The sequence below is a fragment of the Oxyura jamaicensis genome, chromosome 10, assembly GCF_011077185.1.
Source record: "Oxyura jamaicensis isolate SHBP4307 breed ruddy duck chromosome 10, BPBGC_Ojam_1.0, whole genome shotgun sequence".
NCBI lineage: Eukaryota > Metazoa > Chordata > Aves > Anseriformes > Anatidae > Oxyura > Oxyura jamaicensis.
In genome coordinates, this window is record NC_048902.1 from 6,272,148 (window position 1) to 6,344,236 (window position 72,089).

Sequence of the window (72,089 nt, forward strand, 5' to 3'; positions counted from 1 at the left end):
AATGGGCCAGCAATTTGAAAGGCACAGTAAGGTCATTTTCCCCATGCTTCAGATCAGGCTATCACATATCCTTTCCTTCTGTTCAGCATGCTCACTGGAGTCAGCCAGGAGACATATACAAGTTCAAGTGACAGATTTAGTGAGAAATGTGTAAACAAGCAAATGATAACCCAGCAACTCAGATGCTCTTCTGTTCTTTGGTATGCACGTCGCTCAGCTGGCATACATTCTTCACAAGCATTCATAGCGTCTGGACTTCAGATTTGAATTCTGAACTAAAACACTAACCCCTAGCATTTTGGTGTTCCAGTGTGCCTCAGAGAAGTAGCTATCTAGCGTCTGACTGGGAGACGTAGCATAGACATAAATACACTTGACTAATTCCTTTTACTGGCGGTATTGGCAGGATGAGTATACTCAGCATGTTTACTGTGAATGAAACAGTCACAGGATGTACAAACAGTCACTATGTGTGTAACCACATTTCGGTGCGTTTCCTCAATCTCACGGGGATTTCCTGACACCTTGCCTGACAGCCAAGTATCTTTTAATGCTAGAATTATAAAACCTGTTCTTTACAAAGGCTGTAGAACATAACTCAGATGTTCAGGAAGGTAACTTTACTTTCTGTTCTCAGACCATCACAAACAGCTTCACAAGCACAGTTTAATCTCCTTGGGGGTGGAGAGTTGCAATTCTATCTGAATTAGATAGCTATCAAGATGTCTTTGGACCTATACGCATTAATAGGTTAAAAATACATCTCAAAACTGCTATGACAGGTTCAGCTTTTTGAGCAACATCAGCAATGCTGCTAGCATAAACAGACTAGTAGTACATTACAGCATTAAGAGAGATTTTGAAGCCATTTAGATGGCACAATGTGTAAAACGATCACAGCTGCCAACTCTACAATAACATTCCCCAGACTGCCAACATACTGGAAAACACTGTAGGAAATATTACTCGTGCACACAGAGGCCCTGACATCATCCAGAACAGATCAGCATGAATAACCTCTACAGACTGATCTTTCTTGCCAAAGAACAGAAACAGCTATAAAGAATGGATGCTGCCAAAAATCCACAAGGAATTTTTCCTAGGAATAGTGTTAAAAGATTCATGTAAGACCAAGTCTGTTTCATTGTTTCCATTGTTCTATGTTGTGTTTTTTTTTTTTTTTTTTCCATTTTAGTGACTCAGAACAGAAACAATCCTATGGTTTGGATCAACTCCTGGCCTCTGCCGAAGTACAGGGGAGGTTGTCACGTCTTACATATATCCATGAGGTTTTGTTGGCTTAATTTTAAAAGTTTCAAGGAATCTAATTAACACCAGCTAAGCTTACTTTAAACAGTCCTTAAACAATAGATTCCAATGGTAAATTTGCAGGCTAATAATTGCATACCACAAAAAAATAACCCCTTCTAATTTAACATTGTGCCACTCCTGAAACGGTCCATGAAAATGAATTGGAAAATCACTTACAGATTCACTGACTGAAATCAGCATATGGTTACTACAGCAAATGAACACATCTGTAAATTTCAATTAAGATCAATGATTCTGTCAAATAACAGGAAAGCTTTTGTTTGTTTTTGTTTTAAAACTTATCAACCTTGTTTCAGGCCAAAATAACACAAAATTAGGACTTTGAGTAAGTTATTAAATGATCTGAACTTCATTGTCTAATTAGGCTCAGCTGAGGTTGTAGTGGTTGGGGAACAAACACTGCCTTTCAACACAAAAGAATGTCACTTTCAGAAAAGTCTCTCTTCATCAAATATGACTGTTGACACTGACATCCTTTTTTGTTCTTTCAAGTGGCAACTTATGGCTTTAGATCAAATTTAAGGCAAAGAAACCTGATTTCAAATAAAGATGTTGCGTCACTGAAAGGGAACGGCTGCTTGGGGAGATCTGTTTTTGCCAGGCAGGCTAAGACTTGCATTTCCAGGTCAAAAGCACAGGTTTGAATTCTAAAATCACCATTCTCTCCCTTCAATGAATCAGAAATGTATTTAAAAGCCTTCACATTTCAGTGTGAAGGAATACATCTAATATGTAACTGCGTAACTACAAGCCTTCAGCAAACACTAAGTTGATCAGGACAATGTTTGCTAGTTCCACGGGAAACAGATACGTTAACCTTAGTAAGTGAAACAAAAGGCTGTAGTGAAAGCATAACTACAAATGACTTTTCAATCAGGTCTTCAATGCTAAGGTTTATCTTCCTGCTACTGCTATCATTCTAGGAGGTCAACAACACAATAATAAACAACCATTGCTGTCTGTATAGAATAACCTCATATAAAGCAGGAGAGGAGTGAAAGACCAGCTGACTGATCTACAAGAACAGACATGGAGAGACAGACAGCTGTTGCCTGTCCTGTGGAGTTGGAGGCAGTACCAAAGAAAGCCTTCAGGGTAGTTTTGCTAGTATAATGGCTAGAAGCCAAAGTAACAGCCTGACATACAGATGTGCTCACAGCACACAGAATAACATAAAGCCACAGTCATTTGTTACTTGAAAGCAAAATAAATGTGTACTCTATTTCATCTCTTCAAATCTATTCAGGCTGGAGGGAAACCTTTTACAACTGGATTATAATGCATTATTTTGACAGATACGATGTTGTATGAGGTATCTTCACTGGACAAGGCAGGAAACAAACTTATTACTCATGTACCAGCATATAAACTTACTGTTTATTATATAAAAGGCTGTAGTGAGAGGTGTAATCACCCACAAGTTTCTTTTTCTCCAGAGACAATGAGTGTCAGCATAGCATGTTCTCCATGTTTCTTAACCTAAATGTGCTGCTTTTGAGATAAGACGTCTGATCAATCTTAATGGACATTCTGCTTAGGTTACCTATAAAGAAGCCAAAGAATTTCATTTGTAAATGGCTACAAAAACAACCACCACCACCAACCAACAACAACAAAAAAACACATTCAAAATAGCATGTGCAGTTGTCTAGCAATTACATCTCCTTTTTATTTTATTGTATTGCTTGCCAATTTTAACAGAATATCCAGAGAATTACATGGGAGCACTGTGCTTCTCCAGCTCATCAAGGGAACAGAACTGCGTAAGCACAGTAACTGAATGCAATAACTAAGAATGGCTTGGTTCAGTAGAAGTCTGTTTACATTCCTTTTTTTTTTTTTTTTTTTCTCTGTTATTTTCTGAATTGCTTGCACAAAGATTTGGTAGGTAGAGTTTTGGAATGTATTGAAACATCAGTTGCAGGAGGCGTGGCAGAGGATGGCACTCATGCTGATTGCTCCAAGTCTGCATTAATCTAAGAGCCATGACCTCATAAACAGATTTGGGAATAACTCAAATTGGGAATAAGCGTTCCCAACAACTGAATCTGTTCCTAGATGTACAGTTTCCCACTTTCTATGTCAGATTCAGGTCTCAGAAAGCACTAGACTGGGCAAAAACTTGCCTATTTTTCTGATTTTCTGTAGCTGATCATTTGAAGATACATGTATATGAACCTCTATATAAACTCTGGGAATTTACTGTGTTATCACTAAATGTAAGGAAATGCCCAAACTTTCCGAATATACTTGCACAGATAATGTCCCCAGCAACATCTTCAACACATTTAGGCTGAATAATTATGTTCTAAATGGTTTCAAACTCAGTACTGTCCTTACCTGTACCAGTTATAGCTAAGGATCAATCATCCTTCATTTGGCACTACTTTATCATCTTTTATGTTATTCTGCTGAGGGATTCAGCAGCTCTATCTCCCTAAACATACAAATCTGACTATTATAGTGCTCACACAGGTCATAACTAGCAAAGGACTGATTATATTAACACAGCATTCTAAGTATCATTATCTCTGCCAGCCTCAGGACTGCCATTTTTCTGAAGGCATCAGTTCCTAAAAGCCTGCAATTTGCAAAAATTCAGGGTTTCCTGTACAAGGCAGTGGTGGGGAGCAGACAGTCTACAGCTATCAATTTAAGGAATAATTTCAAAAATATAATGAATCACATGTCCTTGAGTAATAAAAGGTTTCCAACATCCTTGAAATGCTAAAAAAAAAAGGCTCTCAAAAGTATGTCAAGATTTATTAAAACTCAAACTTTTCTCACATACTGACTTTTTAAAGTCAGAAGCGTTATCATTGTTCAAAACTTTCTGACAATATCTACCATGGCAGAACTTGCTCTTTTTCTTTCTTCACGAATTACAGTCATTTGGCAGTAACTGAGAAATGAGAAGCACTGATGGGGTATGTGCTTATTTTTGAGGCACAGGCAGGTGATACAGCTTTTCCTAGCCATTCATGCTGCCTTACAACAGAGGAATCTCAGACATGCATGGCAAACTGTTTAGATAAGTATCTCCGAGTAAGTCTTAGAGAAACTGAAATGCATTTATGCACCTTTTGGAAAAGTTGTCTTTAAAAGTATCTGCGTAACTGTAATGTGAACTACCACCTTCAACATGAAAGAAGCTGGCTTGGCTGATACTAGTTTTGGTCAGCAGTATCAGTATACTTTTCCTTTTGGTTCTTCTGAACAAAGAAATTGCCCAGTGAAACAAACATTTTTCCTTTACTAGGGTAATCTCAAGAAATGTACACTTCCAAAAAAAAAAAAAAAAAAAAAAAACATGCTGTGAATAAAAGAATGATGTCGCTACTGTATTTTAGTTTAAAAATCAGGGGATATGTTGCTGGGTTTGGTAATAGTAGCTCTCCTCACCCCCTCCCTTTTTCTCTGTTTGTGGATACTATTATTCATTTTTTCCCCTCTTTCTGAATTACAATATTCTTTTACTATCTACTGAAACCTTTACATCACAAACCGTAACAAAAGATACTAAGTTTCCTCTGAATTATCTCTACTGTTATACTTCATACAAAACCACCATGATGCCTTGAGGAATGAGGTAAGCGCACAAAAGAGATGAGTACTGATACTGAGGAATGTCAAGACTGCACTAGGACAAATACTGTTTAATAATTATGACACCAAATTATTCTACAAACCAAGCGAGCAGTGTGTTGCTGCATTTTCATAGGAACAACAACAAAAAATCCCACTGCAGGGTATAGGACAGTGTCTTCTCAATCTTACAGGCAGATGTGTGCTGGCTTGCCTTGAAGACAGTCATAAATTAAATCGGCCTTGAGATTATCTACAGAAGACCCAGAATGTCTATGGTCAGCTTTTTGACAATGACAAATCTTCACCTACAAACTAGGTAAGGTGCAATTCAAATGTCCTCTGCTTAAATCACCTGGACACTAAAAGTTGTTATCTGGAAATGTCATTTGGAATACATCGTAGAATAACACAACTTTGAAAACACTTTAATGTATTCTTTTTGGCATAGAGTAATGGAATTCAAACTTGCAAACAAAATTTAAAGAACTCTGCAGAAAAATATGACTTAAAAAACAATTATAAAAATGCAAATTACTCTTAACGAAAAGAAACTTGAAAGCATATCAAGCAACAGCAGTGCTTCTGGGAAGGACTGTTCCCTTCCTTGCAAGAAAGGCCGCATTGTGCTTACGAAAAAAAGAAGCTTAGTTACAGAAATTCTCAGAAGCATCTGAGACATTACATATCCAGTCAGACTTAGACAAAGAGAGAGACTGAAAATGCTCTGATTTCTTCTACCAGTAGAACTAAAGCCAGCTTAAATGGACGTCAGCACTAAACACACGGAGAGACCACATCTAAACTGGTCTTTACCTTGTTTTGGAGACAAGCTGCTACTTAGAATACAGGACAATTGAATAAGAAGCAAAAGAAGTACCTTTTCAAATGTTTCAATGTTTGCTATTGAATGTCACTGCATTGAGTTGATATTCACTTGTGGGTAGCTCCTACTTGCCAGCATAAGGATGAATGTCCTGTCACGTGGTCCCTGTTCTTTTCAATGCTTCCAGCTGTAAGGCTACATTACAAGACACTGAGAAAACACAATAAATCTTTTCCTAATGTTTTTACATAAACAATGTGTATTGTATTCTTAAAAACTTTATGTTCTCAAAGGGCTTCTTCGATTTTTGTGAGGTGTTTAGTGGCTCAGAGGTGTTCTAGTAGCCATGAATGGAGCTCCTGAGAAGTTGACACTTGGGCCACTACTATTCAGTAGTCTTATAAATCATCTGGCTACCATGACTGAATCAATCTTAGTTTGCAGATGACACTGAATGTGGAGAAGAATTACAGTGGACAAAGAGTTGCTGTTCAGGGAAACATGGACAAGAACTTCATGAAATTTAAAAAAGAAGTCCTGCACCCAGAATAAAATAATCACAAGCTGCAGCACAAGCTGCCCCATTAGTACCAGACTGCAAACATTTGCGCCAAAATGCTGAGAATTAAATAACGAATTTAGGAAGAAGTTAGGGCAATTCTCCCACAGTTACAATTTCCAATTCTAAGAGACATGAGAGCACGTGCTCTTTATAACCAGGTAAATCACATAAAGACAAAAATCTAATGAGGGAAAAATAAAACTGGAAGGTTCTTAGATGGGATAAGTAACGTCTAACCATGCACTCCAAATGCTTATATAAAAAAAAAAAATCTTAAAGTACAGATCAACAAAAAGTACTACTTGCATTTAAAATTAGTCCTATAAACCTTAATATAAATACAAAACCCATTCCAAACACCGAGCTGAAGATTGGTATTATAGGACAGGATTGTGGTATCTGAAAATTTGTTCCTAAATTCAGCGGATTGAGGCCACAAAAAAGATCAGTATTGGTTATCTATAGAAGAACAGTTTTCTATGGAGTAAGATCCAGGCCTGGCCACTCTCCTCCAACTGTCAATTCCTTCTTTGCACAGCTCTACACTCCATGTTAGATTTGGGAATTGACTGGTGGTAACGTAACAGTCAGGCTCTCTTGTACTCCTTCTCTTCCACAGGTAACTGTCCCTTCGGGATCAGTCTGCAGAGAACCAATGATTCATCAACTGATATTTAGCAGTTTTTCAAACTTGACTGAAATACTTTTTTTTTTTTTTTTAATTTGAATCAACTATTTTGTTTAGCCTTTTTTTGTTTTGTTTCAAAGTTCAGAAGTTTCTGCTCAAAATAAGTATGCTATCCCTTCTCCTTTCACCAAACTCCTTTAAATGGTATTTTAGATGCAAAATGAAATATACCTTGGTACAACATTTGCCTCAAATTGATGAGCATTTAGTAATATGTTCTGCTATCAGACCCATTTCACCAATAATTTTGCTGAATTGTAATTAGAGAAAAAATAATTTGACTTTAAATACAGATATCACATTGGATTACAAAGCTGAAATTTAGGCAAAGTACGAAACTCACAACAGATTTTAGTCCATGGTATTTCACATTCCTCCATTTTTAAGTTCACCAAACCAAGGGTGCTGAAAAGCAATGCAATCTTTTGGGAAACAAGAATACCCAGCAGCAAGATGATCAAGGACATATTGTCTTTATGCTGTATCATGCTCTTACCTAAAAGGCCAAGATTTGGTTTTCATATGGTGTTAAAACTAGCATCTCTCTTCCCACAGAACCTCATGTACTATGGCCTTATCAGGATGTGGCAGACATAGGAAAAGGCTGTGATATTGAGCTAGGAAGCAGCAACAGTTATCAGAAAAAAAATAAAAAATCTATTATTTACTTTTCAAGTCCATGCAGATTTGGAGTGGATTCACATACACACGTAAGACACAAACCCACCCTACCATTGCGACCAAGAGCTATCCAAGTGATATTGTTCTGTGCTGGTTATTTCAAATTCCTCCTATTGGAGAATATCCCCAAGATTCATTTTAGCATCTTCAAAGCTATGGGGAACAGGAATTCCTTTCTGACAACAGAAAGCTTGTTGTGCTATCACTGGCTTGTAAAAATAGTAAATTCTGTATAAACTTTACATTTGGCATGGCCATGACAACATGAACAAACCACGGTTTTTCGATCGCATGTGTTCTACCCAACGAAGGACACCAAAAAATAAACCCCATGCTATGTGAATAAAAGCAGTATTTCAAACAACTAACCTACCTTAGAGCCAATTCCTCCAGTGCCACTTAATCCAAAACAGAATAAATACATAAAAAAATGAATTAAAAAGCCATTTCGTGTGTTGGATACAGACTCCATATTCCCTACATATTCTAAATGGATAATAAACTACAATTGGGATGCTATCATTAGGTTAACATTAAAAGATAGAAGCAAGTCTTTTAGCTGCACACATTGATTGGCAAATCGAGCACACAATTCTAACATAAGAAACTGTATCAAGAAGCTAAATTCCACATAATTCTTGACGGAGATTTTATATATACACACTGAAAATTGCTTTGATTCCCCACACAGACTAAGCTAAGTGGCAGAAATGACTCACAGCTAAAATATTCCTATTATGGGAGGTCACTAGATGGATTTAGGATTTTGAATCAGGAATATTTGTAATGTGCAAATAGCTCTACGCTAATTCAGCTTGTCAATAACATATTGCTACAGCTAAGATAAACTGAATAACATTATAAGTATTTCTAACAGGGACAAAAATCAGAAAATACTTGGTATTTCACAAATAACAGTTTTTAATGTACATTCGTTGCTTAAATTTGCTTACAAGAACCTGTCTGCAGGATTTTCAAACATGTATAACCCAGTAAACGAATTAAATGTTTTATTTTTACCTACTCTTGACATTATACTTTTTTTTAATCATGAAACTAATCTTCCTTTGCCCAAATAAAACACTTGGAAGGAAACCTGTAAGGTATTTAATTCACACGTTAGCAGTATAAGCATGTATACAAATAGCCAGAATATCACTCAAAAAAAGAAAAATTGGACCAGACATTTTAAAATGGTAGTGTGACTTAAAAGGCAAAAACAGGAAAGAATTCACTGGTTTCATTCTTGAACCTTTCAAGAATTTGTGAGCTCTTCTAAAATCACTACTCCTAATAAAAGACGACCTAGGCTGCAGTCCAGAAGATAGAAAGCAAAAACTACAGCTGAGAACATTATTTTGCAGCCACGATTTCAAGTACCGTTTCTGTTGAAATTCTGTTTCATGAAACACTGAAAGTCAGTATCATAGAAGAGCTTTAATACTATCTTCCCTCACAATCAATCACGTTAGTTACAGATGCAGCATAGCTTACAATGTGCTTTATACTGGCCTTTCCACAAACAGTAAATATTCTCTTTTCTTAACTTCAGTCAGTCAGACTGGCTGTAAATTTTAAGTGAACTGCTGAGGCACAGCACAGTCCAGGTTTTTTTATCAAATGACTTAAGGCAAACCTTAAGTCATTTGATAAAAGGCAAAGTATTACTTTACAAAGTATTCCATTTCCCTTTGTTGAAAGTATAAGGCAAAACCTCAGATGAACACTACAGTATATCCACCTGCAATCTGATACAAGATTTAGGCTGCAGCCATTCAGTAATACAGTAAAAAGCTGCAATGTTAATTTTTGAAGACATTCTGGAATCCAAACTTTTTGGAAATTGTGTTGGGAAGCATAGAAATACTCTTTAACCATTTCAAACTTTGCTGTACTTTTAAGTTTCCTAGTGCAGATTTATGGCACATAGTCTTCAAATAAGCACAGCTTTTGCTCCCCAAGACTCAGCTGCTACATCACCCTAAAAAAGAATGTATTTTTTTATGTAACTTAAGAATTGTTAGACACTGTGCTAAAATGATAAACTAATTAAATCTCTTATTTACACCACATAAAGCAAAATATGATTTTAAAATGTCAGAATACAAATACATAGTGATTCTTGAACTAAAGAAACTGAACAGTTGTTTTTCTTGCTACTGTATGATATCAGATATTGCTGTCAATCACTGCTTCATTCCTCATGACGCAGTTTTTCTGTGGAAATAATGAGATAGAATATACATTTCTCCTCTTTCCTCAGCTGCAGATGCTTGCCTTGAAAAAAAGAAAAAAAACAAACAACCATGACTGAATTTGAGATATTAATTTGAATGTATGCACTGAGGTAAGAAAGGGTTAAGGTTTATAGACTGTTTCACTCTGTTGCAGTGTTTTAAACATGGCTGTGGAGCTGTGTCCCCTGCCAGCTTATTCTGGCTCCTTTGAAACTGCAAGAAAGCCTCACATTTCTTGTTTCATTTTGTCCTTCTCCAGCCCATACTTAACACAGCTCAGCTACTCCTACTTCACTGTATTTTACTTCGTTTTCCACTTCTTCTTCTTCATTTTTTGTTTGCAGTAAATCTTCTTCAGCTTCTTTGTAGCCACACCTTCATTTCTAACAGGCTTAGCCAGACTGCCTTTTGTTTCCATAGTTACTGGCTTTCCCTCGTAGGGTGTGTCCAACTGCCCTTTCACCCCCGTCATCTAGGCACATTAAAAAAAAATAATTATTAATCTTAAATCTGTATTAAGCATAGACACACAACTACCTGCAGAGCTGCCCTCTACTTCTCATTCCAGCCAGCCTCAGAGGCCACATCTGGGCTGGGTGAGAGGCACAACTGTCACCAACTTCCTGTCACCATTGGGATCTGCCCACTAGTGCTCCTTTATTGCACACATGCCTGGATTTCTGTCTGGCAGAAACCGAAGTACACAAAGTAATTAGAAACTGCTCTGTTTTGCCCTCATATGAGGGCAAGAATGTAGGTATGAATGTCAGAATGTAGGTAAAACAACTGGCATAAAAAGTATCCCACAGTCCGCTAAGCTAGGCATAGTTAGCATGTGGGCTTTCAGTAAATCTACACCAAAAGGGAAAAAAAATAACACCTGAAAGCTTTTTTTTTTTTTGTTACTTTTAACATGTCCATAGACACATACATCAATGAAAAGCATCCTCAGAAGCAAAACTAGGAAATCCTTATAAATGGAAACACTGTATCTGTTTCAGCTGCATTGAAAGCCTTAAAATTCCAAACCTTTTATTTAAGGCAAATACCGCATTATTTTTGCTGTCCAAAAGTAGGATTAACTCATATTAACAATGCAGAACTCCTTTCTGAAAAGATTTTGCCAAACAGGGAAAAAGGTGCATTTTTAAAAAATGCATTGGAATAGAACTGGAGTAACAGTTCAATATAATGTCTTATATAACAGATACCTGAGAGTAGAATTCACCTCACCTGACTGTACCTGTCTACAGTTGTGCACATAATCTATACTGCTGTAGTCATTAGGGAGAAAATAACTCTACAGCATGAGTCCTGCAGTCTACTGAAGAGGCCTGTCCTGGTGCAGAGGTAGATCTTTACAAAGTATTCCATTTCCCTTAGTTGAAAGTATAACAAGCTCCACCATTGCTTTTCCATACTGCTTAAAGTTAGGTAAAATGAAACCCAACTGAAATACCTTTCAGGAAAAAGGCATTCCTATTCCTGGCAGTAGATCCAGAAGTCTAAAGGATGTCTCATACCCCCAAAGATGACAGATAATTTCATCAGCTACATCCAGTGGACTAAGATAGATCATTTCAAGACTGATCTGTTTTTCCATTAAGTGTGATACTGACCTTCCGTTTCCACATGGATTCTTGAGGTGCAGGTGGAAAGGTGCATGGCACTCTGCCATGATTCAGGTGATAGGGCAAAGGGAGACTGGGATCTAGTGGCACCCAAGGGACTGACAATGTGGCAGGTACTGTGGGCAAATCACAATGGGCCTCATGTAAGTTATACGATGCTCTCGTTGCCTTGTCAAGAGAACTCTTGTAGATTGCAACTGATGAATCTCCTGCGGCGTGAGTCAATAGGTAAGAGCCCTCCTGCAAACTGAAAAGATAGAGATAAAAATTAAGAACACAACTCGTTTGTTTCTTTGTTTCACTTCATCTGACCATTTGATCAGGACAACTACTAAGTTTCTAATGCTGAAGAAAAGCAACTTGAGATATTTACTTATCTGTCCCTATTTTACAAAAAAAAACGATGGACAAAAGTGACTGAGTTAAACTGTATTCATAAACACTTGATGATTTATGTTTTTCTAATATACTTATAATGAACAAATTTATCATCAATGTACTTCATCAGTTACTTATGTTATGTTTCAACAAAACATTTAAGCATATGTTGAAAACTGCCCACTTATAGCAAACTGTAACATTTTATTTAACCAGCACCTTACCAAGCATAATGCTTATATGGATAGACCCACAGAGCAGAGTTGCTTTATACACACAGGATTCAACAGGTTTTCAAGAAGATAAACGTCAACCAACTGCCCATACAAAAAAATCTTAGTGACAAATTACAAAGCCACAGAAATTACAAAGTGCAGAAAAACTCTTGTGTAATTCAAATTAAGATGCTTCACAAAAAAAAAAAAAAAAATTACATGCAAAGAAATTTGCAGACTGAAATCCCTGAAGTAGCTAAATAAAAAAAAAAAGAAGGAAACAGACAAAAGGTTACAATAATGGCATACAGAGAAAGACATATGCTGTTATACTAAGCAGAAGGGAACATTACAGTCAGTTTTACTGCTATACATAAAGTAAAAAGACTATAAAAAATAAAAAGTTCAAGTTCTAAACGTCAGCATACATACATAGTATTACAACTTACTCCAGTGACTGTTTATTCAGCTTGGAAGTGTCCAGTCTTTGAGTAAGTGTTTCATAAAAATAAAGGTCTTATTCTTTTGCATCATTTACACAAAAACTGTAACCCTAAGAACACTTACCTGATATTACATTATGCTGTGCTAGACATAAAAAATCTAAAGTATTTCATGTATCCAAAAAAAAAAAACCTCCACAAAATTGAAGAGTAGACAACTATTCTACAGAAGAAATAGGATCACTTGGATAATGCTGCAAATAAATACAGCCAATAATAGAGAACTTACTCAGACACTTTCTTCAAAATGTGATGAAGTATATTTAATGAATTTGCAGGCCTGTAAAAAAGGAAAAGAAATACAAAAGTAGTTACTTGTAAAGCTAATTAGAATTTCAAATTCATTATTAAAGAACTACTAAAAATACTCACTTAATCAATCCAAGTTTTTCTCTTAAAATTTCGGGAGAAACCTTTTCTAGCATAATAAGCTTTGATGTAAAAGCATCAATACGCCCTGTAAAATATCAATATATATATTTTTTTTAAAAAAAGGAAGAACAAACAAATATAAAAGCATAATTTGCAGACCTAATGCATTTTAAAGGGAATAAAATTTTTTGCTCTTTTACACTGTAGAGCACTGAAAAGTACTTATTGCAAAGTACCTGAAAGTAGAATGTACAGTTCAGTTGCTTTTAGTTATGGGCAACTGTATTTGGACTATCTTCTAAATTGGAGAAATGTCCACCATTCCAGTAAATCTCACATGTTGCATGAGGTCTAGCAAATGTAACTGCATTTTGCCATGGCCTTAACCTTGTCAGCTTGTTCGTATCTTCTCAAATTCTTCTGATGCTTAACACTAGGCTTCCTTATTGTACAGATCACCCAAGTTTATCTTTTAAGACAAATTTACCTCGGTGTTTAATTTACCTCCTTTTCTATTCTGATATGTTATCTGAACATTTATGTTATTTCATATTCTGAGGATTCTGTACTTTTTTTCCTCTTTTGAAAAAAATACAGCTTACTATTCTGGCCTTTTCAATAGCAAATTGGTAAAGACTATTTATCTTTGACATAGCTAGGAGTAGCAATTCAAAGCTTTCCTCAACACATTTTTATAATAACTGCTGAGGGGAATGGTTTAGCCCGAGTTTTCACGTGGTAAGCAATAGAGATCATTACCATAGCTTGTACACTGATGTGATGACTATATCTTATGAAGGAAAGTTCTCTCTCATGTTGAGATTTTTCCAGAAAACTGTTCTATTACAGTTCCCATGAGGAGAATGAGGCAAAGGCAGCATAATAAAAATGACCTGCTCAAATATAATGAACTGCCTTGCTACAAATTTGCTCTTGTAGGTAATCTACATGCTTCAATTGTACATTTAAATTGCTAAGCCAAAGCATTTCACATTCAAGGATAAATATTATTCAGCAATTTGTTATATGATGTAAGATGACCAAGTAATAACTTTCTTTTTACTAGATTTTTTAAAAAGCACCAGGACATCTGGTTTCTTTTAAATACCAGTGCATTTGCTGCTTTTCTTGGTATCAGTATTTTGTGTAAGGCTAAGCACCTAGGATTAATATTCTGCATTGCTAACTATAAGAAAAGAAACTTAGTGTTGTTATAAAAAATAAAAATAAAAATGTGTTCTCCATTCCCTATTAGTGTCTTGTCAAATCAAAATCTTCTCCATCCTAAACTCATTGACAGCATAGCTGGAAAAAAAAATCTATGAACTATTCATACCTAATTTATATTACGGTATGTTATAGTTGAGAAGTGACTGACTGAAAATACTTGACATTCAGTAAGTTATCCATACAGTAAGTACTTTTTTCCAATCATTTTTCAAATCATCTTTATTTAAAAGTCAGTATTATTCTATTTAGGTGAAGGTAAACTATACTTGGGCACTTAATGCCAGTTGAAGAATAGTATCTGGGACAAAGCATTTCCATTTTTAATCAGCAAAGCTTATCACATTTTTTTTTTTTTTACTGATTAAATAAAATATAAGCCCTCGATTTAGGAAATGTGACAGAAATTACTTCCCTTTGCAGATGCAGGATTTCTTATTTGAGTAGTAAGGGGACTTAAAGCAACAACTGAGCAATGTGCTCTACTATCAGGAGGACAGCACACTGTCTGAAAATAGTATCTCTGCTTTTGTACAAACTGTAAGTCTATTCTTTGAGAATATGTGAAATCAAAAATACTACTTGATAGCACATCTTGCAATTTACACAGGAGGCAATGGGTAAACTTCTGTTTTCTCTCTCATCTCCTGAGCTGGCAGCACTGCTGAGTCATTGTCCTAGGCTATGAGATTCTTCCCTTAGTCAGAGTAATACCACTGAAGAACACCAGACAATTATGGGGCACTGGCCAAGGTCCAAAGAACTTTCCATCTAGCAACACAAAAGATTACTAATACTGTGAGAAGTTCTTTCAAGATCCAAGAGCTCTTAAGCAACTTACCACTGATGTCTGCTAAGCACTCAAAATTTCAATTTTAAGGGATTCACTTAAGATCTATATAGTCTCAGAACTATCTAAATAAGGTGGCAAGTTTTCTAGGTACTGCGTTATAAATGGTAAAAATCAGTTTTCAAACATTTTTTTCATGTCTTCACAGTTGTACTATCACGTAAATTTAAGAAGAGCAATAGGTCTGTCTTTACTATTACTAGTTTTAAAATTCCTTTATGATAGGTCATATTTCACGTTAAAAATTTCATATTGTAGTATGATCAAGAGGATGACTAGTTCAAGTCTGTCTTTCTGTTTACCCCAAATAGATGATAGCAGTAGTCTTACTTGCACTTATCAAAGTAATGAACAAGAACGGGAAATTCAGTCTATTTTAAGCTGCCTGTAATACAGGAATATTATCGCTATTGGAGAATTGACACTTGCATTTCAGGAAAAACAACATGCCATTTGAAAGAAGCGTCTAACTAAATCAGGACACTTGCAACACTGTTTTTCACAGCTCCCCAAAAACATCAACTTAGAAGCAAAATTTCACAGCTGCCTTTTAACATTTTTCAACCATAGAGGAAAGAAGCCTGAAGTAGAACATGGGAACAGTTTCTTGTTAAAAGCTGTGGCAGCTGCTCTTTCACAAAACTTAATGTTGACTTCCATGCATCTATTTTACCTACCTCTATTAGAAACTACATGGTGGTACCAAAAAAGTCTACCTGAATAAACCACATATTCTGTCGGTGTAAAAAGTTAATCACTTTTTCAGAGTTCATTTGTGTAGCATTTATATATATATATATATATATATATATATTATTGTTAAATAGTTGGGAAGAGGCCTGCCCCACATGCTAGGAGTACCACTTTAACTCCTACAAGCTCCCCCCCCCCCCAAGGTTTTGCTGCTGGTAGAAGCACAACCAAGAGCTGATAAACAAACACGACTGGAATAACCAGTGTTTCTCAACCTCAGGGACACTTTCTCCTGAGCACAACAGAGAGCCTGTCAGAAGCTTGTCTATCAAAGCCTGCCTGCCTAGGGCTCCACACCCATTTCATGGTTAGCAGGAATCTGCACAGTACAGTGGAGACTAAGAAACCTCTGAATCAGGAAGGGGGGACTGCTAATGCCAGAACAACTCCTGCAGCACACAGACAGATTCTTCTCTCCTACATTCCTGCAAGCCCCAGTAAAGGGGTGTTGGCTGGGTGAGCTGTATGCAAACTTCTGCACCCTAGCCATATGTTAAGTATCCTGTTACTGATGTAAGATTAGATAGACGTGCATTCTTTCAGCCTGCATGCTCTGTAAGCCAATCGTCAGCCTCTGCTAGTTTCCTGATTTCCTCACACTGCTTGTGACTCAGGAGAAGCTAATAAAAAAGTTTTCTTGAAGGGGCTAAATTTCAGTGTAGTTTAGTATTGTTCTTCTATTCAAAAAAGAAAATAATAATAATAAAAAAAGAAGCTTCAGTAGTGTATGTTAAGATAAATTAGAAATGGAGAACTTTGTATATCACTATTTTGTCTTTGTGAGGAATTTTAGAGGGGGGAAACCTACATCAATTATTACTTTCAAAATTAGAAAGTAGAAAAAACTTTCAATAAATATGGACAGCAGACAAGAGATTCAATCAGCTAGACTATCACTTAAAATGTATCTGATTTCCCATAAACCTTATACTTCCATGATAAGATGCCAAGTTTCTAAGTAAAAATTAGGAAAGAACAAACTAAGCATTTCTAAACTAGCATTCTGACATGAGTCATCAAGAGCAAAAAGTGTCATTCAGCGCAGAAGTGGAAAGGTTAAGACAACCACAGGCCACAACTGCTACCATAACAACCATAAAAACAGACAAATCTTTCTACAACAGGAAAGCAAGGCCCTGCTGCACAACATTAATTCCCTGTACAAACAGGATTGCCCTCACCCCGAAGCAAGCACCAAACGTAGTCTAAGATGCATTTTGGCTAACTTCTTTAATTGTTGCAGATGTTTCCTTCTAAAACATTATTAATTACCAGGTAATTGGTATTAGAGATACGTATATATTAAAAACTTTGGTAAAATAATCTGGCCAAATTCTTTATACATACTATTATTTTTATTTCTCCACAAAAACGGTACGTATCCTACTGGACGTAACATTTCTTGACTTCTAAAAGAATCATTGTACAAACACGAATACAGCATATTTTACTGCAAGTTTGTTAAGGAAGTTACCCTTATAACACTGAATTCCTAGAATGTTTGGTTTATGTTTTTATTTTGCACAAAATGGTCTTTACACTAAGATACATTTCTGCTAACACGTTCCATGCTTTTTATCCCCAATTTATTGTATTATTTTCTGTGCTGATTTACGGCTGTAATCTCTTCTACACAGGATTTTTTACAACTTCATTCTCATTGAATATACATTACTTCCCATTCATAGACATTATTACGTTATCTTTTGTTTCCATCTGCTGCATGATACAGTACAAAGAGTATCAAGACCATCCCATGAGAAGGTATATTCAAGTCATGTCACTTATTAGGAAATAAAATTTCATGGACCAGTTAGATATGGACAATGGAAAATTTGGAAAATGTCGTCATGTAAGTGATCATCCTGTGTTCAAAGCTCCTGAGCAATACAACTGCTATAAAAAGTTTTTAATAAACTCAGGCTATGTATATTTTCTGCAAAAACAGAAAACTATTTTCAGTACTTTGAGACAAAAGTGTACTCTTTTCAAAGCTTGCAATTTCTCAGAGTTTTGAACGACAAAACTTGGTCTAGTCTTATCTTGCTTGCTTTTCCACATTCTCGTATCTGTCTACATGTTATCAGTGTGTAAGTATTTATTGCCAGTTTTATTTATTTTTATTATTTATTTATTGCATTATTGCCAGTTTTAAAAGATAAATAAGTAGCATTTGACCCTTTCCCATACCGAAGGTTCAAAGCTTGAGAAATCAGTATTCTCTAAACCACATACCTGATGGTCTGTTCTTCACCATTTTTGGTATGTGATACCAAATTCACTTAAAATGATTTCACAAAGTGGTAAAACATACTATAGAACATATCTCATAAAGAAGTTATTTTTACAGCCCCTCCATAACAGTAATTCATGTTGTATATGACTAAAATAAATGAAATAATGAAGATAACTAATTTCTGAAAATTAAAGTCAGGGTTACAAATACATTTTTATTTGAACGGCAAATACACGCAGTTATTGAAAAAAACATTACTGGATGCTAACCACCCAAAACTGAAGTTGAAATATCTTCATTGACCAAACAGAAAAATTTTAGACACAAGACTTATTTAAGATTAAAGTGGAAATCTAAATTAGAAAATGTAACTGAATAAGGGCACGTGAAATATACCTGTAATATATACTTTTCTCATGTTATTCCATGCGCAATCACAGACATGCATGTTTCTTAAGCCAAAATCAACACAAACTTACCAATATAAAATAAACATGCAGAATGCAACATACTCTCTGTCCACATCTGACACACTTCACTTTCCGTAAGAGCTTCAACACCATAATAGGCTTGGTATTCCAGTTTTGGCAACAGGAATACTGGAACAACCTACATAAGTGAAAATATAAGCAAAATCAGCACTGACTGTCAAAAAAAATGGTTACTGCACTTTAACTACATTTTGTCACTACTAATCATCATTTTCTTCTACTACACCAAGGCCTTCATGTAATGGCTCATGTTTTATGAAACCCACACTATGCGCTTAAGGCTATGGAGACACTATTTAAAGGAAGGCAAAATGGAAGGGGGGGGGGGAAGCCTAGGCAAGCTTTTACAAATAAAATTGAGACTGTATTATTTTGAGGTACCCACTTCTATGCTCTGCTGCCCTCTGCAGGAATTTCAGAAAAAAACACACATGATTATACTGATTTGCTCATTCTTAGAATTCTGCTATTTATTCACCTTGTCAGAATCTCACCTTTGCATGTTTAACAGAGAAAATATAAGCCTCTCCATTGAGAAACTAAGGTTTAAATTCCAGCAGTCTTCTAAAATAAACAGTGCTCAAATTCTGATTAGAAAACTAAGCAGCTATTCACAAGCTTTTATATGCAGTGAACAGCAAAGATGGGGTAATTCTTCAAAATAAGATTCAGAGCACAGAATCTTAACAACTAATCAGGGCTTCTGAGACCAATTTCTATTTCAACAAGAGTATAAACACCTCCCAGAGTGTACGTATCCCTGCCTACCACCATTCTGGTATTTTCGGGAAGGAGATACCAGATCAAATTTGTCAAATGATTGTGAGGACTCCTGACAAACAATGAATTACTGAGAATTCCAGAATAAGCTTTCTTTCTCCTGATGTAATGAGGACATGTTATAAAGAGGAATATTTAGATTTCACTTGTACTTTAAGCATTTTAGCTCTTAAGACAAGCAATTTGCTAAAATGTATTCCATAGTCTTTTCAAGCAATGTACTTATGATCCTGAACAACCTCAAAATGTTTGGTGAAAAACTAATTGGTGCATTAACTTTTAAGAATAGTTCAAACTGATTCGATGTGAGTATAATTATATATACATATTACTGGAATAGAGCTGTAAAAAGAAATGCAGAACTACATTTATCTGTTCTAATCAAGTAGGTTTTAAAAAAAAACAAACAGTTGCTTCTCTTCCTAGAGCAAATATTTACTTAAAAAGATGTACACCATAGAGTTACAATTAAAATGTATTAATTGTCTGGGGGAAAACACATGTGATATGAAGAACCATGAATCCCGGAGATATTAAAGGAACAAATTCCAGGTGAACACAACTTAAAAACCAAAAAAAAACTAAACCAACCAACCAAAAACCCTGACCAAAAAAGCTGTACCTTTTGATCTTTTTTCTTTTTATGTGAATGTGGCAATGGCTTCACTTTCTGCACACTGCAACGCACAAGTAACAACAGATCATCCAAACTGAATAGCTTATACACAAGGTTGCCATCCTGAGGTGCTTTATACTCTGAAGGGTTTTCCGCAAGCATTTGAAGTTCATCTGGCAGCTTTCCTATAGAAAAAATAAAATGGAAAATGACAAAACTTGCATATACTTAACCATTAGGCTAATTAGCTTTTTTTCCCCCTCTCATAGTAGCTTTTTTGTTTGCCAGTTGTTTGGGGGTGAAAAGCCTGCTCACTAGGCACAAGAAGTCACTTCTGTTTTTTTTTTTAGATGATTTTAGAAAACGTCTACTGTAACTTCTAAAGGGTATATTATTAAATATTCCCCCATATTTTATCCTACTTATGTATTTCTTACACAAACAGACCATTCTGTACAAATAGAATTGAAAGGCTGTTTTCTATGTCACAGTCACTCAACATAAAGAGACCAAAAAAATACATAGAATGAATGCCTACTGAGAGCTGCCATCCATTTATTAGTTACTGAAACAGCTCAAGCCTCAGGATTAGATAGTAGTGTAAAGGTACTGTTAAAAAAATCACATCCAAATAAATGTAACAGAAGTACTATTAGAATTTTCTTCACACAAAACAATTACAATGTTTTTTCTCCTACGTTTTAGTGAACTGTCTCAATTTTAATGCATACCCAATGAATACTGTTACTTACTCTTTGGCACGCCCTGAAAAAGCCACGTCCAGGTATTCCTAGATGAGCCACTGGGATTTGAGGCAGGACTTGGCAAAGTTTCTGCATGGGAGATCACTGATGGTTTTGGAGATTGAGGCACATGAGCTTGCATAGTAGTAGAACTATCACAGCTCACTAATGGCTGCTCATGACCTTTTCGGGAAGGTGACTTAAGGAGTTCTGTTTGCATTTTCAAAATCTGTCCAACAGGATCAAATTCTTTGGACAACTTTCTTGTTAGCTTTCTGGAAGCACTTTTTCCCTGATCGATGACTTCCGAGCAATCAGTCATACTTGCTGATGGATTTTGGGTGGGGGAAGGTGACTTGGAAGTCCTTGCTGAGGTATGAGAAACAGTGTTTGGTACAGCTGTTTTGCAAGAATCAGTCTTTTTGCATTCTGTATCAATTATCAAACGATCTTCATCAGTGTCACTACTGCATAAAGGAGTGTATGTCTCATTTTTTTGTGCAGCATCAGACTCTTTCTTGGAACTAACAGCATTAGATAAAGCATTTAATTTTGTTTCATTGTCTGATCCTTTCTTGTTCATGACATGCTGTGCTTTGTTCAACTCTACCTCCTCTGACCGAAAGCTTTTATGAGATGAGTTTTCTCCAGGGCTGAAGCATAGAGCGCCACATGATGGAAACCGTATGTTGGAATATGATGAAACTCCTTGCTCAGAAACGGAGGTTTTCCCCTCTTCAGCTCCACTGTTTACAGTGGATATATTTTTCTTTCCTAATTTTAGGTCATGTGACAAAACTTTACCAGCATTACTAACTGTAGGAGAAGTATTTTCTGTTCTAGAAGTCCTTGAGAGTTTGACAGCTGCACCAAAAGTTTCCAGTTCTGTAACATCATCATCAAATTCCATTCCTGTGTCATTTGGAAGAGGAATCTTCCTGTATTCATAGGTATCAGAAGCCATCTAAACACAGGGATAAAAAGATAAATATAATACAATCAAACAGGCCAATAAACAGAATGTATGAATCACAAATGAGACACTGCCAAGTTGGAAACCCGAAAACTGTTCTACTATCCACATTTTGACTGTTGGGAGACAGGGGCCGTTAATGAAAAAATGCCAGTGTTTCATGGGGAATATCTTAAACCATAGGTATTGTAAGGCCTTTCAGAAGAGAAGAAAAACCCATAGAACTTTTACTTCCTAATCAGTCAAAAAACATTTTAAAGAAATAAACATTAAATCTGAGCTGAAGACAAAATAGAAGCATTTAAAGGAACCAGACAGACAGACGTCTTTAAAGACAGGGCCTGTACCTCAGTAGTAGAAAAACTGTCAACAGGAAACCTAAACTTGCCTTTACTAAGACACAACAAGTAACTTAGGAACTATAACCTAGTAGATTTTTTGTTTGTTTGTTTCATTTTGTTTTACCCAAAGAAAATGTGAAGCTACGTACTTCCCACTGAAGTAGATTGTCCTCAGCTGGTTTGTCCATCAGAACATCAGAAACTGAAATGTAAGACTTCTTAGTTGCTAGGAAATCCATTGGAATTTCATGGAAGACTTGGTTCCTCTCTCTTACTGTCATTTCCTTTTTCAGAAGAGGTGAGTCAATGTAAACCACTTTAGCTGGTTTGCTATCTTTTCAAGAAAGGGAAGTCATTGAGTATGTATTAGAAGGAAGAAAAAAAAAAAAGACCACTGTACAATTTAAACAATAAATCTTTGAACTTCCAAATATGTTCAAATGTGTTCCACATTCACACTAGATGAGAAAGTACGCTCTCATTCACTATCAATGGAAAATAAAAGCATGTCCAGATATAGTGCAAATTATGATCATCCTGAAGCAGCAATACAGAACACATTAACAGTTGATTACATTTTAAATGCAATTCCACATAGAGAATTTCTAAGTAAGAATTAAGGATTCAAGATTCTTCATATCACATTAAAGTAATGGCTGCAGTTTAATTTTTTTCTATCCAGTAACTAGTTTAGGGCTCTGCTGCCCTACTCTCTTTTTTTACAACTTATATATACGCATAATTAATGAAAAACAAAACCAAAACCAATACCCCGGCCAATATTATACAGAAATCAATGGCACATATGGGCCACACTATCTCTGTTTTAGAAAAATCTGAAGCAGAAATAAAGATATTAATGCAAGATGTGGGGGTGAGGGGAGTGGGCAATGGATATTGAGAAGAAACACTTTAAGAAACATTATGTAATGCTAACACACTCTCAGCACCCCACTGGCTGGTAACTTTGAATCTAAAAGTTAAGCTTAAAAACCATAAATCTGGTATGAAAGGAATCAGGCAGATCATTACAGATAAAGTACTTCAATGTTTTGGTAGAAAAATAAAAAACTTGTAAAACGTGCAGGTATTTGCTAGCTACTATTATCCAAGAGTTTGCCATACAAATCTGTGTGAAGTACACACAACAGACATTTCAAGATAACATTCATTACTAATACTCATAATGGAGAAAAAAACGGGTAACAAGAGAGGTACTCTATATTCAAATTACTGATGGGGTGCTTGACAAAACTATAGTAGTCAGATGATTATTCAAAATGTTTTTCATTGCGATTGGGAAAATGAATAAATAATGAATGTTCATGGAGTACATTCATTATTCCATGATTTGAATTGGTCCTTTTAATTCAAGAAGGCACTTGCTCTTATTCTTTTTTATTTAAATAAAACTCCAGAGTTTCTTTTTATCTTATTGAAACCTGTTCATTTGATAGCATTAACAGCACCATGCAGTGTTTTCTTACCAAGGAGCAGAGTACACAGTTTTAAGAAGCAAAAGGACATTTAACTGACTTTTTTTTTTTTTCCCCCAACTGGAAAATAGCTCTCTCTCTCCAAACCCAATGTTAATGGCCACACCCATAGCAGTTGTTATTATTCTCAGTAACAAGGAGAACGAGGTGTAGAAAACTATGACATAACCTTGCTATTAGCCTTCCTCTTTGACAACAGATGGCATTCCATATCAATGGATTTTTAAAATTATTTTTTATGATAACTGCATTAAATAACCATTGTTCTTTAAAAAGCATAGGTATATCACTCATTACCAGATTACACATGAAAATCATTTACCCTTTAAGATGTATTTTTACCCTCTGATGATTTTTACCCTTTAAGATGTATGAACTGAATCAGCCCGATTTTATTACTTTGTTATTTTTTTAAATTAATAACATGCTAGCACTTGAGAGACTTACAGCTACATTCTAAAGGGCAGCTTCTTCAGAAAGGGTTAAGAATCTGAACTTAGAATTACAACTATGATTTTCATTAACCCAAACTAAACTATTTTATTATTGCATAAACTAAACCAGACTGTTCTCCCTCCCCTCAGTTGATTTTACTTAACATACTGATTTCTTGTTCTTCAGTCAGCTGAAAACAGATTATGAGAATATATAAAAGACTTTGTGGACAAAAAGGTAGTTTTTTGAAAAAAATATACTGTACCTGCAGCACGGACCATCTTAACACAAACTGGAATTTCCCACTGTTCCTTGTAATTTAGTCCATGGTTATTCAGCAAAGTAAATAACGACTGATTACTTAAAACAACTTGAGGAGAGTATTTCAAAGCAAGTTTTTCTGCATTTGAATCTGAACTAATATCCTAAACAGAAAAAGTTAGAATGGAAACGTTTTTTAAGAAAGACATAGAATTTTAAATTGAAAACCAACCAAACAACAAACATAGATTAACTTCCACCCTTCCAGAAGCCCAAATACCACCAGAATCAAAGGCAAAAGTAAAAACAAACAAAAATGATCCTTAAGGTTTTTTTCTTAATCCTACAGTTCCACCTTGCAGCATAAGAAAAAATGTCTTATCTTGTATCTTTCTATTAATTCCTACTAATTTGAATTAATAGGCCAAACAGGAATTTGGAGGACAGTAAAATATAGGAGCACAATGTGGAAGAAAAAAACAACACATTAATTCTAACATATATTACAGATGTTCATACAAGTTAAGTAATAGCATCATAAAGCAGTCTAACAGTAAAGCATAATAAAACTGCACAGTTGTTTGAATACAAATTACCTCTAAAGAACCTTAAATATAAAAGCATGAAAAATATAAACTGAGATGACAGTAGAAAAATTATGAATACAGGTTCCCATGAAAAGAGGAGGTTGGGCACGCTCATGAGGTAGAAGACCAGTTAAGAACTGTGGAGATAATGGAAGCACAGGAGCCCTAAGGGCCATGAGAGAGAACATCTAGCCACAAGAACATCTAGCCATATTCTTTTTTCTGCCACCTGAGACAACCTGAGGAATAGTACTTTACAGCGCTAACACATTCTATAGTAAATCATTCTCCTGTGTCACCTCTGGTGCTTTCTTAAGCAACAAACATATTTGCAATTGCACTGTATCTGTTGAGAGGCTGGTTTCTGATACGTGGAATAAAAACAAACAAACAAACAAAAAAACTTAAATAGGTGGACAGCAAACTATCTGGAATAAACACTCAAACTAAGCAAATTATACAGAATGAAAACACTAATCCATTTTCTCTGAGGATGAACACAAACAGCAACAGCGGGTACTTAACAACAAGGTGGAATAGAAGAATTGTTCAACTCAGACATGGAGTTTATGCTGTTTAGCAAAGGAAATTTCCAGGTTAAGGAAATGTAATCCACTTTTCAGAAAACTAAACAGCCTAAAGTATTTTTTCTTATTGTCAAGACTGCTTAAATCAGAAACCCTCACCCACCCTCCTCCCCCCACCCCCACCCCAGCTTTATAATTGCAAAGCAAAATTTAAACGGAACAATACTCTAATAAACAATTCTATCTAGCTTTCACAATGTATTCTAATTAAAGGGCCTCTCTAATGTTTCACAGAGAGAAAAGAGAAGTCCCATCATGAGGCACTAGCTCAAAAATGCCATAAACTGATTGTCACGGAAGACGGTATGATTGCTATACGTGAAATACTACACAGATAACAACACAGTACGTTTTGCTATGCTACAGGATGTGTAAGATGAAGACAAAAATGATGAAACTTAATGCTACCACATAAGAAGAAACAAATCACTCTTTACTACAATATATGCCATAAAAGTTTCAATAAAAAGGTTACTTACATTTTGCATAATAGAAGCCTTTTTATCTGGAGTTACAAAAGATGTAACAGCTTTATAATCTGTGGGCAGCTGAACAGGCATGGTAGGAAAATATGTTTTACCATATCTTGCTGTGCCCTTAAAGAAAATAGAGCAATACGAGGAAACAACTTTAACTGAAATCATGATGACCCAACATTTTTGTAATGAAAGATATTAAGAATTTATGCAGGTGCAAGTCAGTGTTACGTTAAGAAGAAGAAAAAAAAGTACTATTAATATACAATTTTTAGTTGTAAGCATGCAATGAAGGGGGTTAACAGCCTTACTGCCAAGAATAATTTTGTTATTTTTACTCAAATGCTTTTCACTGAGTTACAATCCCAAACCAAGCATTGGATATTACTTGTAACAAATTCTATCTTAGCATAACAATCTGGATACAAATATACTTATTTGAGAATAACAACAGAACAAGTATATGTAGGATATTACCATTACAAGAAGATTTTTTTCCAGCCTAAAGGTTAACTGCGTGTTAAATTTTCCTCCCATGATACTCATGATCTCCTGGAGCGTGTAAAACTCAGGATACTTTTTCACATGTCCAATACAAGCACTGAATAATTCCTAAGAAACAAACAAACAAAACCTTTAAGCATTTGTGTCTTTCATAAGAATTTCAATAATTTTATTTCCTGCAATTGCCATACTTCCATTTCAATATTCTTCCTGTAGAGAATACAGAAATATCTAGCAGATTACTGTCAAAGTTTGGAGACATGTTCTGAGCAGAAGTTAAGATTGATTATTATTGCTTAAGATAGCAATAAATTGTAAGATATAAAATCATAAATCCCCCCCGTTTTTTTTAAAGCACAATTTTTGTCATCGCATTTCCAAACTGTGTTAATGGGAGAAAAAGATACCTTGTACGTGAAAACCCACGAAATATTCTCATGAAATAAAAGCAATCCTTCTGACTTTAACTATACTTTCTACTCTCTAATAAGGACATTTATTTTTCTGTTTTATTCTGTAAAAGAAAGTAATATGGTACTTACTATAAGAGACAAATTTTAGCAACAAGTATTTAACTAGGCCACTTTAATTAAAGCGTGGTACTATGTGGAAAAAATGAACAGAAAGGCAACCTAGTAATGGGAAAGTTTATCAAATCTGTATTCTGGAATTATTTTCCCAAAATGTGTTATTAAAACAAGAATCATATATAAATTGCAGTCATCTTTGATTTTAGAATCGTCAAACTGTGTAACACAGCATGAACTTGCAGATGGTTATGATTAAAGCCTGATTAACTTCTGATTAAAGTGACTTTGTAACATACTACTTTGGAGGAAAGCTTAACATTCTGCTCAATACGTGCTCCCATAGTGCACGTTTATTTTCAGATTGTCAAAGTAAATGCACTTCAAGAATGATTTTTTCCTTCCCAAGGAAGGAAAGGAAGGATAGGAAGACCTCACATTGATGACTTACTATACCTTTCTACAGTATTGAATCCATGACCTCACTTCTGTCATATCTTACCGACTACATCTGAACTGTGGGCCAAGTCACGCTGGACAGCATAAGGGGAATTCCATGTCTCAACCAGACACGGAATCAGCAGAAGTTCTGGGAACATCCCATCCCATGAGCAGTGTGTATATATCTTAATCATGATTTCAGTATGATTGTTTAAGAAGGGTACAAATTAAAAACGGCACTGACAATTACCTCAGTATAAAGTACTGCATCTTCAGAGATGTTATCGTAGTCTTGAGTGCAGCTTTTTGCAGCATTTTGAGCAAATTTCATAAATTCTGCAACTTCATTGTTTACTGCTTCTTTCATTTGCTGGGGAGGTAAAAAACAATTCTCATTTTCAAAACACTGTGGAATCCTGTAGACTAGATATGTAAACAGCAAAATTTCCAGAGAGGTAGCACAGGCAATGGGTATGAGAAAGGGCACAGATTCCATTTCATGATCAATCTGGCAAGTCTCTGCATGTCTTCAGTTTCACAAGTAAAAAAAAGGCAAAAAAAGTTTGCAAGATTAGGCTCACTTCCTTTAAAAACAAAGGAAAACAGAGCAAGCTCTTTTTGACCATGCATTGGTGGTTGAAAAAAAAAAAAAAAAGAGGGGGGTTACAAGAAAGTATTGGAGCAAGTTTACATGACAAAGTGAGAAGGTTATCTGAGCTCTGACTTAGTAAGTAATTAGTGTAAATAACAACACCGCAGTATGTACTGATTTGCCCAGAGAAGACTTTATCACAGATATAGTACTAAACAAAGGAAATGGCATTTACATGGAAGCATATGATACCAAATGCAATGGCTCTAAAATGTTTACTGATTAATTACCATATACAGCATTCAGCTAAAATTATACTACCAACCAACATGAAACATTTTAGCTCCTGCTAAAAGGAAAAAAAATGGCAAGAGCTTTCAATTAAAAAAAAGAACTTTCCATTTATTTAGAAATGTTACCCCAAATACCTCAAAACTTTATTGCCACTCATAATACCGTATTAAAAGGGAGTTATGACAAATGCAATTGTAAAACATTTCTGCTACATTGTAAGACTTCTCTGTGATATTCATATGTGTATGAATCTACACATACAGCTTACCATGTACGTGAGTAATTCTCTTTGATTTGCTGCATTGAGTGGAAAATGGTTGGGTTTTTTTGAGAACTTAGTCATCAGATATAAGTATGTTTTCTGCTCCTTCTCAGTCAAACAAGAAGTAAATGGATAGGGGAGTCTAGGTTCTGGAAAAGGATGATCATCAGTTGTGGATTTAGCATCCACCTCAAGTGGATCTGCAGCCTGTATGTTACAAGCTTGTTTGTTTTCTGAAGAGTTTGCCAATACCTCCACATTTTTCTTTGCCACTCTGAAAGAAAAGTAATAAGCGAAAGAACTTATGCTTTTCACATGAAGAGTAATATTTTTCAGAACTAATAAAGACAGTCATGCAAGATTAAATTTCAAATTCAGCAAAATGCACCGAGTGATACTGTACTATTCCAATTCCTAGCCTAAGAGTTTTCTTATTCTGAAACTTCACCCAGGCCATCAGACTAACCCTTAGTACCAACAGCAGGTTTGACATTGATTTCAAGACCAAAAAAAGGGTTTTTAATCTTCTTTTCAAAAGGTGTATATATTCATTTGTATAATGAATACTGAGACTAAAAGCTATATATGAAACTCTGATTCTTTGCTCTGAAAACACATCAATGAAATGACAGCCTCAACATTTCCTCATTAGCTGATGCACATTATTCAGAAAATTTGCACTCAGAGAGGCCTAACTTATGAGTCGTTATGTCAGTAAAGGGGAAAGACTACGTAGAAAAAGCCTTTCTTTCCTTGTGAAAAAAAAAGTTAAATTAAAAACTACTTAATTGTAACAATAGGTATTCCAGATCTCCTTAAAGATTTTTGCTAAGAATAGAGTACACAAGTTTCATTTTCAGTTCTGAACAGTGCTAAAATTATTTGACAAAAATGGCACTGGGCTAAGGTAAGTAGTGTTAGCATCCCTCACAACAACAAAGTAGTAACATTATAAATCTGGTTCTTAAAACAACTCCAGTACGTGAAGACCAGCTTAGCCCTGCTCTATTTAAAATGTGGTTTTTAGAAAGAAAATACTTAAAGTTAACAAAACGAACGTTAACTGCTGATCTTGGAAAAAGCATATTTTTAAGATACAGTTTCAACAGGAGAAAACATCTCAAGAGTTATTCAAACCCAACAGTATCACGTCCACAGTTCTTAATAATACTTCACAGCTGTCTCTCTGAATATGAGAATGTGTCCATCCTTGTGGCACAAACTGGCAAATTTAATTAAGCTGCAGCAGCAACAAGATGCTGACTCAGATATGCCAATGTAAGAACGTCAAGAAATTCTAGCAGCTTAAATTGGCTATATTCAGCACTGAATGAAATGGCAGCACATCAAGATCATTTCAGTATGCAGTGCTGTCACAATCTTCATCAGGGTGCAAACCAAAATAATCTGACAGAGCTTTTCTGTCCATATTTACAGCATTATACTTTATTTAAGCTGACGGCTTAAATTTTTCCCCTTCATTTTATCAGCAACCTGTCTTCACAGCTTCTATGGTGAGAGAACATACACTTTAGTAAATATTTATCAGAAACCCCAATATACAAATTGACATGCTTCCTCCAGCTTTTACTTTCATATTTACCCCAACAGGTTACATTTCTCTTCTTCTTGATGATAGCCACTCAACCCAGTTCCACTGATATCCCAATTTTTTTGGTTGCAACCTCTTTCTGAGTATAAATCCTCTTCTACCACACACAACTGAATGTAATCACACTCCTCAGTACAGTCATGTATTCTCCAAACCCCTCCTCCTCCCCCCCCTTTTTTTTTTAACCTCATGAAATGGAAGAATCCCACATTAGTATCAAATAAAACCCTGTGAAGATTGTGCTCACCTCAGTCAGCACAAGGATGGTTATTCCAACATAGATAAACATGGCAAAACACTGAAATCCCTTTCTCTAGCTAAAGATGTAGGACACGGACAGACATCTATTCCCCTACAAAGCATGTTTTCAGTATCAGTTAATGAAACCAGAACAATTCCATTGGAACAAGTTACTTCACCACGTGCTAAATTCCCTGCTTAGAGCAGAACAGCTACCTGAGTTTCCATCCTCATTTTCCATTATGTGGATATTCATCCATCAAGAGCAGCTTTCAGTTTTATCTCCCTAACAGCTGTAGGATTTCTTAAAACAAACAAGCAAGGCAAAAGCCTGAATACAGTATTCCAGCTTTTGAAAAACAGCAGTACAAAGTACTACCTATGCCAAAATTATTTGCGTCCACAACATTTCACTTTCCATCCTTCAGCTAACAGCCTGTATGGTTTTCTGATTATCCAAGGAATTAGTTGAATCTCCACTGCAGCTAACATGCTGTTGTTCTATGTAAACAGTGCTAGCTACTTGCAAAAGACACAAGTAAAAAGGATTTCAATGCATACAAGCAGCAGCCTTCTACAAAGTGAGAAGACAAGAGACTGACAACAAATGTTAAAAAGAGTTAGGTCTGGTTCAGGGGTTATGAACTCTTTATCATGACTGAGTGCTTCAGCCCCCTTTGGTATGCAAAAGCAAGCCAAAAAAAAAAAAAACAAAAAACAAAAAAACAAAAAAACTGCCAAACCAAACCCACACATGCATCCAACACTGAAACAAAACAACCCTCCCAAAAATATAAGCCCCATTCTCCAAGAAAGTCCCAACCAGAAGTCCCAACCTAAACTCTCCTCCCTTCTGTGGTTTCACAACAGGTAGGGCACAGCCCAGCTGCTGCCCCACACAGCCATTACCAAATCATTCCACAGCCAATAACATCCAATATGCTTGTGAAACAGTAAGACCATGTATAAATTCAAAGAGCATAAAAATATAACAAATTATACCTGTTTGATAAATTCCATAGTTCAGACAGGCTTGGAGCCAACGAGTATTTTTCATAAATTTCATGTGAGAAAAATACTTCACTGCCATTTTTTGGTGGAATATCCCTAATAATAAAGAACAAAATGAGAACACTGCAACATACACCAAATTGAAGGCCAAATCTGACCCCGAGAAACAATGAACAGCATTAGGTATTAAAAACTGGAGACTATTTTTACAGTGTTTCACCCTTCCCTTCTCAGAGAGGCTATGCATGCAGTGCCAAATTCCCTCGTGGTTTTTAGTAGTGACATAAACACCTTCTTCATGGCCCAAAAAGAACAATTTAATTAATTCTGTGTATAAATTCTAGGTTTGGCTACAGGGTCACGGATGTAGTGATGCTTTCAGATGTTCATCAATCAAACCCCACCGGAGTAAATCAGATAGAATTTGTAGAAAAAACACAGCCATCCTGTTTATGTTTCTTCATAAAAGGGAGATCGTCTTTCAGACAGCCCTTGGCATCTGAACGGTGCTTTTGCTTTGGGATGAAGCCCTTCCAGCGTAGTTTACAGAACACCCACCTTCCCAAAGTGCCTTGAAAGGCACGAGGAAAGATTTAACTCTGTCTCCTTCATTCATTAAAAAAAATAAAATATTTAAGTACCGACTCAAAATAGCGTCACTTCCCTGTGGTGCTTTTCTGTGTAAAACCAAACCCAACACCTCTTACCGGCCTCCCCGCCCCCGCTCCTCCCCTCCGCAGGACGAACGGCACAAAATGGCGCCGCCCAGCCCTCGGCCCCAGCCCCTCGCCGGGGCGGGAACTGAGACCTCAGCCCGCCCCAGCCCGCCCCGCTCCCGCCCGAGCGCACGCGCGCCCCCACCGCGGTGCCAGCGGGAGCGCGGGCCGAGCCTCTCGCCCGCCGCGGTTCCTGAGGCGCGCGCCCGCTGGGCGGGGAGCGGCGGGGAGCGCACGGCAGCGCACCCACCAGGCCAGCCGCTGCTCTGCTGCCGCCATCTTGGTGCCCCCTCGGGGCGACGGCTCCGCCGCTCGCTCGTCCCGCCGCTGGCCGAGCCCGCCCTCACGGCGCTGGCCAATCAGCGTAGCGCGCGGGGATCGGGTGTGCTGAGGCAGCCAATGGCGACGTAGGCGTGGGCGGCTGCTGCCGGGCTGCGGGCGGCCATCTTGTGGCAGGCGCCGCCGCTGCAGGGTGCGGCGAGGGCGCGGGGCCGGGCTGGCCGCCGGCCGCAGCGCTCGCCTCGGGGCAGGAGGTGTGTCTGAGTGTGTCTCTGCTCCGACTCCGCAGCCTTCGCTAACGTGTGGCCCCGATCAGGCACTGGGCGCCTCGAGGCGCCTGTTCCCGCCTTGGGTGCGCTGAGGAGGCCGAGCTGGGCTCTGCCGGGCGGTTGGGCCCTCAGGGAGTTGGGGCCGCGGGTGAGGGCCGAGATGCCTCACAGTAGTTGCTGCGCTAAGCACCTTTCCTCTCTTTACTGGGCTTTCAGTTTCCTTGGGTTACTTTATAACAGCAGGCAGAGCCTCAAAATCCCACCCCCATTTATTTATTTATTTATTTATTTATGATGAGGCTTCTTACTGTGGTAAAATAGGGAGTTCAAATGTTCTCCGTACCTGTAGATTTACATGATGGAAACTCATTTGCTTGTGGTTTTGTAAGAAAAAGTGATCCTCTTCACAGCTCTACCAATGGAGAAATAAAGAGGAAACTGCATATTGTAGCAGTCAAAGCATTCAGAGCGCCTGGTCCTGTAACTAAAACTATGGGGATTATATACAAATGTGTAACAATATTGAGATGATTCAGAATTTTCTAGAGTACTGCATCCTGGTCTGGGGGTCCAGTACAAGAGATGGGGGCCTGTTGGGGAGAGTCCAGAGGAAGGCCATGAATATGATCTAAGGGCTGCAGCACCTCTCCTGTGAAGACAGGCTGAGAGACCTGGGGATGTTCAGCCTGGAAAACAGAAAGCTCTGGGGAGACCTCACTGTGGCCTTCCAATAGCTGAAGGGGGCCTACAAGAAAGATGGGAAAATTATCTTTGGCAGGATGTGTGCGGATAAGACGAGTGTTAATGATTTTAACCTAAAAGAGAGTAGAAATAGATTAGATATTTCGAAGAAATTCTTTATTCTGGGTATGGTGAGGCACTGGAACAGGTTGCCCAGGGAAGCTATGGATGCCCCATCTCTGGAACTGTTTAAGGCCAGGTTGGATGGGGCTTTGGGTAACCTGGTCAGGAGGGAGGTGCCCCTGCCCATGGCAGGGGGTTGGAACTATGTGGTCTTTAAGGCCCCTTCCAATCCAAACCATTCTGTGAGTCTTTGTCCAAAACCACCAACCAAGGAGTGTCTAGTTTGCAGTTCACCATTAAGAAAATGGTCTGATTTTAATTTGCTCTTTTTTGTATCTCAGATAAAGCCAGAAAGGTTTTCATTTCTCACTGGAGTCACCCAGAGCCCATTCTTGGAGGCAGCCTTATGAGGAGTAATCTTACTTCAAAGTTCAGGTATGGTGGCAGTTACTTAATCCAACTTCAGACTTCAGTCAGTCTGGCATCTCCCTAAAGCCTGCACTTTTTTTTTTTTTTTTTTTAAGTGATATACTTCCTAAACATGACTTTTCTATTTCTGTGACATAAATGCGAGCACCAGGACATATATTTTTTTTTTTTTTTTTCCCTCTGGGAGGATGACCAAGCACTGGCAGAGATTGTCCAGAGAGGCTGTGGAGCCTCTTCCTTGGAGACAATCAAAAGCCACCTGGACATGGTCCTGGTCCAGCTGCTCCAGGTGGCTCTGCTTGAGCAGGGGTTGGACCAGATAGTCTCCAGAGGTCCCTTCCAACTTCAACAATTCTGAGATTCTGTGACATAGTTGGGGATCAAAGCCACCACATCCCAACCTACAGTTCAGCTTTTGTTATTAGCAGACATGGGAGTCCACAGATTGTCTCTCATTTCACAGTAATTCTTTTGTTTTACTTTGAATGGATGTTGCCTAACCTACCAGTGGCTAGTTCATCTAGTGGTTAGTATAATCTCCTGTGAATGGAGAGATGGGGCAGAAATCACATCCTGAGGATGAGAAAATTAAACTTGGAATTTCAATGTCTCAGAGAGTGCTTAAGTCATGGAGTTTGCCCTAGAACAAATGGCACTACTTAGCACTAGTTCTAGAAGAGCAATGGCTTCCATAAAATTTTTTTTGGAGATCCAATATGTAGGTGAAGGCTTCCAGATGCAGTGCTTCAAAGATGAATGCTAATAACTAATTCTAGATTATGGTCAGACAAATTAATACTGAGCTGTTAAAGCTCTGCCAAGACTGAGGCATTGCTGGCTAGAGGTACAAAGAGAATTTTACATGCCTCAAGTCTTAAGATAGAAATCAAAGGTGCCCCCAAGTTAGGACAACAGAGGGGAGTTGCAACTTTGAATTTTCATGCCTAAATAATACTAAAACTTCAGTTTTGATCCATGAATCTTTCAGAACTAGCCCAAAGCACAATCTCCAAATTCACTGGTTAGTTTTTAAGCCAGATTTCTTGTATGGTGCACTTGACACAGCAAACTGTGATGTAAAAGAAGACACTTTCAAGGATAGGGAAGCTAGACTGATCCAAAATAAATCTGAGGATATTTATGCTCTTCTTGGTAAAAAGGGGAGCTTAAAAGGTGTTGGGGAGTCTTCGCATTTTCTTGCTATCAAGCATTACTTGATTTACGTAACAAAAACCTCTTATATATGTGCTGAAAGCACAGCCTGATTTTGTAATTGTCGATCTCTTGAGGATTAAACCTAATACATACCAAGATTCAGAAAAACACAAGATTTTACTAACAAAAAGAATCAAGACAGATTTTTCCATTAGAAGCTGAAGTTTTATTACAGGATAACAGTACATAAAGCACATCTAAAATCGATGTGTTCAATGCACTTAATAAAGGTAATGTAATATTAAAGGTACAGTTTCTAAGTACAATATAACAACATTCATATTAGAATGAAAATTGGAGTATTTAAAAGACAACATTAAATCTCTTATTTTTACAGTCATATTTACAAAATGAATCAAAATACTTTTTTTCGGGACTGAGTAAAATAACAAACTTGAGTATAAGCAGGCTATCATAAGAGTGAATTGGAAAGGTCCATGAAAGTGAAAAGTTACGTGATTGGGTAAAGATCATTAGCAAAGGTTTAGTACAATGCCACTTTAATATTCCTCTTGATGGCTTACATTTTATGGTGGCTAGAAAAGGAATTTATACATACTGTACATAGACAGCATACATTTACATGTACAGTATAGTTTCATTTGAAGTTGTATTTACAGAAATTTGAGCATATCACTCAATGAGGTTTTTGAAGTTCATGTGCTTAATCCTTAAATTGACGTATATTGGAAATCATCATTTATTCTCATTTTGTTATGTTGAACATTTAGTCAACAGGGAAAATATGTTAACCAAATGCTTTTGCATAAATATATCAAACTATTAAAATTAAAACAATAGGGAGAACGTGTTCCTAGCATTATAAGTTAGTACATACAAATTTTAGAGCGACTCCTTTTCTTTTTGAAAACATCAAAAGGTGACTTAAATCAATAAGGGAAAATAAAATTGTCATGGCTTATATTTAAATAAGATTGTAGCTTCAAGAGGTTTTTATAATTATCCTGATAGTGTTTGCAATTAAACATTCCACTTATGAAAATATACGCACGGTGCAGTAAAGTTTGTATTTATTTTTAGGACAACAGTATGTTTGCTGTTTAAAAAAAATTATTTATATATATATATTCCTTGAATTGAGGGTATAAAAGCAGTGCATGGAAGCCAAGAATCATGGCTTTAAAATTCACTACCTTCTATTATCAAAAAGTGCAGTAAACAGAAACAATTGTATTTAATAAATTGCTCAAAAATCTTTGCTAAAGATCTTATAAATTCAGTAATATTACAGAAAAAATTCTAATAAATATTTAAAAGGTTAATTACCTCCTTAGTTAGATATTTGATATCCATCAGTTTTTAAGAATTAACACGAAAACAGTATCTAGAATGAAAGGAACAGGGGATAGGAATACTTTTAAGGGTACATGACTATGTAAATTAAGGTATATATGAAAAATAAAAACAAAACCCCCAGACCTGACAAATGTTGCGAATTCCACTCCTTAATTAACTTTAGTTGTTAGTGGCTGTCCTCAGATATGTATGTGTGATTTATAAAGCATACCCAAGGACTGAATTTAGCCATCGATCTATCATTGAAGATTTACAGAAAATTCCTATTTACAGTAACTGGAGTTAAGTGTGTAGGCTTAGCCTAGTGACATCTGCGGTTTGAGTGTGTACAGATCCTATTTAATGTGAAGAGGGAGGAAGGCACCCATCAGAATAACATCTATAAATATCAGATGCCACAACAAGATAGAAATCTACAAACAAGCCAAGTAACTACCTCCCTTTTAGACAGACAGCATATTGTAAATAGTTTATACTGCTAGATTTGATTCTTTTCTTGTTTCTGATACGATACAGGCAGACTGATTTATTAACCAAAAGGGTAACAAGCTGGACAGAACATTTTTAGTAATGTTAGTAATGTAGAAGAAAATTCTACATTTGATATCAAGTATCTGTACCGGTGAAGTAATTTTCTCCTTATTAAATATACTATAGAATAATTTATATAATGACACTATGCATTTAAAGAGAAAACCATGTCCCAAATCTTGTACTCTGATACAGGTACATGTTGGGCATATGTAGGTGTATATATATATATACACAAATATATATATATTTATATATAGTTATACTCAGTGAAATTAACAAGACCCAAAGGTGGTATTGTCTAGGAATAAAAGGGGTTTGTTTGCTTTTGTTCACAAAAGTAACTTATCTAGCACCACACATCAGAAAAACACAAAAATAGCACACTCTAGTTCTAAACAGCTATGTCTAAAATAGATTATATAGTAAAACAGATATTATACAGCATAATGTGGTATTTGATAAACAGATAAATATTTGCACTGTGTAGGCTGTTTATAGTATAACTTTATCTATACAGAATGAAAGCAAAAAGTTAACTGTATAGAGGTGAGCAGAACAACATTAAATATTATGACTCCAAAGCAGAGACAAAGTTAGTTGAAAGAATAGAGCAAGATAAAATGTTTACAGGCCATTACAAGTCCTTAAATTAGTAGTAAAATAAGGAATCAGTTGCTCAAGTTTAAGAAAGCAGTAAACAAGAGATTGCATTTACATGCAGATGTCTAAAACTTGTATTTCTTTTAAATCTATGCACAAAAAGTCATTTGTTTTTATTGCTTGACATTCAGTTATGGCTAGAGTATTTTTTAACCTTTTTTGTACTTTGGAAACAAGAATATTGTTAAAGGTGCCATAAAAATGGACAACATTGAAAACAGTTTGCAAATAAACCACCTAACACTGCAGTTCTTTATACATTTTAAAAAGCCTTGTCTGGGGTTTGTCATATGTTAAATATATTTAAACTGGGAAAATACATTGTAGCTTGAAGCCTCCCATTGGCCCAAACATCCAATACAAAAACACATCTCCAGAAAAGGAGCAGGCAGACAGTACAGTTACATATAAAGAAGCAGCCAGTTAATGTCCTAATATTTCAAATATTCACCACTGTTCTGTAACTTGTTTCTAAATCAATGTAGAAATGAGGAACATTTTGGATTTAGAAAGGTGTACAGTACGTATGCCTTTTTGTGAAATAAAATTCACTGTATTGCTTATGAATTCTCTGCATTAGAAACAACAGCATTGCAGATTTCAAATTCCTGTAAAGTTTATGCATTAAGACTCTGTGGGGTTAATTTAGGTTAGTGTTTCTCAAACTGAAAGTCACAACCATTAAAAGTTGCCAAAGTGTTTAGATTATTATCAAAACACTCTGTCAGGCTCACACAGCTCAGTTGTATGTGAATTGTAGCAGCTCTGTTCGCCAGCGCAGACAGGCGCCCTGTGCTGGCCAGGGAACTCATCCTACTCAGTGGATGCAGCTCAGCTCCCCTGGCGTGGAGGGGCTGGAAGAACTGGCTGTTGGCTGCCTGCACTTGTGGTAGCCATGGAGTTACTGCTGAATACCCAGCAGCAGCTCAGTTGCTTTAGCTAGGCAAGGCGGCCAGTAATTACACCTGGTTCTCACTCCCTACCCCAGGAAAACTAAGTTAATTCCAACACACAGAGCTCTATGAAGAAATATAGCCCAGAGGGACTGTGCTTTCAGAAAGCTTGAGAAACACTGACTTACAGGAAAACAAGTACACAAAGGACATAGGAACACTGAAAACATGCAGGTGTTAACAAAAAGGTGTGGTGTCACACATCAAGATGAACAACTTGATTGTGAAGGTCAGCTTGAAGAAGTAATGAGATTCTGAGGGAAGACAAAGAAATGAATATTGTGGCAGAAGAGCTGAACCTATGAGTATTGATCTGAAGCCTTTATCATGTTTTATTTCTTATTTGGATAGCCTACTTATTGCTATAAAGTTATTGCTATATTCTACCGATGATAAAGGCAAACAAACAAAAGACAAGATAAAGAGCAATGTTACGTGTGAAATAGGTAGAATACAGCTTTTATTTTGATGTTAAAATTCTATTTAGTACCTGAATAAAGTTCCAAAGATAGACTGTATATTAACCTAAATGTTACATATTTTTCCCCTCAAGTCCAGTGACTTAGCATTATTTAGTGAGCTACTAACACAGTACTAGGATTAAAGCACATACTGTGATGATTTTTAAATAAATAACTCATTTAAATTTTAAAACTTTTCTTTTTGTTCTATTTGGTATCCTTATGCATTTGCCCTCATTTCCACCAAATGATTTACTGACAGAAATATTTAAGCAAAAAGAAAATAGGAGGTTAATATTCAAATATATTGATGGAATGCAACGTTTAAAGTAATAAATATTAGTATTAATAATAAAAGTTTAATTCTAGTAGTTACATTTCTCCAGCTAAGGAAAATAAATACGTTTCCTCTGTGCAATCTAAATGAGCTAGGACAGGTAGAATTTTGGATACTGACTACTCAAAAGCAAATTGCTTCTTATTTTGGGATATTGGATGATAAATGCTGTTTCTGACACTAATATTAGTAAATTTATCTATTTTGGGGACTTCAAGAATTTGCTGGAAAAAATCATACGCTGTTTGCACAGCTTGTACTGGCAACCTGTTTGTTCATCAAGTACAGACTGGGGAACATCTGTGTCAATCCTTAGAGCCCAAAACAAGATACTGTAATGTTTGGATCACCCCACTACATAATTAAACTAGTTTTAATAGTATGTTTAATTGATCGGCAAGTATGAAAAGGAGGATTTCTGTTGAGAGAATCAGCAGTTGGGATTTTCTTCTGGTGATGTTGCCAGAACACAAGCTAATCAGGAGGTCATACTTGCTAAGCAGTTGTCTGCCTTAGAAAGCCATTCCAAGCTGAACTGGACCGTCAGCTTGCAAAATATTAAGAAAGGTTTCCCTAATGATTACATGTAACATCAAGTAAACAACTGGAAACCATAGACCCAGTGGAAAACAAAACAGTAACCTAAGATACTGGAGAACTGATGCTTTTTGCAAGAAAAAAAGACGTTTTATAGAGAAATTCACTCTCTTCCTGATCTAGCCAAAGTCTTGAAATCTTGCTCATTTTGTCCATAGTTGCTTATTTACTTTCCTACTTGCATTTTCAAAAGAATGTGAAGCCACAAAAGAAGACTAACTGTGATAGGCTTCCAGAATCATACAATTTGGCACTTAAGAGACTTACTAGACATTGCTGGTTTTTGCTACTGTTGTGATCATTTGAAATTGATGTACTAGATACAAAAATGACTGACTTCAGCCTTAGTGTTTCTTTCCTGTCAGTTTTTTTGCTTTACCATGAAGCATAAGTGACAATGACAGGCAAGGTTTGAATTACTGTTCTTTTATTCTGTGTGAATTTACTCCCAAAACCTAATCATTGCATTTTCATTCATATTGTACTATCATAAACTGATTTGTTTCCTTTGACAATTTAAATACTGAAAACCCATTTTATATTGCAAAACACTGAAAGTCACCTGGAAAAAGTCCTATGATTATAACAATGTCCAGAGGTTATTGAAATTAAATTTCAATCATGATCTATTAATGAATCAGCATTCATTTATTTGCTAAAATATAATTGCAAAACCTTTGCAATTGTTAGGAGTAATTTTGTTTGGAAGAAAATAAAGACCAAGGAGCAGATAGATTGCAAAACTGAGTCACAGAACGAGGCACACAGAGAGCATTTAGTTAAAAAAAAAAAAAATCTATCCAGTTCTCTTGTGCCTGGGGAGAGAGGGGAAGGGAAGAAATATTAAGAAAGATTAGCTTTTTTTTTTTTTTTTTTTTTTTTTTTTTCCCAACATAATTTGTCCCACCAGTAGTACTGGCCACCCTGTTGAAGAGTTTTAGAAGATCCCTGAGCACATGAGTTTCTGACTCTTAACACCAGCTCCAAAACGATAGGGCCTCTGTTGTTGATAACAAGATGGATTGTCATTCACAGTTAAGTCAATCATAAGGTGCTTATATATTTACCCTTTTTTTTCACCAATCAGCACAAAGAACTGTCAGAAAATAACTTTTATTTTTCTTTTTAAATAATAAAAGGGCACAAAATTATTAAACAATCAATGTTTTGTGACAGTGGTTTAGGATTATTATCTGGCTGCCCCTCAACAACAGACAAGTGATTCAATCGACATTCCTTAGCAAAAAAAAAAAAAAAAAAAAAAAAAAAGGCAAAAAAAATCCTGTACAAATATGTATTTTTCCCTGAGGGATCAAGGTTACACCCGCAAGTGCTCTATGTACATATTGCACTGTAGAGGAATGAAGAACATGTGCAAAAAAAGCAACAATGATTGAAGCTTACTAATCAAACCTTTTAATCATGACTGCTATGTCATCTTGCATTTTGGAATGTCGGAACACAGCTATTCCTTAAATCTACAATGTAAAAAATGAAGAAAAGAAAGAAAAAGAAACACACACCTCTACTATGGCACATTCAATGAAATAAAAAGTTTTCCAAAGACAAATAGACAAATTCCATCAAGAAAATAATACAAAGTTCGTTCATTTGTGTTTTTTTTTTTGTTTTTTAGAAAAATTACATTACTTTCTTTCATTGTTTCACATTACAAAATCTTTTTTTTTTAATGTTTACACAAATCACATTTTATTGCAGGAATATTTCAAGTGCCATCAAATATTTATAGAAGGGTTAAAAAAATAGAAGTCTCTCTAAAGTGGTCCAGACAAGGCTTTGTATAGAATAAATCTTTTTTCCACCTTCTGTTTTTGTCTTAAGTATTTTCAATACATTTATTTTCTTTTTTTTCATTGACACTTAAGAGCCTAGAAGCAGCCACTCACACGTACCCACGCATATATTCATGTGCGCACAACAGTACTCTCTCTCACACAGAGGTGCACATACACACACAGATATCTTGGTATCCATACTAAGATAAGCTTTAATAAAGAACAACCAAACTTAAAAACAGCCTCCCTTTTCACCTCATCCCGTAGTTTTTAAAAGCCATACAATGTTAGAGATGCTGAAGTATGTTAGGGCAGTCCAAATGACAGTATACTACACTCTTTTCTAGAAAGTCAGAAAATATCTCTGTGGATTGATATTATGCCCAATGAAAATCTCTTTGCAGACCCCAATGAATGGATCATTCAAAAGCAATATATTACTTCTTCAGCTATCCTCACGTTTTTGTTTGTAGTCAGCTGGGCAGATCACGAAGATACTCATGTGAATATCTACTGCCCCCCAGTATGGTTTTTAACTGAATAGTCTGATTGTCTGATACCAGGCCACAGTCCCAGAGTTCTGCAGAGTGCACTTCCTCTGCCGCATCAGGTTCTCGCATGGCAGTCATTCCGGCCAGCTGCTCTGAGGCTAGTCTACATCCCCTTTCATAATGGCCTCTGTGGCAACTGCCGTCTTTTCAGTACATCTGCCATGGCTGTATCTCTTTTTTCGTTGTCTCTACCAAGCGAAACAAAGTCAGTAATACTCTATTGCCAAGTGGCTGCTAACTGTGATCAGGAAAGCAGGCTTGCTTGGGGTGTGTATGCACAGCCTGTTTGACAAGGTGCTAGTACACAGGAGCTCCCGCTGTGAAAAACAACAGCAAGTAGGTGCTGCATATCCTGGGAGATCATGTCACAAGCCAATTCTAGATGTAACAGGCTTTCAGTTAAGGCCTTATTTGGAACCCTTCTATGATTATGCATTTTATTATTAAATGCTCCCAAATTCTGTGTTGTCAGTGACTTACGGGTATAAATACTTTGAACTAGATACTGAACAAAACCATTGGTGTTTAAAGGCCTGGTAAAGTACTAATATTCATCAGGAAAAGATAGGTTAATGATGTGACTGAAAATTAATCCCAATTGCCTGGTAGTCTACCTATTTTCACAAACAGGAGTTGTATCTCACTCTCTAAAAAAGTACAGGTCTTACTTCATTACTCATTAGTTGACACTGAAATTAAGTTTAGTTGATCTTTAAAGGACTAGCACCTAAGGCTGGTCACATTCAGAAAACATTTGTTAGTTAAAAAGGTTGCTTTAAAATTAGGAACACATACTGGAATCAAAGTACCGTATCATGCCAGTTACTCCAGTAAAGTAAACAATGATTCTAGGAAAAGGTATCAGTGAGACTGCAGAGAGTGTGTGCTGGGCTGGGAGCAGGCAGGATGGCGCAGTACAAGGACAGCTCTCTGGACTTGTGCCTCTATCCTGGTGCTCACAGAGCTGCAAGTGTTCCTGTCCATCTCTCCCTGCTTTCACACCATATAGAGGAATGATAGCCAACTGCTATCCAGTGCTATCTGTAAGCTTCCCTGATGAAAAAACAAACAAACAACAACAACAACTTTAAGAGAGGTCATGGCTCAATGGCTCAATTTGACCCCACAGGAAACATTCAAATTCACAGAATAAACCTCTGTTTTGCTTGTAATAATCTGCTGACCTAGTTCTTCTTTTAAAGTGGTTAGACTTCAGTGTGCTTCTGTTCAATTCAAAGTTACTTTTCAATGACTGTATGTAAGAGATTTATTATCTTTAGAAATGGAAGTGGTGGAGTGCATTGTGGGTTTTTTCTCCTCTTTTTTAAAGTCCTATTTTTTTTTCATATATGCTTCATCATAAACTTCATTTGTATAGATCTACAACACATCTGGTTGTGTGTGCTCTTCTCAACCAAAAGCAATTATGCACCTCTGGCATAAACAGCTACAGTTTATTTTTTGAGGTGTTTTAGTGTGGATATATTCCTTTCAGAACTAATTTAATTTCTGTATCTTGCCACATTTACTCAGAGACAGTGCTATATGTAAAGAGAATGGTAACCTATTAATAAAGATGGCAAAATTTGGCTTATCAGTTGGTTATGCAACACAAGAATCACGATTTCAAAATGACAGAATGTAGATTTATGGTATTTGTGATTTCCAGGCATTAAACAGAGTCCAAAACAATGTTTTCTAGCAACAGTGGGCCCTTATTTTATTGGTCTGTCCTCATGTGATAAACTTTAAAGTGCATCTATTCAATAAAGAGAGCAATTCTGTTCAGCTACTTTAAATTGAACTGGTGGATGTTTGAAGAATGTGGGTCATTGTCTAATCTCTCTGAAGCCAAAACCAAACATCCTGTGGGTTTTGATAGGATAGAGTTTGGAGTTTGAAGGCATTGTTTACAAAATGGAGTAAAAAGTATGTAATATTATGTCTAAAAATCAATTTTCCACATACATGTCATACACATACTTTTACTGTAGATACAGACTTGAGTAAATCCCTTCAAACCTGGATTTATCTTGGGCTTTGTACACTTTGTTCAACAGTCTGATTTTCAAGGGTGATGCTTTATTCTATCCGTAAGCGATCTGTAATTGCTTAGTTTAACTTTGTCCAAGGAATCTGAGCACCTTTGAAAATGAGGCTTTTGACTTGTGTGCCTAAATCTGAATCTTGGCATGTAATTTTTAAACATCCAGGTTTGAAAGATTTGAAAACAAAAGTACCTTTTAAATTAACAGTTGGAAAGCTGATTTTAATTTAGAAACTTTTTGTTATTTTCAAACTCTGTAAAAAAAACTTTGTAACCATTTCAGGATATGACCAGCCTCTCTTTAAAAGTAACATGGAAAACAGCAGCATAAATACCTCCCAATGTACCAGTACCTGCCAAAAACCCTTTTCAGTTAAACTTGAATTTCTGGTGCACATGCAACACAACAATGAACACGCTAGCATTTAATTTAAAGAAAAAGGTGCAAAATGAAAGTGCCTTATCAATTCAACAAGAAAAGCTATACCAGTAACTACATTTTATATTAATTAAAACAATATATAAACAATATCTCTTTTGCTATATATAGTCTTCATGCCCATTTACCCTGTAATATATTATAATGCTATTGTTGCTATTGCTATGGACCCTTTTCATGCCGTTCTGTCTACTGGCAAACAGTGGTAGGTGAAAAAAATCGTCCTTCATGAAACAATGAGCAAGTTGTGCAAACTGATGCTGAAATCTCTGCAATGCACACCAGTCGCTGATTACTAGGTGGACTCTCTGTTCTGATCAACAAATTGATTGTTCTGTCAGAAGTCTGGGCAGTGAACTACAAGAGAAAACAACCTTCTGATATTAGTACCCTCAGTCTGTGTAAACAGAGGTCAAGGATTGAGAAGCTGAGACAGAAAAAGGGTCCATATTTGTAGGCATAATGGAAATCATATGCATGAGAAAAACAAGTTCAACTTTGTTTCATTGTTTCCCATCCTTCGCCTGACCCCGACTGCCAAGAGATGTGCAGTGTGTTGGCTCCCTAGGTCTGTGCAGGGCCATATAAAGTGTCTTGGTTTTCTTTTTTTTTTTTCTCTTTTTTTTTTTTTTTTTTTAATCTTTTCCTTTCTTTTGTTTAAATGTTTGTACTTCAGACATTCTAGAAGTGCTTAGGTGATACGTTTACCCATCAATTTGCATCGCTGGCTCAAATTCTGAAGTGAACAACTCCTTGTAAAGTGGAGGAAAATGAAGTCGTACAATGTCTGGGTATATTGCTTTAAATGCCATAAGCTTTTCTGTATGTCGTCCACACAGTGCTCTTAAAGTAGACACTTTGCATATTAACTGTAAAAAAAATGAACAGAAGTCACAGAGTCATACATGGAACCAGGCCTTCTTAGGATTAGAGCTCTCTCAAACATATGGAATTCACTTCAGTTGTTTACCTTAACAGTGACATTTCAGAAGCATAGTAATGTCAGATTAAAAAAAAAATGGGGGGGGGGGGGGGGCCAAGCCACTAAAATGCTATCAAGTAATGTACGAATACTGTTTGTGAAAGAATCTTTCCTTGAAGTCACTAGGAAAATGTATCACTTGCCTAGTATCTAGGCAATACCCTGAGCACCAGATTGATATGGAACTATTTCCTGTCTGGACCTTTATTCATGCTACTTAGTTACTCCCTTGGAAGAAGGCATGGCTGATTGCTCTTAAAACCCACTGTATTATAGAGGGAAATGGCAGTATAATAGACCAGGCTATTTTCATTTATGCCCAATAAAGGTAAAATGAAATTGTCATGAAGAAACAGATCAGAAAAATCTGTACTTGAAAATATGACTAGGGTGGTCATTGAACTTACTGAGCACACATTTGTATGAAAGCACTGGAAGAAACCTTCCGACAAAGGTATCTAAAGTATATACTGGGAAAAGAATGATATGAGCTAGGACTTGAGATTAGAACAGTCTGGAAAGCCTAGACTTTTATACTGGGCTGTAACATCCTGCTTGTTGTAATTAATTCCATGGTGTTAAACTAAGCATGAACATTCCTTCTTTGTAAAGTTCTGCAAGGAACTACGCCTGCAAGGAAGTGCCTGTCCTTCCCCTGTTATTAACTTTTTCTTTTCTTTTTTTTTTTTTTTTAAATCAAACTGCCTTTTCATTTTTGAAAACTTATGTGATGATACTTTAGATTAACATAATAGTATGTACTATCTCTTTTCTCTTCCCTAGCCACCAAGATTTGGAAAAACTGATGAGAAAAAGACTGTGGGGAACTCACAGAATGCTGAGGAACAAGGTTACTTTGGGTATTGTGTCTTGTTACAACCTAGTTGTCATGCAGACAGAGGTTTCATGAAGATCAAGGCATGCATGTTGGAAAACTGAAATAGTGTTCTGCATGGCAGAAATGTTGTTTATGACAAATAGGATAAAAACCTTGATGGCTTTTCATTTTCATTTCGCATTTACTAAACCATACTGAAGTACGGTTTAGTGAATGCATAAAAGCTTTTACATTGTTCATAAGAAAGTGTACTTTCACAGTCAGGTGACGTGACACTGTATGATTCATACCTTTGTTAGAATTCCATCTTCTCGGTGGTTCTTCTGTAGGACGTGCTGAAGTGCTAGCTGGATCTTCTGTTGAAGTTTTTCAATTTTTACCTTCTCCTGAAGCCATGAACGATCTAAATAAAAATGGAGTTAACACCTCTAGTACTGCATACATCCATCACACTGCATCAAGTAACACTAATTCTGATGCAAATTTGTATTTCCTGTTTACAATCTTCCTTACATTTTAACACTCTTACATAGGAAATGAGTTTCAAAATTCATAGGTTTTGGAATACAATTATTACTTGCATTTAAAATTACTTTTATAAAGCCCTCAATAAGAAGATTGCTGTGTATCTGAATAAGCTTTATTAATTATTTGCTAGTAAGGTCTTTAAAATGCAGGGTGTTTACAAAAAGAAGCTAACAAATTTTTAATGGGAAATGAATAGATTACATAATGAACAAGCAGTTGGAGTGGATCTCTTTGCTTAGATCTACAGTGACATACAGAAAAATCAGAAGCAATATTAAGCTATTCAAAAAGTGCTCCTAAACTTCCTAGCAGAAATGAAGGATTACCTGCGACATCTGGTGTGGCAGAACTGAGGGATTCTGTGGCTTAAATACTAAGACAAAGGGCAAACATACTTCCATCACAGCAAATAGCATAAGAATATATTTATGATGGAGTCAATAAACTCACTGTTGCTAATAGACTCTTACAACACATACTACTGAGTCCACTATGCTGCAGTTTAAAAAAAGACTATTTCCTTTGGTCTTATGCCAGACACAAACTGACTTTCTCCAGTGGTATCTTATTTCACCCAACCTAATAAGTCTTCCCAGTACCTGGAGTACTATGTGAATCTGTTTGAGATAATCTCAGAAAAAAAAAAACACATTTTATCATGTGCTTGTGACAATTCTGCTACAGCTGCAAGCTCACATTCATGGGAAGTTGACTATATCAATTCAATGCTGTCCACGTTCTGCCTGTCCCACCTAGATTGCCCTGGTGATCTCAATCAACATGCATTTAAGCTTTTGAAAAGAAGCTATGTCATCAACAAGGAGAAACATTGGAAAACATGGGTTTAGATTAGAATTTCCAACTTGATTTGTTCTTAAATTTATGTTTTAAATGTATTTATGAAAAAAAAATGGTCCTGAGGGACCAAAAAGATGTTGACATTTCACACTGTCTGATAGTCTTAGCTTTACCATTAAAAAATACTTCAAAATAAAAATGAACTCTACCATAGCAACCTAGAGCAGTATTTTCTCTCTTACCTGCTGACATTAAAACAAATGCAGAAAACAAAGCTATTTCATCTTCTGTCAGGTGCATAGAACACAAACTTTTTCCAAATTCAAACACAAAACTAATGAAGTCTTCACAACCTGCCAAAAAGAAGGTACAGCTCATGCCAAATAGTTTAAAACCGTTTCAAAGCTACCCAGTTGCTGATATATTCAGATGAAGATGAAACATGGGTGTAAAATACTTTATGGGTGAACATTCTTCCCCTTAAGGACTGTTGAGTGATGATAGTGAGATTTCACTCATGCATGATTTTTTTTTTTTTACCTATTCAGCCTATTTTATTTATTTATTTACCAATTTAAGCTATTCCCACAAGTCCCCAGCTTCCCCACACCCTGGTACCCAGTATTCTGAAGGCTTTGTAAATTTTATCTTTTTTGTTCTTTTGGGGTAAATACAGATAAAAACCAAACCATTTTTGAACTCAAAATTATTTTGGCTTTGTTGGCATTCTAAATGAAACTTTCTCATTTCACTGTGGACTGGATGTTTTAAATGTGTACTTGAAAAATGCTGATTTTAAGAATATTGAGCACACAGAAGAGGGAGGGGAGAAAGGCATAGAAGGTACATGCAGGAGCAAAAGGAGAAGCCAGGGTCTGAAAGCTTTTCATGCAGAAAAAGAACTGTGTCTCCTTTCATCCATTCTCTTGCTCACACAGGTGTAAGTCAGGTTACTGCTGCTGTTAAACATGCTGTTACGCAGTTCACAAAAGCTGAGCCCTGCTTTGAAAGGGACTGCAACCTCTGTTGGAATAGGGTTCTCCTCTGCATATCTCAGCCCCCAACCCAGCTTAAATTTCTGGGTGTAGTTGGTAACAGATGAAAGTTATGTTTCATTGGATCTAGTAGCAGGTGGAAGCCCACATCTGATCCTGCATTCTCTGAATTGTTTGCACTCAGACTTTGTACCTTGAGGTATTTTAGAAAGGCATGGAATACTTCAGTAGCTGTATGGTATTCTTCACTGCCATATTGTCACTGCCATTTTTCACTGCCCTCCAAAATGGCTTACATCCCAAATTTAGACCCAAATAAATGCATCCTTTTAAAATTAGAAGTATAAAAAAACGTGCTATGATGTTGTTTAATTAAAAATTATTTACAATATTTACAAAATAACTAGATTTTGCATATTACAAGACACTCTTAACAACTTCAAAGCAGTAATGTCAGTGTATCCAAAAGAGACTTAAAGTTTCCCCTTTTTTTCAACAGGATACATCAAACTTTACAAGGGATTATGAAATCTGAGCTTCTGTTCTTCACAAGTGTGTCCAAACTGATCTACCCTGATCTAAGGTACGTGACGGATTTCAACACCAGCAATCCTTTACTGCATGGAGTTAAGCTGCTCTGTCTCCTGAAATCAGCTTGGACTCAAACAGAGCCAGCACGATTGTTTACAAAATAAGCAGTTTGAGCTTTTCAGCTCTGTTTTTATTCGAATACTACAAGCTGATTTTTTCAAGGCAGCTGTCCCTCTTGCTCTTCTACCTTACTGTTTTTATTCGGTGGTTTAAAATGCAACACTTGACGTTTCCTTACCTAAGGACTTGAAAACCTCTGGGCTAGCATACTTGCCATCAAAGTAGACTGTGTTGTTCTGGGAGTCAAAGGCACGGCACATTCTGATGAACACAACCTCTAAAGACCCTAAAACAGAAACAATGTATGTTTGACTATTTAACTAGAGACTTCAGTTGCAAGTGAGGATTAAAAAATTTCAAAATGCTCTGCCTTCAGTATAGATTGAGTAGGGTAGTAGGTTTCTGTGGTGCAACAAAGAATAGTTCGATTTGATAGTAGAATTAAAATAATTCCCATAAACCCCTTTAGAAGTTTTTGTAAAAGCAACTTAGTTAATGCTAATAAATATTTTTCATTAGAATAATGAAGTCTCTGAAGTCAAAACAGTTCATTTAGATTATGCTCACAAAGCTTTAACAGCTTTGTCCAAGTATTCTGCATTACTTCTACAACATCTTGTGTAGGATTTTTACCTTCAAATATGTTATTCACTATTAGTATGCAAAAAAAAATTGAATCCAACTTCTTCATCCTTACACACTTATTGCTCCCTTTGTTCATAATAAAAATTCCATACATAGACTTGAACTCATCATAGAATGGTTTGAGTTGGAAGGAACCTTAAACACCATCTAGTTCCAACCCCCCTGCCATGGGCAGGGTACAGCTTCTACTAGATGGAACTCATTCCATCCAGAGTAACCAAGAAAGCATATTATTTCAAACAGAAGACACACAGAATTTGTACATTTTTTCTTGTACTATTTTAAATTATCATTGTACAACATGTATATATGTATACATAAGCACTGTATACAGGTAGCACTTTCCTCAATCAAAGCTAATAGAAGCAGACCTTAAAATTGACCCACATACCTGCTTTTAAAAGCACAATTTGATCATTTTGACACAGTTCCATAAAGCCATCAATGCGTTTGGCAAATTCCACTACATACTGTATAGCTTCTGTTATTTTGACTGCGCATAACTGCCACATTACCTCCCTTTGCTGTTTGAGAGAGAAGAAAAATTGAAAAGTTACTAATTAAGGTTTTAAACGTTTGGAAAGCCCATTTTCATAAAGTAAAACTGAGCTGAAAATCAAAGTGGAGTGAATTATCTCCAGCAATCCTGGCTACAGTCTGCTTATAACAAAAGGAAAGTTAACCTCAAAGAAAAAGCCTCATGAAGATGAGTGAAAATGCAAACATGTAAAACTTCTTCAGTGATGGCAGAGAGATCCAGGTTGCAATATTTTTAGTTCATAAGCCAAAAAATGTCCAAGTGTAATAATTCTGGTGATTTCAGTGGGAATGTTACTGCATCAAAAGAAAATACCAATTTACTCTAGCACTGCATAATCACGTTTTTCCTATCAACTTCTCTGTTTTTTTAGTTGTTGTTGTTGTTTTTACAGAACATGAATTATCTAACAAGCTGGTCTTCATAAGGATACATATAAAGTATACATATATGAAGATCATCTTGTGAATGACATAAAGGCAGCATGCAATTAGTGAATTTCTCTTATGTTAATAATAATTCAGGATGAGATTATCTAACAAGTGGAAAAAAAATGATATTCCTAAAGGTTAAGTATTTTTTGTGGAAATGAAAAATAAATTCAATGAACAGTGTGCTTTAGTAGTGACTCTCAAGATGGTTTTCCAAAAGTAGCCATTTGGTTGTAGTACGTGGATGGAAGGCATAATGAAAATACAATCAGGGATTAAAACTTACAATACCCACGGGAGGCATGGCAAGCATTCTGCTGCTATTCTATAGGTAAATCTGAAACACTGTGACAGCTGTAGAATTAATCAGGGATCCAACCCTGGCAATGAAGGTGGGAAATCTGATAGGTTCTGTGTTTATAACCTCAAAAGGAAATATACCATGCCAAACAAGAAAGCGTCAAACAAGCCAAGAGGCTTTTTGACTGACTCCTATTCAGGTTCTTGATTAATGGATTGGAATGGAAAATGAGTAAGACACTCCCATCCAAGACTCATGCATGTCCTCATATTGATGAGTATTTTACAGATCAGCTGTAAAGAATTCTATAGTTACAACTTGATGGTTTCAACTGATTTTTATTTTATTTATTTATTTTTGGATGATAGGGGAAATTAGAAACTAAGAAGAGTAAATAACGTCATTTAGGAGTGAAAAAAAATGCTGGCTTATTATCTGCGTATCAGTAAGAGACAAATACGTTTGGGGAGCTTTACCTTTTCCTGTACTTATAGTAATCACAAATGCAAAGTATTTCCTGCCATACTCATTTAGACTCTAGTAGGTTGGTTTTTTTTTTTGTTTTGTTTTGAAAACACACATAAATGTATATTCCTGATAGTAAACAGAAAGCAGTGAAAAAGTGAATTTTGCAGTGTGTTACGGGAATACCATGCTTTAGAAAAAGCATGCCAAACTGTGGCATGCTTTTATACCTTGTTCTGATAGTTCTCGATTTCTTCCTGAAGAAAAGTCTGCCATGTTATCTGCTGTAGCTCTTCTCTCAAGTACTGGCACGTTTCCATATGAGACTTGGAAATATTCTGTGCAAGATGTTCTAAAAGAAAGACCAAAAAGTTATACACATTAAAAATGCAAAGCTATACCTTCAGACATGAGGAAACTAACATATTCCACTTGCAAGTAGGAGGTGGGGAAAGGTTAGCTGTTAGAACGCTTTAATTTCAGATCTCCTTGGATTTTTCTTCATAAAAATAAGTTAATGCAAATTGCTAACAGACCCACGGTAAACAAAGCGGAATTCTGGATCTTAACATACCTGGCCCAGCTCCTTAGGGGCCCAATGCATCCATTAGAGGGCACTCTGTACACACACACAGACACACACACACACACACAGACACACACACACACACACACACAGACACAGACACACAGACACACACAGACACACACACACACACACACATCACGCACTTTCTCACAATGCAGTTCTGAGATTTGAATGCAGGAACACAAACTATAGTCCTTTCACTACTTTGTAAGATGTTTAGGTGAACTTGAATTTATTTTTAAATAAAGAAAATTGTATTTGGGACAAACTTCTTTCTTACACAGCAGTGGGTGCTAAAGAAAGCTTGCAAGATCAAAAAGCTTGAAAAAGAAAGGCAAAACTCAGTGAAACCAGGGAGCATTCAAACCACTGCAGATTCAGTAAGCGGCCTTACTGCTTTTATTAAGATAAAGGCAGCTTTGAAACCTGGGCTAAGAATTATACTGTGAAGTACTATTCAGACTTAATTTTTTTTTCTACCATGGCTCTTGACACGTGTTTTAGCACATAACAAGTAGAGGCCTAGTGACTTGTCTCACAGTTCTGCAGTCAGTGCTTTTTCAAGTTAGGCCATCGCTGACAGGGAAGGCTTAAAGTGCCAAGTGCAAGGTGCTGCACCTGGGTTGGGGCAACCCCAAACACAAGTACAGACTGGGTGATGAGTGGATTGAGAACAGCTCTGCAAAGAAGGACTCATGGGTACTGGTAGGTGAAATAAATACAACATGAGTTTTCAATGTGTGCTTGCAGCCCAGAAAGCCAACTGTACCCTAGGCTGCATCAAAAGAAGTGTGACCAGCCAGTTGAGGGAGGTGATTCTCCCCCTCTGCTCTGCTCTTGTGAGACTCCACCTGAGTTCAGCTCCAGGGCCCCCAGCCCAAGAAAGACATGGACCTCTTGGAGCAGGTCCAGAGGAGGGCCAAGAAGATGCTCAAAGGGCTGGAGCACCTCTCCTATTAAGACAGGGAGCTGGGGATGTTCAACCTGGAGAACAGAAAATTCTAGGAAGACCTCAGTATGTCCTCCAGTAGTGGGCCTACAAGAAAGATGGGGCAAGACTCTTTGCCAGGATGTACACCGACAGGACAAGTAATGATTTCAAACTAAGAGTAGATGTAAATTAGATATTTGGAAGAAATTTTTTACTGTGAAGGTGGTGAGACTCTGGAACAGGCTACCCATGGAAGCTGTGTATGCCCCATCCCTGGAAGTGCCCAAAGCCAGGTTGGATGGGGCTTTGGGCGACCTGGTTTGGTGGGAAGTATCCCTGCCCATGGCAGGGGGTTGGAACTAGGTGGTCTTTAAGGTCCCTTCCGACCCAAACCATTCTGTGATTCTATGAAAGTGAAAAAGAATGGTGATCATGAACTACATGATATCCTCAAGGATGCGAGCGTCATGTCTTCTGTGAAATTTGCTTTGTTTAATAACACCCTATGCCAACCCTTCACACATTGAGCTGCTGGACTGATCAGTGTGTTTAGTACATATTGCACTTATAATTTAATTTAAAATAATACCTAAAATCAGATTGTATGTGCTACCTGAACCATCAACAATCTACAACATAAGGTAGTCGATACTTCTGTTGTTATCATAGCTTTCAAGTATTTCAGTATAATTTTTGTTTACAGGTGTGTACTTAAAACATTTACTCTTTTACTTTCGCTAGCAGCATCTGACAGCATTATTCATATGCCCTTGCAGGATACAGAAGGTGAAATTTTACCATGTTATTCACTAACCTTAGCCTCAGTTCTGGACCATATTTAAGCACACACCTAAATACTTTCATTGAACAACCACACCTTCCTAAATTGAAACCTTAGTCTGGAAGACAAACATTGTTCAGACATTGTTTGGCAATGTCAATGCTGGGAACCCAAATCACGTTCCATGGGGCATAAATGCAAGCACTGTGTAAATAAAGGTAAGCAATACAACAAACTCATTTTACTAAAGGGTTCCAAACTCAACAGCTGGCCTAAGAAGGAAGAGCCCTTTCTTTTTAATATAGGTTTAATGTTGATCTTTTACTATTTCCCTTGAGAATTTTAACAACCATTTGAGTGAGACAAAGCTGGTAAAATAGCCTTTATCCTATTTTTTCTTCTCATTTTTACTTTATCTGTAACTGAATATACTTGGAGAACATAAATGAAAATAAAACCAGCAGAATATTTTTTATCATATACTTGTCTCTAATTAAAAAAAAAAAAAAAGAAAAAAAAAAAGCAAAAGTTATTTTGGAATACCTGATTGTTTTAATTTTTAGGTTGTTTATTAATGGAATAATTAGGAATCTAAAAGCTGCTTCTCTAATGTCCTGTTCCACTTCACTTTTCACCACTTGACACAGTGCTCTCTAATTTAAGTCTGATGTTGGTAAGTAATAGTTATGGAATTCAGCCCTACTGTAATCATTGAGTGAAAGGTTTAAAGTAAAATGTCCTAATTAATGTGGTCATTACATGGATCTTAGGGAAATTATCAAAACATGCTCCACTGAAAATTTTTCTGAAGTATTTGAGTCCGGATTCTTTTCAACCACTGGAAAAAAGAACCGCTCTCAGATTACATTGATGTTTTGGTTCTGTATTTCCCAGATACAGGTAAACAGTGGAAGAAAATCCACTGACTTTTCATGTTAGAAAATCATGACTTGTCATTAGAAAATACAGTATTTAGCTAATGAAAAAGGAAGGTAAGACATTCAAAAATAAATCTTCAATTAAAGAAGTACTCTGGTTGCGTGGCACTAAAAATTAGATTGTTCATCAGTATTCAGAAGGTACTATTACAAGAATTGAAAACAAAAGCAACATTACTAGATCTGATCTGTAATACTTCTGTAATGTGTTCAACCATGATTAGGGTATTGTGCACTTCACAGAAGAATGCCCATACATGCTCACAGCTGTCCTGAAACAGCATTCTCACTATCACCTGGCTAAATGTGTCATTTTAATCCAAAGGACGCTATTAAGACAATTACAATGGAAGTTTTTCTCTCTCATTACCTAATTCTGCCATGGACACAGTTGGAGAGGTCTCCCCATTTGTAAAAGAACAATAAGGGAAGAAGCCCGATGCTGGTGTGTAGTCACATATTGGTTCTGGTTTGATTCCATTAATATCAAGACCCGACTGATCTGGAGAAGGTTGTATGTCTAAGTAGAAGCTGCTAACTGCAGAGTCTGCTTTGCTACCTTCAGGGGTATGCCCATCAATGTAATTACTGAGGTCATCATGTAGCTCTGTTAACCCGTTGGTGGTGATATTGTATGTTGGTGTTAGTGGTTCTGCCTCTCCTGGTTGCTGCTGATGATCTCGCTGCTGCTGCTGCATTCGATGTTTCTGTACCTCCGCATACAGGCTGTCCCTCTGCTTTTTTGACATTCGACCAAACTTTACAGCTGAAATACAGACACACAAGACATTTCATTTCTATAAATCCACTACTGCATTTTATTTGTCTTGGGTCTTTAAAAACTACACTGAAGGAGACAGTATAAAAGCTAAATCAGCAAGATGGGCAGACCTGAGAATCACTTCTGTCAATTACCGGTAATATAACAGCATCATGTACTCTTTAAAACACTGTTTTAGCATGGTACTTAAATTGACCATTAGAAGTTACTGTTTTAGCTTAATTTATTATCTTTCCGTTTCTGTGCCTAAAATATTTTCTTATATATCCACTGAAGTTGACCACGTATCACTTAAACATTCAAATTCCACCTAGAAAAGCAGAAGCTAAAAAGTACTATGCTTGTCTGAGATGAAATGTCCAATTCCTGCCAGCAATATATTCATAATTCCTAAGAATATGTGATTTCTGGGACCTGTGTCAGCTGTAAAAGCCTCACAGTTTAATAAGATGGCTACCAGCTTGTATGTTTCTACAGAAAAGCAAATGTGTTAGATGAACTGGTCATTACATCACACAGTCAACCATTTCAGATTTTTAGTTTCATGCCCAATAAAAAAAAAAGGAAAATTTATTTTAAGAAGTACACATAATCTGAAAACTATCTCCTTAATCGTGCCTGATGTGCAGAGAGTAATGCACCTGTATGTGTAGAACATGCAACATTGCTGTCACTATTTCAGGGGAAAAGAAGTGTCATTTATCACACATTTAACTTCTGTTAAATTTAATACATGCATTTAACTTCTGTTAAATTTAAGTTCTGATCTGTATCAGTATGGCAGACCATTACTTGCAACAACACTATGTCACTTAAATTAGAATGAATACATAGAGGTAGTGTTAATGTTAAGACTAAAAACTGCATCTTCAAGTGACCAAAGGGAAAACCCGTAACTGGAATCTACAATAGATGAGTAGGAAAAAAAAAAAAAAAAAAAAAAGGAATTTCATACATGCCCTAATTTATATGTATTTATCTAAATGTATAACATAAAACCACTGAATGATCTCAGCTATCAGCCTGATATCCAGTAACTTTTAAACCTTATGTTGTTTCAGTTAAACACACAGTATACTAAATACTGTTTTACTTTTTGCAATTAAATTGTGGGTTAGCAGAGCTTACCATCTCGAGACATCCCCACAGCAAGGCATTTCTGTAATCTACAGTGTTGGCAGCGGTTTCTACTGGTTCGGTCAATCAAACAGTTCTTCTGACGAGGACAGGAGTATGTAGCATTGCTTTGCTGACTCCTTCTGAAAAAGCCCTAGAATTGCAAATAGAATAGAACTGCAATCGAATTGCGTAATACAAGAAGCTGTTAACTGATGGAGTGAATAAAGACTCAGAAAGGCAGCATACCTAACTGAAAATGAAGGTCAGGTGCACTATAGTCAACTGAAGGAAGAGTTTTTGTTTGTTGTGTCCATGTTCGCCCGTACAATAGAACGTTATCCCCCGAAACAAACAGAACCCCAAAAACTGAGTAAACTGTAGGGAAAAACTATTAAAAAGTGTTATGACACATAAAGGAATTGCATGTTTTTTCACTGAATACATAAATTCCATGTGATGTACAATAACACTGTACACCAATTATTTCCAAATGAGGTAATTATAAAACTCAATTTCCTTCATTTCCTACCTTTCTTGGGTCAGTATGGGTATTAAAATACGGAGGATTCAACAGCTACTAATTCAATAGCTGATACCTTATTCTGCTCTTGTAGATGACAGTATCAGGCTCTGATGTTCAGCCTCATCAATGTATGTACGTGTTTAAAAACAGAGCATGATACTGAGCAATTGCCTCTATAGAGAACATATTTTTTATGTATATATATACATTTAAAATTAGTTTGATGCTGACAAATGAGTTTTTGTTCAACTCAGTGAAGGGTTTAGATTGGGGGGGAGCTGAAACATTTTATGTATTTGTTTTCTGAATCAACTGCAATGGGTAAGTTCACCTCCAAAGAAAGCTAACTCTGGAAGGTTGTGCAGTAGTTACAAGTTAGTTCTTTCCACCAGAATGGCACGTTAGTAATCACTATGCCAGCTGCTTATTTTGAAGTTCATTTCATCTTTTTGCCACAGACTGCCCAAACGTAAGCTGGTATGTGTGTAATACCTACTTCACAGGGATTCTGAGAAGATGTAGTCATTCTAAAGAGGCATTTGAGATCAGTGAGCACAGTATTTTAGTTTTATGTTGCCACATAATGGATTAATTAACACTGCTGCAAAGAAAATACTTCCTCAGAAAGGCTGGGCACCCTTTAATTAAAGTTGGACTTTTACCAATCTTTTATTTATTCAAGGACCACGTTCTGGAGTCCCTCGGCACATGTGCTCTCTGTCCCGACACTTGGTGAAATAAACAAGAAGGACTTTTGCATAACAAGTAAGAGACTTCCTAGCAAACTTCCTGCAAACAGAGAATGACAAAATGCTGAGATAAAGCCATATGCTCCATCTTTTGAGGAAGGTACTACTTTTCATCAGTTATGTCTCCTTTATTAAAGCTCTACTGGGGAAACATGAAATATAAAAAAAAAATCAGGAAACTTAAGATGCCTTCTTTAATCCTGTTTTCGTATACATTTTTTCATACCATTTATTCTGGTCTGTTTTATCTGATTGAACTTCAACTAAGTTTCATCAATAGTGAGGAGATTGTCATTGAGGCTAAAAGTATTGCAGCACATACTGAGCTCTGAGTGAATGCATTTCACCCTATGGAAAACGTGAAAATAAAACCAAGGAAATTTTTAGATATCATTCCAACATCATGACTGATCTCGCTGGAGGAACAAAGTCTCAGATAAGTAGACAGCTTAATTTCCAGTTCTGTTAGCACCCTTATTGGAGCCTGTCACTCCAATGCAACTATGCATGCAAGGACAATGCGATTCACTGGAAAAACAGGCTTAGGTATCAACATGAGTGATGACTTACTGATCATGGTTCTGCATCTCTGCATTATCAGTCCTTTAGAATATTCAATTCTCTAAACACTTCAACAGTTGCACTGAATGACATGCTCATATATTAACTGTATTACTTCTGCCACCATTGAGATCCTGTAAACCAGTTTTATCAGTATCTACAAAGAACCTGCCCTCAAAGATCTCTGCTTTTTCTTCTGGCTGGTACCTGTGCTGTGTCTGTATTGCCAATTAGGCATATTTCTCTCTATTAAGAATATTCGTGTCAAGCTGAGGATTATTTTTAGTATTATAATGGAGAAAATATTGAGTTTTTTGCTTCTTCCAGATTTCCCCTAGAGACACAGCTGCTCAATACATTTTAGTGTACAATGTATCAGCTAAGTTACAGCTTGAAGCTATATTTTCAGTAGAGCAGAACTGCCTGAAACTGGGGCCTTTAAAAGCACTTGCACTTTACAAATCAGAGATGTAGTAGAGTGCTTTTAAAAACAAACCATATAGTAATGCGTAGGCATGTTGAAAACATCAGCAGTAGCTAAAGCAAAAAAAAAAAAAAACAAACCACAAAACCTTGCCTCAAATTTTAGAAGTGAATTTAAACTTGTCTAGAGCTCAGAAACATGTGAGATTTGAGGTAGAATTAACAAAGTTAAATTGAAGGTTTTTTAATTGCAAAATTCTTCTGTGTTGTATGTTGTTGTCATTTATCTGTGATTTCTCTAACATTTTGGCAGTCCCTGGTATCTCATATCTCTAAAGGTATGGGGGAAGCCCCTGTTTAGAGGAGACTTCTGTGGGTAAATACAGTTTCTTGCTTTTTTTTTTCATTTGCTTTTATGAGAAGAAGAGAAGGGAAGATACTATATTGTGTTGTTCTATTTTCTCTCTTTTGCCAGAGGCACAGAGCTAGCTATAATTTTTCCAGGAAGGAGGAGGTGTATGCATGTTTGGTACACGTGTATACGTTCAATCGTTATGCAAACCAGTCCAGGCCACATACCCTTAATGGCATGGATGTTCATAACCATTATTTGAAATTAACATGATTGTGCAATGGGCCAAAGGCAGACTGGACCCCTCTTTGATCAAACAAAACTATTCCTGCACTAAAAAATGTCACCATGTTACACCGCTCTGACTGATGGCATGGTCTGAGCCAAGGTCTCTGGTATCAGAGTGCCTGTGAGTGTGTGGAGCCCTGCCACCTTCTGATGTCAGAATAAAGAGCCAGCTGATTTTGTTGAGGCGTCATTGAGCTTTGCCCATCTCCCTTTTTATGTAGCTGTATTAACACAGTGCCAGAAGAAGAGAGGAGCAGATTACAAGCCATAGCCTCATCTCTGCATTTCAGACTCCTATTTATATACAAAACAATATATGGTTTTTCATACACTGCCAAAAAATCAAGTTTGGGAAAAAAGGGCACAAGAACTTTTCATCTGCAAGTCAGTTTGAATAACAACTTGTTAAAAAAGAACTTTGAAATGTAAATAGCAGTTTTCACAAAGTCTATTAATAGTTCCAGCAACTTCACTGTTCAGTGGCTCCATGTTACAGACATCTCTGTCTAAGCTTCCTACTTCGAATGGGAAAAATCCAATTGTGATTCTCTGATGTCACAAATCTCACCGCACAGACTCCCTCTCCAGCGCAGCACAGGCTGAAATGCTGATCTCATGTTTGGTCTTTTGACAAATTTTCGTTTAATGAATTGATTCCTACAGTTCATTAACATACTCACTTCCACTTCTGTATACACATATGTCTTAATTAGCTGCTCATTGGCTGTTTAATTACAAGAAAACAGCTGACAGCTGCCTTGCTGCATCCTAATGGCAGACGTTTTGGAGTGACTGTATGCAAGCCCATGACAAAAGAGACTTATTCATAATCCCATGATTTATGGCTAATACTTAAAGACTGCCACGTACCATTAAGTTTTGCAATATTCTGAGCAATTAACAATTAGTTGGGGGGGTTGATTCTTTTATTTTTTTCTAAAGCAAACTATATCAAATTTTCTTATAAGAACCATCAGAAAAAATACACTATCAAATGTAAGAAATGTAAACATTACAAGTGGATTTTAACCCTTTTATGGCAAGGTGCATGTATTTTAATTATAAAAGGAAAAGAGTACCATGACAAAATTTTCAAATAAACTGTTAATAAAGTGTTTGATAACAAAACCATAATGTCACTGAAAACAGATAAATAAATCAGTTTTACATATGTAGTAAATACAGGAATGATATTTTTATCAGGTTATACAAGGCTTCTTATGTACCTTCTTTGTAACATGGCTCATTGCTTTCTTACATCTTTTGCTTAAACTTGGTTAGGCAAAGCATTATGGAAGAAAAACCTCAAAAACATGAATTAGAGCTATGTGTTTACAATACCAATGTGACACTCCATGTTTAGCAGAGTAATGAAAAACCAACTAGTATACAAAGTCAATGTCTAAATGAAAAAAAAGGCAACGCAAGATGGGAAATGACAATACCAAGTATTGTTTTCTGAAGTAACAAACAAGGAGATTTCTTGTACTTACAATGAACAGAACCATCTTAGGTCTAAGAAGACACAGGAGACACAAAGGCCTATAAACCTTTGAAAATATGAGAAATGTGCAGAAGTGCCAGGCATAGGCGGTCTTATGAGAACAACTGCAGGCATTTAAACAAAGAGGAGTCATACTAATATGTTTGTGGGTCAGTTGGGCATGAACTGGCACTGTTGACAGCGAAAGCAAGTAATTGCATCTGTAAATTCTAAGATACAGTTCATTAACACCAAGTTCATTTCAAACTAAATGCTTTGCTATGTTCTTTTGAAGCGTTCAGGTGTTTCCTGACAACAATTTCTTCTTGCAGTACCAAAGACAGTGTTAGTGTCTCTCTTAAAAAAAATCTGTCAAGCTAATTTGAAAGAAGGATGTATTTATTAATCTGTACTGCTGTTTAAGTTCTGTCTAGTCATTGATAACAAATCAAACAATATCTGCTTTTCATACCTAGTGGGCAAGGGAGCAGAAGGAAGGGACTCAGCATGGTTAAATGGCCAGAGGCCAGTACTTAAAAGAAAAAGATCTGGTAACAGGTCAGTAGGCCAGCCTGAAGCAGAAAATACTGAACTGAATGGAACCGTGTGCACAAACTAGTCTTCCTTCTTACCATGGTTCCTAATACTGAGGAAAAGGTTTTTAATGGGTTGCCACAACTAACAGCTGAACGAATGCTCCATTCATATACTAGATTTTTCAACAGTGCTAGTACAGTACTAGCATTTCTGATCTTAAACACAAGAATAAACTTTTATTTGAGTCATGCTACAGTGTTCGTGGCACTCTTCACCTATGCTTCTGAGCAGAAGTCTTAAATGACTCATTTTCTCTCCCCCCTCCCCCTTGTATGTATCAATGATGGTAAGAAAGAGAAGTCTCTTAAAATTTATGTGATTTATACTAAGCCACAGGAGCCCTCTGAGATCACGTATAAAACAGCTTGGCTGTTCTATGCTTGACAAGTATAAAAAGAGCTTGGCTACAAACTTCATTTTATCATTGGGGGGGGGGGGGGGGAGGGAGGAAGAAGTGGAGGGGGTGTTATTTTTCATATATTTACTTTTAACGCAAATTCAATTTCAGTTAAATAGGTTTATGGGTTGGGAGTAGTCAGTGATGTTTGTGCACAACAGCCAGTGATGTGATAAAAACAGCCAGTAACCCCAAAGCAAGGTAGGAAACGAAAACTTCTCAAGAAACACTAATTGACTTTATTTAAAGTCTTCGATTCTCCTGTGTCAAATGCAATAAAGCAAGAAAAACTGGTCAGAAAACTTTCACGTATATGGAATGGAAGGGCTACAAAACTAGCAGGGCAAATAGGATCAGCAAAAATCAATTTGACCAGAGCTTTTCTGTGATTTCACACATGGTACAGATTAGGCTTACGAAGTAGGTCTTGGCAACTGAAGCTTCACATTAGATTTTAAATAAATCATATTTCCAGTGGTTATTAGTATTTAAACAATATCATTTATGTTAACATTACTATTAACATTAAAGTTCACACCAAAGTGGAGTGAAAAACAGTAAGGGAGCTGAAAGCATCCCACCCTGCTGGTGTTGCTGCCTGTAGATCGATCATTCCTGGCTTGAGAGAGCAGCAGCACCTCTGTTCATTTACGATGATGAAGGCCCTGATCCTGCAATCTGAAGCCCATGAATGGGTTCTTCTGTGCAGAACCTCACTGACTTCTCTGGGACTACGTTCGTGTAGGACACTGGCTCCATGAGTCAGTGTAGGGCTGGGAACTAGGTCTTCATAGCAAAGTAGTTTTTATGAAAGAAGGTTTAACATAACATGAAGAGCCATGTAAGCATGCTCAAACCTGCAGAGATCAGAGCCACAGAAAAGCTGGGAAATACACTTCAGGGAAGAAAAAAAAAAAAAAAAAAAAGAACAAACCCAGACCAATACACACCTGGCTCATTTGGGAGAAGCCAAGTTATGCCAACTTTTTCACCAGCCAAAATAGTTCTGTTGGGTGAGACTTTGTTGACATTACTGTGGAAGAGCTTAGCACAAACAAAACCCATCTGCTACAGTAGTGTATTTTAAATGGTGTAGAGCCATTATCATTTAGACTCTTCCTGTGACTTGTCCCCACTAGAACTCCCTTATCTTTCACTACTTGCAGGTCACCCCTCTGATGCTCTGGCATTAAAGAACCGTAAACTTCAGAGTTCTTTACCTCCTAGAAGGAAATAATTAAGCTGCTATTTATTTACTTTAAAATACAGCCTGAAATTGTGTAGTTAGAGAACTTGATTCTGCTAGTGCAAGAGAAGGAGAAAATGCCTAACTCCAATCTTTGAGCCACTGTCTTGTTTATTCATGCATGCTCCACTTCAGTGTTAAAATAGGCTTCAGCATGACGAGTATGAGCCAGCAGTGTGCTCAGGTGAGTAAAAGCCAGCAATGTGCTCAGGTGGCCAAGAAGGCCAACAGCATCCTGGCCTGTATAAGAAACAGTGTGGCCAGCAGGGCTAGGGAGGTGATTGTCCCCCTGTACTCAGCTCTGGTGAGGCCGCACCTTGAGCACTGCGTTCAGTTTTGGGCCCCTCGCTACAAGAAGGACATGGAGGTGCTCGAGCGAGTCCAGAGAAGGGCTACGAAGCTGGTGAGGGGTCTGGAGATCAAGTCTTACGAGGAGCGGTGTAGGGAGCTGGGATTGTTCAGCCTGGAGAAGAGGCTCAGGGGTGACCTTATCGCTCTCTACAGGTACCTCAAGGGAGGCTGTAGCGAGGTGGGGGTTGGCCTGTTCTCCCACGTGCCTGGTGACAGGACGAGGGGGAATGGGCTAAAGTTGCGCCAGGGGAGGTTTAGGTTGGATGTTAGAAGAACTTCTTTACTGAACGGGTTGTTAGTCACTGGAATAGGCTGCCCAGGGAAGTGGTGGAGTCACCATCCCTGGAGGTCTTTAAAAGACGTTTAGATGTAGAGCTTAGGGATATGGTTCAGTGGGGACTGTTAGTGTTAGGTCAGAGGTTGGACTTGATGATCTTGAGGTCTCTTCCAACCTAGAAATTCTGTGATTCTGTGAGTATACTTGCTTACTTGTCTTCCCTTCTGCCCTTTCCCACTAGCTGACCATTCTGGTGGCATTCTCAAAGGCAGCCTGAGGACTGCACAGACTTTCAGAGAAATCAGTTTGTATAGAGTTTAAGGAAAAACCTTTTGCTCTAAAATGCAAGGAACTGCACATGCATTTCTCACTATGAAGCAAGCATCTGTTATTCTGGCTGTTAGAGATTAGAGGTAAACAATGGATTTTTCTCCTAGTAGCTTTTAAACTTTTTGTTTGCATTTATTCCTGGGAAAGCACAGTCACTCTGATGGAAAAGTTCTCAATGGAATTTCTCTTTCTAACCCACAGTGCTAAGCTCTTAGCAGCTACATACCAACTAACGTGACTGTGAGTACGGTGCGGGCTCTGTTATTTCCTCCTGTATGTAGCCATCCTGCTGCTTTTGTTGGGGGCTCTTCTCACATGCAGGGCTTAAGAGAAGGCCTGCATTCAAGAAACGCATGAAGATGAAGCCAACTTTCCTTCCCTTTGGCAGCCTGTTCCTGCACTGCAGCAGGCCATGTTGAGAAAGCCCTGTTTTCTGCACAGATGAGTGTTAGCATTAGGCTAACCTCAGTCTCTTGACAATGATGCTCATCAGGAACCTTAAGGCAGTCTTTCAGGTATACAGGTCCCAGACCATGTAAAGATTAAAGGTCTTGGACAGTCTTGATATTCTTACAGTCACACAGGAGAACTGCCACTGAAAATGTCTGCCACTTCTCAAAGCTGAGATTTGATAGGTGCTGTTCAGCTACTGCATAAAAATGAATAAAATAGCTACTATTTATTACCAATGCATTTCTAGTGCATTTCTTGCATTCTTCTGTAGCTCAACGGCTCTTCCAAAGGGCATGAGGTATAGTCCTGTATAATTTTAGCATTCTGAGGTTTCTTTCTTTCTTCTTACCAATACTTGCATGAGACCCAAGAAAATGTGAGAATTAAAACAAAAATCTTCTGTGAAAAAACACAAAAGACATCTCTATATTGTGAATGTAAGGACGTTGCTTCTTTGATGATGGAAGGTAGTATCAAGCATGGCAGGAGAGCACCCTAAAACCAACCATAAATGTAATTTCTTAACAACTAAAGCATAGATTAATAGTAAAAAACCCATCAGCATGGGACAGCAACACATACATAAAGAAAGCAAGGAGCTACAGCACAGCTGTGCGTACTGTGTCATTCCCAAGCTAGTGCTGTAATTCTGCACTAGTGATAAAAAGGAACGATCAGCTTCACATCACCGTGAACTAGCACTAGCGTTGTCTTGTCTAGTTCTTGGTTGTGAGAGACAAACTAAACAAAACATAAGTGCTTCTACTGGAGTCCTTGTTCACTAGAGTTCCTAAAGGTACAAATCCAGAAAAAAAATCAAAGCCCAAACCTTAACACAGCAATGAGCTACACGGTAAGGAATACACTGCTCACAAAAAGACTTGAATAAGTTTAATAACGGTACCATGTAGTATTTGTGCAACAGCATCTTCCATACAAACCAGAAGAGATTTGTAACTGTAACAGGTTACAAAAGAAAACTGAGAAGTCAGAGAGCTCTCACAGTAGCCATCTCAGCACAGCTTCTTAGTGATTTATAAAGCAAAAAAATGGAGAGGGAAATTCAAGAAAATCACAAACTCCCTCTCAAGTGCATCCACAGAACAGATGCTTTGCTTTTTGTTAGAAATGGCTCATCTTTTTAAACCTCTTCTACTTATTCATAGAGAAACAGCTTAGAGCACATGCAGCACAACTGCGTGATTTTTGAAGCCTGTCATGAAAGGTGTGTCACAAAAATGCCTTTTTCAAAACCCAAATGAAAACAGTACTTCAGACTCACCAATTGATTTCATATTCTTTGAAATGAAACGTACTGATTCAACTTCCACACAATAGTTGCTCTTTAAAAGAGGAAGAAAAAGAATCACTATCCAAAGGCCAAATACTGTTTTAAGACTTAATTTTTTAGACCCTTACCTTGCAGCCTTCACATGTAATGACACCATAATGGATTCCTGATGATTTGTCTCCACAGATCTTGCATGGAATAATTTCAATTTGAGCTGCAACAGAAACATGCAACCAGTTAATTACATTTTCTTTTAAACACCTTATAAAAGCATTCCCTGATCAGCATTTGTACAGTGAAAACTAATAACCTGCTAAACATTATACTGCATTAACTATTCATTGCTGAACTGTGAGGGTCCCCTAGAGCTTTGGACTAAATTATGGCTGCTCGTTACATAATAGCTTTTGGGTTATTAAAATGGGTCATTTGAGAAGGTGTTTAAGAACCCACAAGAAGGCTGGAATCAGCATTTCAAAGCTAAAAAGAGTAAGAGAGTTCACATTTTGGCCAAAGAGCTAGGAAGACACTGCAAAGGTTTCTTCCAGTCTCACTCCTGTGAGGTTGTAATGTAATTTATAAGTTTGCCCTGCCTGAAAATGGATACATCTTTAACGGGAGTCATGATCATGCCATCCAGCTCACGTGCCTGGCCAACACATAAAAGATGCAACACGATAAATAGTAACTGCGGTTTGCACAAGAAATCCAAAATTCACATATCTGAATTGAATTATCAGTAAATTTTTGTGTATTAGTTTCCACAGAGTGAATGAGGGAGGAAAACATAGCAGCATTCTAGTCAATAACAAAAACCAAAAGGAGATAATGTAGTCTGGAAAATGCCATAGGAGATACAGGATAGAAAAGCCCTCATTTTTATATCAAGCTTACCTATTTATTATTTATATATACATATATATCTCATTATATATATACTCGGCATTCAGTTTACTGTGTGACAAAACTCTGCATGCATCTCTGAATGGCAACTCCTTCGCAGACATGGGAATATACATGGAATACAAGGATTTAATAAGGGAGTCCCCATCTACTCAGGAATACTTAACTGCTTTCAGAGAAGGCAGCAGAATTTTGCTAGCCAAGTATCTCTTCAGACAGGACCATGCCAAGGCAGTAGCTTATAACGTCAGAGACCAGCAGTCAACATTTTATGTATGCTTGCGTGTGCTCACACAAACACACCGGATGCGTCTATCAGCTGGATAGCAAGAAAAACCCCAAAAATGCACCTTCTGTCCTGCAGTTGTGGTGGATCGGCCAACACTGATTTTCCTGAACTGGATTATCCTAACAGGAATACAGACACAACCCTTGCTGCGTCTCTCACTGTGATTTATTAAATAGCTGAAGTGCAGTTAATCTCCTGTGAGGAACTGAAACCCATTCTCAAGATATACCTGATAGCTTCAGAGAGCCTTCACTTCATCCAGCTCATGGATGTACAGTCTGTGACAACACATAAAATCACACCTAAGATATCGCATTAGCCTAACTTCCATTGTACTCTCAACAAGGCTTTCAAAAAGTCACATCCACTCTTTCAAGCGCCGTATTTTACATGCCATTAAATCCCTAAACAACTGCTTATTATTAAATAGAATCATCTTTTATAACAAGAATGCTATTGTATGCTCCGCTTCATTGCGGCACACCGCCACAGCTCAGGATCAGGCCAAAACTCAAGACTGGCAGCCTGTGAGTACAGCACTGACTGTGCTAAACTGTTACTTCAAAATATTCTCCTCGCTACATCAAATGCAGTGAACAGAGCACCTGAATAGTACCCATTTGCTCCCAGGAACCTAATAGCAGCTGAAATACTCTGCTAAGGGAAGCAGTACCCAGCAGCTAAGGGACTACATTGTTGTTTGCCTGGTATTTCCATATCAGCAGCTTTCAAAATATTTTTGTACTGCAGGACACCACTTGCATCTGCTTCCATCATAAGGATCTTTGCGTTTTTGACATTTAATCCCACACCTTCCCTGCAGCAATGTAGGATAGGCTGAAATTAAAAGGTCTGTTTAGGATGCTTAAGGAGACAAATACTTCTGCCCTGCAGTCGTCCAAAGAAGTGTTTAAATTTCACTTTGCTCTCAGCTAACACATTAAACACAACAAGGCAGGAAGTGAAATAATAAATGAGAAAAATAAAGCATATGTTATTAATTTGTTCTCTGCATTAATTGTTAGGAGAGCATCCTATGATTACAAAGCCTCAGAACAGAAAGGGTAGCATGACCTGCCCTGAAGTTAACACTTTACATTACCAAATTGAACAGACTGAATTTCACACAAGTTCAATACTCGTACAACATCAGAAGTTCAGTTTCTGAGAGGAATCCTAAGGGCAGATTCTGGAATAGATCTATTGATTCCCATTTGTAACTTTTCAACATACAGTTATTTTTCTACTCTGCTACAAGGAGTCACTAGCCTTCTCCAACTCCTTTGGCAGAATAGCAATAAAGCTCATCTGAACAGCTACAGGGTAATATATTTTTCACATTTCACTTTTATATGCATAATTACTGTCTTATTACAAAGAGGTATGATATAATTGGATCTTGTTTATCTACAATCTCCAGCATATTAGTTAAATCATCCATGAAGCCTGTCTATGCAATCTCTGTTTCTTAAGCAACAGGACATTTGCAGAGTGTTTCTGAAGGAATGTAACATGCCTTCAAAATGATGGCCTGAAGCTAGCTTACTAATAGCCTAAAAGGTGCAATAATTGGTCCCAAATGCATTTGCCAGGGTCCTTCATTGTTAGAAAAGAATCTACACAGGTTCACAGGCTCCAGCTCTGCCGGCATGTGCTGACCAGTGTGCACGCAAAGAGCAGCACCAAATCCAGAATCATTTCAGAACTCCCGATTCCCTAGAATATACTACACCTTCAAGGTACTTACTTTCAAGAGCATGTAGCATTTACAATTTCAACTTAACATTTCACTTTGAGATACAGTACAGTGGGATGAAAGTCAGAAACATAAATTACTTGGGACTGCCACAACCAATTGTATTACAAATTAATGCCTGGAAAGACATCAGATCAATTACTGCTCTACGTGGTTGCCTTTGCAAATCAGCTCATTGAAATGGAATCCCTGTCGCAAGTTCATACACTTTCCATATAGCATGAAAGGACTTAGATACTTTAAACTTACTGAATGCAAATTGCCTGTGCCAAGATTATGCATTTTTCTTACGAGAGTGAAAATATTTTCCCCACTTACAACTTTGACATGCAAATATGTACTTGCTAAAACCTTGTTCTTATGCAAACAAGGCAGGTGGGAAATATTTTCACATGTCAAGAATATGTTCCAACTTGGTTTCTCACATTCCCAGAGTTACTTAGAGCTTCCTGCTGTGTTCTCATTAATTGTACCTGTGCTGTGCTTACATATATTTATATAGTGTATTTTCCAAGATTGTATAAAATACTGTAATTCATATTTTAGACTAGAATTAGCCTAAATTACAGTTTACAATTTCTGTCTCCTGAGGTGGTGCTCAGCCTGATTCTGGTTCATGCATGAGCAAATTATTTCTTAAATATGAACTGCAGAAAAAAATAAACTCTCGTGGTTGCTTAGGAACCGCTACAGATACCCAGGTGACAGATGCCGTCTGTATTCCCAGATTAAAGGCCTGAGAATCTTTCACACCCTGAAATAACAGTGCTCCAGAATACTACCAGTGATGTCCTCTGCCAAAAGCAGTGATGAATAGGAAGTGAAGCCCAAACAAACCACCAGGAGCAACAGATACAAACCCAAGCACGAAGACCACCTCAAGCATTGAACAAACTGCAGAGAAAACAGCTCCTGAGAGAAAGATGTGGCCATTAAGGGCCACAGGTAGCAGTTATGACCTGATGTCAAACACAGGGCACTCTAGTGTAAAACTGCAGGGCATGTGACACCCACTTCTATATACGTGTATATCGAAGAAAACACAGCTATTCCTGTCACTGGAATGTCAGGCAGTTTCCAAGAATTGTATCTTCTTTCCACGGTAATGCTGTACGATGGTTCATTTTATAGCAGTAAAATTGAGTGGAGACTCTGATTTGCTTGAAATCAGACAGAACAGTAACTTGAGCCAAGCACTGCAAGAGAAAAAAAAATGTATTTTGTCCTCTGAACCATTCTTCTTCCTCCATCCAGTTTGTCTTTATTTGGCAGTATTTTTAAGTAGCTCTGGTATGCCTAAATTACATGATTGTCTCCACCTAACTCCTAATGAACATGCCTACCAGACAACCAGAGATAACTAAACAACATCTTTTGTTGGCATCTGTAACAGAAGAATATCCCTTATTTCTTCCTACTCCAGGCTTCACTTCTTTCCCCAGATTTGGACCAGTTTCACTGGACTTGCCTGCCTTTTTAGGTGTCTCCCCAAACCAACCCCTCCAGACAGCCTCTCTCTTTTTATTAATTCCCACATCATGAAATGCTGCTTTATTCCTTGTCTGGTTTGAGCAATAGAGGGAAGAAAACTAATTAATTCTGCATTGGTAAGGAAGTGCTCTCTACAAGCTCATCACAGTAGTTAGTTTCTTCCTTTCTAACTCCTTGGGCAGACTCCCATCAGGACAAGGCTCTGTACAGCCGTGGAAGCAAGGAACATCTTTCTCCTCAGTTCTGACATCTAAGTAGAAACACATTGAGCCTCGACACAGGAAAGTGTATTATCAATCCACCCCGAAGAAAACATTCTTCTTCAGAAAAAAAAATAAATCCAAAGACCTAAGTTTTCTCTTCTCTGTTAAGGTGTCTGAATGAAAATTCCAGGTGTACACCCTCTTTTTTTACTCAGTAAAGATGGACCGAAGCTTGTACTGGTTAGTGTGCCAGACTGAACTGTTTCTTATCTCAGGGCACTAAGCATCCTTCTCGGATCCACTTGCTTTCTGGTGAAAGCACTGTAGCCAAAATTGCTAGCTGAACTGAAGACTTCATGGCCAGATGTGGTGTGCATATTACAGTCAGGACAGGAGCTAGGGTCTCCTGAGACTCAGGCTACTGCTTAAGTAGTTATCCCTTCTTATTCTTCAAGAAACATTTAAATTCCCTTCCCTGGACGTGGCTTACCTGTCCCCTGCTTCAGACGGCGCGTAGAACGTTGTAGCTAATTCAGAAGGGTTTTGAATGAAGCACGATACATACACAAATTGGGCTAACTTGTTTCTAAAGGGATGCAGTTTGTGCCAGACAACGTTGCTGGTGCTGTTTGTAAGTATATTGATTAAATTAGGAGGCATACATATTCACTGACATATTCATACATATTCATTGACTCAAACAAGGGTACTGCATGTAATGTGGTATTTAAAGCAACATAATATCTGATCACAAACTGAATTAACAAGGAATGATTTTACTATATAATATTCTAATCTTCCTGCATTTTCAGCTTCATTACCTAAATAATTTGCTCTGTCATGTACCCTAAGCAATTTGAGCTGGCTGCAAATTACTTGCCTCTGAACACCTGCAGCTTACAAACACTGCAATTCCACTAAACTAAAAGCCAGTGGCAGCACAGCTCTGCCCGTTCCATTAATATGCTTCGCTAAGTGACCATCTGTCCACTCATATATATTAAAATATTTAAAGCCTGTGTACTTCTAAAGATGACATCTGGTTGGTAGACATCTGAGGCATTTT

The 72,089-nt window shown here is 37.1% G+C and overlaps 2 protein-coding genes and 2 long non-coding RNA genes across 11 annotated transcripts in view; 1 reads left to right on the forward strand and 3 right to left on the reverse strand.

The window, feature by feature from the left end:
* Positions 1–1,178: 1,178 nt before the first annotated feature.
* LOC118172212 lies at positions 1,179–9,141 on the reverse strand. Its single transcript, XR_004753588.1, has 2 exons — positions 5,798–9,141; positions 1,179–2,875 (listed from the first exon to the last, which is right to left on the reverse strand). It is a non-coding gene; the product is annotated as an uncharacterized LOC118172212 (long non-coding RNA).
* An 844-nt stretch (positions 9,142–9,985) lies between these two features.
* On the reverse strand, positions 9,986–32,420 carry ICE2 (interactor of little elongation complex ELL subunit 2). 2 transcript variants are annotated; one of them, XM_035335965.1, is made up of 15 exons: positions 32,312–32,420; positions 31,337–31,441; positions 28,489–28,756; positions 27,585–27,704; positions 26,340–26,474; positions 25,866–25,982; positions 24,217–24,376; positions 22,170–22,354; positions 20,716–21,670; positions 19,970–20,148; positions 18,556–18,685; positions 13,011–13,095; positions 12,868–12,918; positions 11,531–11,789; positions 9,986–10,383 (listed from the first exon to the last, which is right to left on the reverse strand). In XM_035335965.1, the coding sequence occupies exons 1-15, from the start codon at positions 32,338–32,340 to the stop codon at positions 10,213–10,215; spliced, it is 2,949 nt and encodes a 982-aa protein (XP_035191856.1). In that variant the 5' UTR covers positions 32,341–32,420; the 3' UTR covers positions 9,986–10,212. The 2 variants fall into 2 exon arrangements, with proteins under 2 accessions (XP_035191856.1, XP_035191857.1); XM_035335966.1 differs by lacking the exon at positions 32,312–32,420 and adding an exon at positions 31,553–31,569 and having other exon boundaries at positions 31,337–31,444.
* Positions 32,421–33,621: 1,201 nt separating this feature from the next.
* Positions 33,622–49,726, forward strand: LOC118172213. The gene is made up of 3 exons (XR_004753589.1): positions 33,622–33,848; positions 46,515–46,581; positions 49,390–49,726. It is a non-coding gene; the product is annotated as an uncharacterized LOC118172213 (long non-coding RNA).
* RORA (RAR related orphan receptor A) overlaps positions 35,201–72,089 on the reverse strand; it is a 379,776-nt gene continuing 342,887 nt past the window's right edge. For 6 of the 7 annotated variants that reach the window (XM_035335969.1, XM_035335967.1, XM_035335970.1 and 3 more), the window contains 9 exons: positions 66,510–66,595; positions 57,070–57,211; positions 55,531–55,926; positions 52,152–52,273; positions 50,578–50,710; positions 49,720–49,827; positions 48,138–48,248; positions 46,860–46,972; positions 35,201–45,618 (listed from right to left, as the gene is read on the reverse strand). In XM_035335969.1, coding sequence (XP_035191860.1) covers positions 45,454–45,618; positions 46,860–46,972; positions 48,138–48,248; positions 49,720–49,827; positions 50,578–50,710; positions 52,152–52,273; positions 55,531–55,926; positions 57,070–57,211; positions 66,510–66,595 — 1,376 coding nt within the window. In that variant the 3' untranslated portion in view covers positions 35,201–45,453. The remainder of the gene's footprint in view (positions 45,619–46,859; positions 46,973–48,137; positions 48,249–49,719; positions 49,828–50,577; positions 50,711–52,151; positions 52,274–55,530; positions 55,927–57,069; positions 57,212–66,509; positions 66,596–72,089) is intronic. The other variant, XM_035335972.1, reaches the window with a different exon arrangement.

Bases quoted from the DNA above. Each gene is read 5' to 3' on its own strand.
- ICE2 (XM_035335965.1), bottom strand. From the start codon at position 32,340: ATGGCGGCAGCAGAGCAGCGGCTGGCCTG. The intron at 24,377-25,865 runs GTAAGTAACCTT...TTTTCTGTTTAG, and splicing joins AGGCTTCTATTATGCAAAAT to GATATTAGTTCAGATTCAAA. The intron at 20,149-20,715 runs GTAAGTAACAGT...TTTTTTCTATAG, and splicing joins TTTTCAGGGCGTGCCAAAGA to GAAAGCTGCCAGATGAACTT.